At 41.2% G+C, this 52,678-nt stretch overlaps 1 protein-coding gene across 1 annotated transcript; it reads left to right on the forward strand.

The window, feature by feature from the left end:
- Positions 1–7,212: 7,212 nt before the first annotated feature.
- Positions 7,213–35,425, forward strand: Il18rap (interleukin 18 receptor accessory protein). The gene is made up of 10 exons (XM_076833664.2): positions 7,213–7,282; positions 7,756–8,077; positions 8,172–8,355; positions 20,293–20,443; positions 25,151–25,216; positions 26,607–26,730; positions 28,677–28,828; positions 31,205–31,342; positions 34,086–34,259; positions 34,899–35,425. The coding sequence occupies exons 1-10, from the start codon at positions 7,213–7,215 to the stop codon at positions 35,219–35,221; spliced, it is 1,704 nt and encodes a 567-aa protein (XP_076689779.2). The 3' UTR covers positions 35,222–35,425.
- The last annotated feature ends 17,253 nt before the right edge of the window (positions 35,426–52,678 follow it).

Genomic DNA, 52,678 nt, shown 5'->3' on the forward strand with positions numbered 1-52,678 from the left:
AAGTATAGTTTTATGCATACATATGTTCACATTTCTTTTTGCTAGAATATTCTGGGGGAAGATTTCTGTATTTAGGATGGCTGGGTCACACATGTGATTTTGCTCAATATAGCCAAATTCTTCCCCACAGGGCTCATAAGTAATCTTGCATTCCCATCAGCAAGGTACATGAGAGCTTTTCTCTTGGCCGTTGTCCATTTTTCTGTAGAGATAATGGTATTTTTCAACACTACTTTGAAAGATCTTGACATATTAGTGATATTAAGACTTTGTGGTGTAAGTTGCAAATATTTTCCCAATTTGTCATTTATCTTTTTACTTTGCTGTTGTTGGTGCTTACCTAGCCCCAGGTTATAGAGGAATCACCATGTTATTCCAATGCTTATACAGATTCATTTTTCATTTGAAATCCTCAACCCATTTGGAATTCAGTCATTCATTTCTTGTGTGTAGTACAAGAAATGAATCTTTCAGAGTGTCATCCAGTTATCCCAACAGTCACCTCTTACACATTGATTTTGGATGCCCCTTTTCCCATTTCACTAAAATTTCATATCCAATTAGATCTATCTTATTCCACTTGTCAACTTTCTATTCATGTGATTACTCCATACTCCATTTTAAATGGAGAGATTTTATAATATGTTGAAACATTTTGTAGTGATTATGTGCCCTGTGTCTTTCCAAATTTCCTGAATTTCAATGATTTTATGACTTTTCTTGCATTTTCTCTTTCCAAATGCACTTTATAAATATCATGTTTAGCTCTAGAGAAACACCTGCTGATAAATACGCTTTAGGAAACCTCCTCTCTAAGTAACTTTAAACTTAACATCAAAGGTATATATCAGGATCTCTAAAACTTGACAAAAACACCTTCCAAATCTGCAAGTAACTTGAATCTGTTCAATTAAACAGCTATTCAACAGCTGTCACGAGCAGCACCATATTTTAGCTTTCCCCTCCATCCTAGCCATCCCTGCCCTAAACATTCCCAGGTTAATTTCCTTTCCTCTCACCTCTGATGCTGTCCCAGCAGGACCCTGTGAGCCTGGGACTTCATATGCCTGGAATGTCTTTTCCATAGCACCTGCTACTAGTCTTCCAATAGTCTCAGAAAAAGTCCCATGTCCTCTTGGAGTCCTAAGGGGTTCATGGCCAATGGTGGATATACTTATTTGGTTCAATCCTGTATATAGTGGCTATTCCTTCTTCTATCCTCCTGCCTTCATCTCAGGTAGTCATTTACCATGCCTTCATCCCAAAGTGCAATGTGGTCCCCGTTTGTATTTTATGTTATTATATAGTTATGTGAAGAAATGGCGTAGGAGCTTCCATGAGCTCAGCCACATCAGACTTAAGTTTATCAGAATTTAGACTCTGAGGGAGAATGCTATCTGAGCTTAATTTAGAAGCTTTCTAAGACAATAGAATGAATCAGACATAACTTTCCTATGTTCATATATGAATACATAGCCAGTGTAACTCCACATCATGTACAACCACAAGACTGGGAAGTTATACTCCATATATGTATGATATGTCAAAATGCATTCTACTGTCATGTGTAACTAAAAAAAAACAAATAAAAAATAAACAAGAAAAGCTTTTAGACAAAATTCTTTGTGTCTAGGTGAACTCAGACTGTCCCAAGTATTAAGAGGTATTGATTGCAGTGGAGTTTTTAATTATATGTTATATTCTGAAGCTCTTTCTTGATACATAGGTATAAAACCTCCAATGATTTTAGACTTTACAGTTATTTCACTCTATCAAGAAATTATTGGTTCATATAAATTGTGTTGGAGAGATTTTTTTAATTAAAAATTTTATCATAATAAAGACTCTATCTTTTTCAGTGGGGGTGGGTACTGGGGAACTGAGGGGCACTTGACCACTGAGCTACATCCCCAGTCCTTTTTTTGTGTTTTATTTAGAGACAGGACTCACTGAGTTGCTTAGCATCTCACTATTGCTGAGGCTGGCTTCATGATTCTCCTGCCTCAGCCTCCAGGGCCGCTGGGATTACAGGCGTGCACCACCGCGCCCAGCTCTACCTTTGATCTTAAAGGTTATATTGTTAAGGGCTAGCGTTACAAGAAAGAAAAAAAATTGAAAGCTTCACAGTTGAGAAATTGAGTTGGGTGCTAGTATAGGAAATTCTTGTAAAGGAAGCAAGCTTACTCACTCTTTCAACTAAACCCAACCACAAACCTTTTCTTATCAAGGAGGCTGGCCTGAGAGGAGTTTTTGATGTTTCATCTTCAGGACATTTCCTTCTACTGACAGAGGTAGTTAATTTGATTTTTTTTCCTGTATGACTATAGCCTTCATAATGCTAAAGGTTGTTTCCACAATACTGAAAGCTTACTTTTTTTTCTCCATGTATAACTCATTATTTCCCAAACTGTATGAGTTAGACTGCTCTCTTGTCTTCTCCAGGTATCTCTCTGGCTAGGAAGAAGCATGGTAGAACTTTTTGAAAATGGATACCTTCCACATGTTTTTCTTCAGATATAAAAGCCAGCAGTCAATGACATAAGGACTTGAAGTTTCCTTCCTCTTTTTTTCATGTTGTAAGAAGAGGAAATAAAGGTAAGATAATAGTACATTTTCTCACTAGATTTCCTAATACAAACATATATCTTGAGAAAAGAGCTTAAATAATTGTTCAAATGAACTGCTGACACAATTGTTTTGTATGAGATATTCAAAAATGATGGATGTGCTATCTCAGCAACATCTGTAACTCCACATGTATGGGGACTTTACTTTAAATGAAACAACTGGTGGTTATAAACAAAACTTTTCCACAGTGCTTCAAGCTTTTTTATGGGAAGGGCTGAAAGTGGAGGGATTCAAATGGTCCTCTTGATTTGACCCTAGCATTTCTGAGCAGATGCTACACATTTCTTTACCTATTATCCAGAGACAATGGGCTATAAAGCTACCATGGACCATAAGAGAATCATAATAGTATTAGTTGAATTAAGTATTTACTTTTTCCCCATGTATCTCTATCTCTGCGTGAGCACGCACCTAAGGATGAGATTTCTCTTCTGGGCTGCAGACTTGCCTTCTCCAGCTTCTTTCTCTCCTGCTGCCAGAGCTTTGGTAAGTGAAAGTTTTAGTTTATTTCTCCCCCAAATCACTGAAAAGGTACCCTTGATTGTCTGAAGGGGAAGGCTTCATTCTCCCCGAAAAGAAACTGGACTCTCAAAACACATCTGGAAAACGCTCTGGAGAGATAGCCTGCAGATTTCCAAAGTCATTCTTTTGGTTCTCATCTCCATTTGTGAGGAACAGCATGTGATGGTAACAAAATCAGGAGCTTCGAGACCCTCTACATCTGGATCTGAATCCCTCTTCTAACACTTAACAGGTATGTGATTATCATTAGTAATGGAGACCACTACTCCTAGCAATGCAAACCTAAGTGGTCCATTGGGAAAATGAGAAAGTCACTACCCTTCTTCCCCCAGGTGAACAGAGTGCAAATGAACGATATGATCAGTGTCACTTTATCATTTTTTTCCCATCAACAGAACGTGCAGCCTTGCTTGGTTTAAGTTGTCCAATTCTTAACAAATGGAATACCCAATGCTTGCATGATACTCTGATTCCCAGAAACGTTTTGATGATGGTAGAAATGAATGACAGCACTTCGACATTAGATGGTCTTATGAAAGAGTAGACATTGAAAAACACATCATGCAGGTTGTTATTCCATTTAAATAGAATTTTCAGAATGGACCTGTTTTGTGCTGTGCTGTGCTGTGCTGTGCTGTGCTGTGACCACCAGAAATAGCAACAATTACTCTGATTCAGGGGCTGGCCCATCTCCTCAGGCTCTGTTCTTGTTCCTAGGGGTTTCCCAAAGATGACTTGTGGGTCAAGAGTCGAGACACTTGTTTATAAAGTAGATCCATTGTTCTCCCTGAGAATCTAATTTAATCAGCCCTGGGGGGAGACCATGAAGACTCATTTGTAACAAGTTTTCCAGGTTGTTCTTCCAATAAAAATAATTTGAGAAACACAGTCCCAGAGACAAAGCTGCAGCCTGGAACTGACCCAGGGAACCTGAGATTGGAAGCCAGCAGGTGCATGCATCATGTAGGGAGTGTCTGTCATCTCAAGGAGGATGGAAATTCCCAAGGGCTAGATGTTCAGGCCATTAGTTTGCTGCAGCCTTGGACATTGAGACATGGAATTGCAGAATGGTAGAGATGATTTTAGCAATCATTTAATCCCATGTTTCACGTGTCAGAGAAATTAAGAAAAAAAAAAAGATTGATCAGTTAACTCCCAGAAATCATAATTCTCTAGCTAGCTCTAAGGTTGAGGAACTACTGATACAGTGCAAATGATTTATTTTGCAGATAGAAAAACGAAAATCCAGAAACTCTAAGTGACTTATGCTCATATAGAGAGTCAGTTGTCATAATCGATTGATATGCGTCTGTTTTGACTCCTCCTGGAGCATTTTTCATTTGTCTGATCAATGGAATTGGCTTCTGCTTTGCAGTAAGCATGGATGTGATTTCTGAAACGGCACCCTTGCTCTTAAAGAGTTCCCAGTCTAGTGGGAAGACAAGGCTAGGGGAACCACAATTAGGCTGCAGTGTAATGAATTCTGAACAAACAGTGGCTGAGCTCCTCTTATTAGCACAGCACTGCTCCTGGACAGGGAGTGCAAGACCCACAGGGAAGGAGGTACTCGGTTCCTGTTGTCACACAGCTTTTAAGAATGAGTCTTTTTAGACGAGAATGCGTCCTAAGACAAAAGTAATGTAATAATAAGCAGAGAGATGGTTGTGTGCTGGGTCATGGTAAGGAAGAGACGGAGTGGGAGTTGCTTCATCCACGTGGTCAGGGAAGGTGTCTTTGAGGAAAATATCAGAGAGAGGGCATGTGGGAGACATATCCTACTGGGAATGTGGGTGGTGCACGCAATCACCTCTCAATCTCATGGGCAGTGGGGGCCAGGGAGGGCTTTTAATATGAGATGAGAAGCTCAGTCTTGCCCTTCAGGAATGTGCATCTGGTGACTGAGATGGAGAAGATGATTCTTCCTGAGGCCTGGTGGGCAAAGGAAAGGAGGGCAAAGGAGGTCACTCCGTCTTACCAGGTGGTGTCTCATCCTACTTAATTTATGGATTGCAGTTCTGATAAGAAAAGCCACCAGTAGTCACAAGTGAGGATAAAGACCAGAGTGGACCTAGTCCCCATGACTAACAATCATCCCTCTGGGTCATACCCTCGCTCTTGGTACCCAGCCAGGTCAGCAGCCAGATATAAATGTCCAATACTTCTGGCCCCAACCTGAGGCCCCTGCTCAGTCCTTCTCATCCCTGACTCTGCAGTTTCTGACACTCACTTCTAGTCGCGCCTCCTTTTGTCTGTCTCACTGTCGGGGTGTTTTTCACTTTCTGATTTTCTTCTTTTGGGTTTGTCAGTTTTCCTTTCCATTGGCCCCAACCTGCTCTTAATGGCTGGTATTCCTCAAGGAGCTCAATCTGCCTCTGTGCCAGGGCTACCAATCCCCGCGGCCTTCCCTCTCCCTCAGATTGATTGATTGATTGATGATTGATTTTGATTGTGTCATCTGCTGGGGAGAAAATTTTTTAAAGGGAACTTTCAGAGTGACCATAAGGATATTTGATGGACTTTTCTTCTCTTTCTTTTCCTCTCTCTTTTTTCTTCTTCTTCTTTCTCTTTCTCCCTCTCTTTCCGTTTTAGCAATGGACTTTATTTCTTTATTGCATGTTGTTAAAATTGTTGATTCGGGTGTCTGTGTAAACAGAGACTCTCTCCTTGACCAAACTTTGGTCAGGATCTTCTGAGCTCTCTTCTCTAAGCCTCCACCTCTGCACCTGTCCTATCTTTGGCCTGACCAGCCAGTCTGAGCAAAGTACACTGCTATGTAATCCCCCCAACCTATGCACCTGTGTGAGAGAATTAACCTTGATATTTGATTAAGTTCCTCATCTCCACCCTGGATATCTTTGACCTGCCTTGAGCAACATCCTGTTATATGGGTTTAGCAGGGATCCCTGTTCTTTCCATTTCTCTTGATAACTTCCCACCCACTGACCTGCACCCTCCTCCTTGGCTATAACGCCCCACTTATCCTTGCACTGGGAGTGGGCCTTGATCTCTCTCCCGTATTGCAATAGTCTCGAATACAGTCTTTACCATTTTAACAAGCATCGGAATAATTGTTTCTTTTCTGCCCTCCACACTATGATGGACCCTTGAAGACAGCGACTGTACCATTTATCCCTTGCTCTCACGTCCCTTAAAGAGGCTGAGACACTACAGGAATGTTTGTTTTTTTTTTTGGGGGGGGGGATTTTTAGCCAAAATTTTGGGAAACTCATCTTATTCCCATCAAGACACAGGCTATTTTTATGTTAATGGTCAACATTCAGAGCTCTAGAAGACATAGACAGACTATTCTATAACCAACACTTTTATTTTCTGTTCAAAACAGGATAAATAACCAAACGTCACCTATTCCATATCCTTATTCCTCATCACTGACAAGGTGTTTGAAAGTCCCCATGGCCACCCCATCAGCACAGGGGACAGAGCCAGCATGGTAGCTCCCAGCTCCGAGTCTCTCTTGGGAAGAACTTCTCACCTTTACCTCAAGAAGACCAGGTCGATGCTGTGACCAACGACCGTCTCCCTTTTTCTTTCTATGACAGTCATTGTGAACCAGTATAGCCTCCTTAACTTGGAAGAATCAGCCATTTTCATATAATGTGGGCAGTCTCTTCTGGAAAAATATGAACTTAACTTTTTTCCAAATGATTCATGAAAATGTGCACACTAGATGAGAACATTAAAAGAAAGGAAAAAAAGAAAGAAAAAATTCCACGTGGGGAAAATGGCTTAGAAGAACCTACTCTATGGTGGGCAGGGCGGGTGGGGGGCACCTGGTGCCCTTTCCTCCTCCTCTAGATACATAGGGAGAGGCTGCTTCTCACCACTGAAAGTACCCACGCAGCCATGGGCACGCCGAGGCTCATTGGGTGGGACCTGCCCTTCAAAGCTTCCTGTGTGACTTGCATTTTGGTCACTGGTTCCGATTTCTCCATTTCCCATTTCAGAAATGAAGAGGATACTCGGAAACGAGTCCCTCCACGTCCTCTTTACTGCCAACGGGGGGTGGGTCTCCTGATGCGATGACGGGAGCACAGGAGAGTCATGCTGTATTGGGCTTGGACATTTCTTTGGCTTGTCGCAGGAGAGAGGATCGCAGAATTCAATATTTCAGGTAGGGTTTTCACTTTTCATGCCAACACTGAGTCTTGTGGTCAAAGCCTGAAGTTGACAGATGGTATCAGCAGTGTGACATATTTACACACAGCGCTTCCTTCCTACTCTTCAAACGGCAGTGGGAGAGTTATTAGGGTGAACAGCTTTCAGTGGACTCCAAGTGCCGATCGGGAGCCCAGTTACCATAGCTGGGTGTTGGGTGGGAGTAGCTGAAAGGAATGATCGATGGCCCAGCTGTGGGTCACAGGATGTCAGAGTTCTACTGGCGACACTGAAGCCCAATGGAAGGGAATTAGAACATGAACATCTTTTTTTTTTTTCCTACAAAATGGGCACAGTGAAGAAGATAGATACACAGAGGGATGTACTCTTGTGTTACTTCAGGTTTTTTTTTTTTTTTTTTTTTTAATGTAAGTTAGCTTTCTATCTTCTAATGTGTTTCTGCGTTGCTTTGTTTATTGTGATTGTCAGATTGTTCCACCAAAAGACTCCTTTGGACATATTCCACCGAGAGTGAAGAGGAATTTGTCTTATTTTGTGATTTACCAGAACTGCAGAAATCCCGCTTCTACCTGACAAGTGAACCCTCACCCACAAGAGACCCTGAGCACTTTCCCTGCGGCGGTCGTAAAGACCTCTCTGATGTCCTCTGGCACCTACAACCTCAGAATGGAGATCCACTGGAGGAAGTCACGAGCAGACATCCGCATATCATTCAGGACAAGACCATGCTTCGCTTTTTGATCCCAGAGATGAATGATTCTGGTTTGTATGTTTGTGGACCCAGGATTAGGTATGTCCCGGATGCTTTCCTATCTGCAAGCATCATCAAAGCCTTACTACCTAAATAAAATATCTATGTTCACGGGACCTTGTTAATCTCCTAGGAGCCCCCAGGATGTGGCATGTTGTGTCAAGACAGTCTTGGAAATCAAGCCCCAGACAAATCCATCCTGTGAGAACCGTAAGCCACATAAGCAATACCTACTTCTTGGTAGGATGGACTCCATTTATTGTCCCAGTCTCAGCTGCCAAAATGAAAAACAGAGTCCAGAGGTGACTTGGTACCAGGTGAGAATGAATTCCATGAAACTGATGTAAGATCGTGGTTTTTCTGGTAACAACTCTGTAGGTACTTTTTAGAAATGTGGTTTTGAGAACCTGAGGTCTATCAGAGACCTGACAGTTCTAAAATGGTCTTGGTCCTATGTGGAGCAGAGCACAACATTGGGATTATCAGACTCATCCTTTTGATCAACACCAGAAAAATTTCTAACATGCAAGTATTTCACACATTTGGGTAAGATATAAACCTAAGGGTGTCTAAGTAGAAGACAGGTGAATTAATTCTGCTTTTTTTGGAAAGCAATGGATATTGCCAATGGTAGGGGCACCCTCCAAGGGCTTGAAGGTTTGCAAAAGAAACAAGAAAATTGAATACATTTCCTAAGAGGATGTCTCAAGGAGGACAGTTTGGACAAATCCATGATAGCCAGCTGGGAGGGCTAAGAAAAAAGGACCAAGGTCAAGTTTCGTGATGATATTGAGTGATGAATTATGTGAGTAACCTTCCATCACCAGAACACTTTACATTTACTTCATGGTTTATAGTTTCTCCAAGTGCTAACAGATAGGTAAATGCTGCTCAGGCATCTCAGGCAACAGAATCCAATCACACTTCACCCCTGCGGGGTGGGATCTGGGAATAGATCCGAGTTGACTCCTGCAAGAACAAGACTTTAGAAATCACACAAAAACGTCAATTTGGCTTCACAATATATATGTTTGGAACATAAAGTATGTTTTTAAATATGTTTTCTGGGTGAAGTCAAAGAAGGTAAGTTAGCTACCTTCTGTAATCTACCTGGTGATTTTAGCCACCCCAAAACTCATGAGAGACTCCTGGGGGTACAGCTACAATGGTGAAGGAAGACCTTCCCTCACTTGGTTCTTGGGACTCTGTGATGATGTGACAACAGGTGTCACTAAATTCATTACAGAAATAAGGCAAACGATGTGGCTTGTGGTATTTTACAATGATACCAAGAGTACTGACTGGAGTAAGATTTTAATTTAAAGAACATGATAACTTCAAACATGAGGTTGGCAAGAAGAGCTGGTGGTTCTCTTCATTATTTTCATTTCTCTCTCAAGAACAAAACTCCCCTGGGCTCCAAATATTCATAACCTTCCTTGATGGACGACTGGCTGACAAGGTGGGTTGGGCTCAAGCCAGTGAAATAGTCGTGATGCAGCAGTCAGATGGAAACGTGTTCGCATGTCCACAATCGTACACCTGAGTTGAACACCCTTTGCTCTTGCAGTTGAGCACAAGCCACGCTGTAGTTTCTAGTTCTCTGCACACGCTGCTGTATAAGCTAGACCCTAAAGCCAGATGACATTTGCAAAAGGAAGCTTTGTTTCACTTCTCTGGCACTTTTTTTTTTTTTTTTTTAAGCAGGGGATGATACTGGGAATCGGACCCTGGGGTGCTGAACCACTGAGCCACATCCCCAGGTCTTTTATTTTTTATTTTGAGAACAGAGTCTTGCTGAGTTGCTTAGGACCTCTCTGAGTTGCTGAGGCTGGCCTTGAAGCTGTGATCCTCCTACCTCAGCCTCCTGAGCTACTGGGATTACAGGCATGCACCACCACCAAGCCCGGCTCTCGGGGGTTTTGACAGCAATTTTCACCATGTATTTCATGGTGAGAGGCAAACGATGGCCGTTGTTAGAATTGTGACTGATTTGGACAGGTCTTGGTTTGGTTTATGTTTCATGAGTTGCACATGGGTGTGTAAGCTCAAACACACGCACATGCCTATGGTGGTCGGGGAGTCATGGACCTTGAGGCTGTGGCACACCAGGAGGAGTGAGGATATTGAGCGGCAATAGCACCTGGTGGCCCTTTCCTTCATGCTGAACCCCAAGTCTCAGATGTCACAGGTCACACCTCAGAACCCTTTCTCTGAATAATTGAAGCAGACACTGGCTGAGTGGATAAAAAGATGACATTGTGGAAATCCACTGAAATTGCACTGGGGTGCAGATGTGCAGAGAACAACTCTGTGGTTCTGGAAGCGTCTTTCTGGAGGGCTCCAGAACACCTTCATAAACAACAAAAATTCAGGCTAGCATGTGTTTTTAAAATAATCATTTTCAACCATTTTATCATTTTTAATGAATAAATCATAATTCCCTACATTTCTGGGGCAGAAGGGGATGTTTTGATATATGTATACTAGGTAGAATTGTTAAGTGAAGCTGATGGGCATATCCACACCCTTGCTTACTTACCAATTTTCATGGTAAAACATTTGAAATTTGGCTCTTAGATATTTGAAAATACACAATACAGTCACCCCGCTGTGCAAGAGATCTCAAAATGTATTCCTCCTGTCCATCTTGACCAACATTTCCCCACTCCCTCCCCATCACAGGCCTCTCGTAAAACCACTCGACTCTCTACTTCCATAATTTCAGCTTTTTTTTTTAGACTCCACATATACATGAGATCATGCACGATTTGTCTTTCTGTGCCTGGCTTATGTCACTGAGCATGTGTCTTCTGGTTCATCCATGTCACAAATTACAGGGTCTCTTCTTGAGAAGGCTGGATACTATTTCTTGGTGTTTGTCTACCACATTTCTTCATGCCTTTGCCTGTAACTGGGTTGATTCCACATCTTGGCGATTGTGGATAGAGCTGCAATTAGCAATGGAAGCACAATGTCCCTTCCACAAACTGATTTCGATTCCTTTGGATGCACATACAGGAGTGAGATTGCTGCATCAGAGGGTGGTTCCATTGTTATTTTTGTTTTGAGGAATCTCTATAGCATTTTCCATAATAGTTGTGTTGATTTACATTCCCACCAACCATGCTAAAGTGGTTCTTTTCTCTGCATTCTTGCCCAAATTTGTCATTTCTGTGTGTTTTATAAAAGTCATCCTAATAGGTGTGAGGTAATATTTCAAGGTGGTTTTTGTTTTATTTTGCTTTGGCGAAGTTGGGGATTGAACCCATGGCCTTGTGCATGTGAGGCAAGCACTCTACCAACTGAGCTATATCCCCAGCCCTCAAGGTGGTTTTAATTTTCATTTGTTTGATGACTAGTGAGGCTGAGCATTTTTAACACATTTTTGGTTATTCGTATGTCTTCTTTTTTAACATTTATTTATTTATGTATCTTTAGTTTTAGGTGGATACATTAGTTTGTTTTTATGTGGTGCCGAGAATTGAACCCAGTGCCTCATGCGTGCTAGGCGAGCACTCTACTAATGAGCCACCACCCAAGCCCCACATGTGTTTTCTTAACAGAAATGTATGTTCAGGAGCTGGGCACCTTGGCACATGCCTGTAATTCCAGTGACTCTGGAGGCTGAAGCAGGAGGACCATGAGTTCAAAGCCAGCCTCAGCAAAAGCAAGGCGCTAAGCAACTCAGTGAGACCCTGTCTATAAGTAAAATAGAAAAAAAGGTTGGGGATGTTGCTCAGTGGTTAAATGCTCCTGGGTTCAATTCCTGGTACTACTACTACTACTGATAATAATAATAATAATAATAATAATAATAATGTCTGTTCAGGTCCTTTGCCCATTTTTTCAGTCCAGTTAGTTATGTTCTTGCAGTCGGGTTGTTAGAGCCCCTATTGTATTTTTATGTCCTGTTCCATTGGTCCATTTATCTGTTGTTTAGGCCAGTGCCATATTGTTTTGATGATTATCCCTCTATAATATGTTTGAAATCCAAGAATGTGTCTCTAGCTTTGTTCTTTTTGGTCAAGATTGTTTTGGCCATTTGGGGTCTATTGTGATTCTATATGAGTTTAAGGGTTGGTTTTCTATGTTTATGGAAAAGTGGCATTTGGATTTTGATGCCCATGCATTTAGAAATCTACCCATGTTACCTATAGGAGACTTAACTTCTAGGAAAGAGAAGACAAAAGTGAAGGAATGGAAAAATAAATTCCATCCAAATAGAAACCCAAAGAAAGAAAGCAGGGGTTGCCATGTTGATATCAGACTAAGCAGGCTTTAAATTTATTGGATCATGTTTTTCCTCATTCACTAATCTTCTCTGTTTTTTTGGAGAATTTAGTCCATTTACATTTAAGGTAATCATTGATAGGTAAGGACATACTACTGCCATTTTGTAATTCATTTTTCAGGTTTTGTGGGCCTATTGTTTCTCTCTTCCTTATTTATGTTTTGTCTGTTTCCTGTGGTGTGGTGCTGAGAATCCTTATTTTTTACAGTGTGTGTGACTTCTCATTTTTGTTTTTATGGATATCACAAACTCACCCTAAAAATTTTAACTTTTTAACAAATTACTTGAAGCTAATAACAACCTTAATCACAAACAAAAGCTAGAGTATTGGCTCCTTAACATCTTCCTTTCCTGATTTTGATATCAAATTTATATATTCTTTTGAATTTGTATCCCTTAATGAATCATTGTAGCTAAAGTTGTTTTAGCAGTTTTGTCTTTTAACCTTGACAGTAGAAATAAAATTGCTTTATGTACCACCCTTACAGTATTAGGGTATTCTGAAGATGACCATGTATTTCATGTCATTGAGATTTTTTACTTTCATATTTTTTTTCATTAACCAGCAGCCTTTCATTTCAGCTTACAGGACTGACTCCCTGTAGCAGTTGACAATGAACTACCTTAGGTTTTCTTTGACTGGAAAAGTTATTATTTCTCTTTCATTTCTGAAAGATGGCTTTTCTAGGCAACATATTCTTGGCTGGCAGTTTTCGTTTTGAGTTGTGTTTTTGTTTTGTTGCACTTTAAATATCTTATCTCTCTGTTTCCTGACCTGCAGTGTTGCTGCAGATAATTCTTCTGATAGCTGCGTTGGTACTCTCTCGAATGTGATATGTCTCTCTTTTACTGATTTTAGCTTTCTTTCCTTATCTTCCTTTTTTGATTTTGATATCTCTAAATGAACTCCTCCTGATTTAATTTGATTGGAGGCTTCTGAACTTCCTGTAACTGACTGTTGTGTTTCTCAGATCTGGGAAAATTTTAGACATTCTTTTCTTTTCTTTTAGTTGTAGATGGACATGATATTTTTATCTATCTATCTATTTATTTATTTTTATGTGGTGCTGAGGATCCAACCCACGGTCTCACACCTGAGAGGCAAGTGCTCTACCACTGAGTTACAGCCCCAGCCCAGAGACATTATTTTCTTAAGTATATCTTCTAAGACTTTTCCTTTCTTCTCCTTTGATTTTTTTTTTTTTGATGCAAAAGTTAATTCTCTGATGATATTTCTGATTCTCATAAGCCTTTTTTCCCTCTTTTTTTCCTTTTGCCTCTCTGATGGAGAAGGTCAAATGCCATATCTTTGAGCTTCCTACTTTTTCCTTCTGCTTGACCAAGATTGCTGTTAAAGTTTTTCTATAAAATTATTTTTTAGTTATCATTATATTCTTTTTTTTAAAGAGAGAGAGAGAGAGAATTTTTAATATTTATTTTTTAGTTTTTGGCGGACACAACATCTTTATTTGTATGTGGTGCTGAGGATCGAACCCGGGCCGCACACATGCCAGGCGAGCGCGCTACCACTTGAGCCACATCCCCAGCCCTATATTCTTTATTTATAGCATTTTAATTAGTAATCTCTGATTGTTTCAAACTCCGATTTTCAAACTCTGATTTTTTTCACAAACTGCTTTTGAAATTTCATTCATTTCCTATGCGTATTTCTTTTCATTGTCTGACCTTGTTAACAAGGTCACGCTAAAGAGGATTACTCTGGATTATTTCATAGTCATTACATATATCTCCTTTTCTTCAAGGTCCATTATCAGGGCTCTGTTAGTTTCTTCTGGTACCGGTATTGTCATATTTCCATGATTTTTCATGGTCTGTTGCTTTTGGGGGAACTTTACATTTGCAGAGACAGTCACAGCTTTTGATCTTTGGTACTGACAGATCTTTACTATTCAGTCTATCTTGGGACTCGGATGGGCTGGCTGACAACTCAGACAGGTCGACTATTGAGCAGGATAATCTAGTGGGGCAGGACCACTAGCTGTGCTCCAAGATTGAATGGAGCTGCTAGCTGTGCTCCATGGTCTGATGAGACCACTGCCTGGATTCTGGTCAGAGGAGCTGCTGTCAAGACTTTGTGATTGTCTCTGATCAGGCCAGGTTGCAGGTTGTCCTCCATGGCTGGGAGGTACTGTTGTTTGGAATCTGTAGCTGGTAGGGCTGTGGCAGGCTCCAGGGATAGGTGAGGTCTCTGGGCTGCTGGTTGTCCCATCAGAGTGCACAGAAGTAAAGGCTATATATGTAGACTTGGCCTTGTCTCAGGGCCTACATCAGCCCAGGCAGAATAACTGAGGCTTAGTTGAATTACAGCTGTTCAGTTGCTACCCCCTAGCCTGGAGAAGGCTCAAGGAGAGTTCTGGGGCCTGGCTGAGTCCCTGTGCTTGAAGTTTCTTAATTATTTAATGACTGATAAGTCAGAATTAAAGTAAGTTATTCAAGAAATTTTTCTCCATATTTTCCTAATTCTAGATATATAATGAGAAAATAGCTTTGGCCTAGCCTGTTTATAAATGATAATTACATGTAGCAAGACAGCATTTTTATGATTTCATTTAAGCAAATCTTTGACACAATGCAAAATTACAACACAAGACAGTGGGAGAATCTCTTCTGAGGTGGCCTAGTGTACCAACATATGGGTTTGGGGGATACTTTTGTGACCTACTATTAGTAGCATTGTGCCCTGAATAACATTTCCATTTGTGGTCCAAGACAATCCCTATCATATGCCAAATTCATTTGCCACAGTGGTGACGTGGCTGTCAGGTAATTTCTGAGCCTTGTGCTCCATGGAAATTTTACTTATGACTTGCCACTTCTTCTTTTCATTTCCTTTTGGTCTACTTTGTACAGTAAGTGTTTCATGGTAACTGGCACTGTGTGACTTAGTGCCATGGAGAACTGGGGAGTGTACTGAGACTGGCTAGACCCAGGCCTGGAATCCCAGCAGCTCAGGATGGTGAGACAGGAGCCTCATGAGTTCAAAGCCAGCCTCAGCAAAAGCAAAGCACTAAACAACTCAGCGAGCTCCTCTCTCTAAATAAAATACAAAATAGGGCTGGAGATGTGGCTCAGTGGCTGAGTGCCCCAGAGTTCAATCCCTGGTACCTACCCCACCTCATACACACACACACACACACACAAGTGTTTCCAAGTATGGAAGAAATACGGATAATTTAGCTCATATTTTTGAAAGCTGTTTCCAAAGTTTATACATTGACTTATTCAGTTGTCTCATGGTGAACATCTTCCACAATCCTGCACAGGTTCCTGGACACCTGTTCCATACATTGATTCACTAGTTATCTAACCAATGCTAAATCAGAGGAACTCTTTCTTTCCTTGTTCTGAACATAACATTGATACAGCCAACAATTGTTTCTGGCTTTCAGTAGCCCATAATAAGGCTGAAAGACCCAGTGAGCAGGTCTTTTTCATAAGAATTGTAATCAAGCCCAGTGTAGCTGTGCCTGCCTGTAATCCCGGCTGCTCAGGAGGCCAAGGTAGGAAGATTGTAAGTTCAAAGCTGGCCTCAGAAACTTAGGGAGACCCTGTCTCAAAATAAATAAGTAAATAAAATTAAAAAGGGCTGGGGATGTGGTTCAGTGATTGCTGGCCATTGGGTTAAATTTCCAGTACCAAAAAAAAAAAAAAAAAAATTCAATCAAGCAGTTCCCCCAAGCAGTGTCAATTTCATGATCATAGAGTAGAATTTGTAGCTTGTTGTCTTGATTTCACATTTTAATCCTGTTAAATGCTAATTTGTTGGTTTTACAAATGATGAGTCATTGTATGTGTCAAGGAAATGGAATGCTTATTTTAAATTCCAACACAGTAGCTAACATTCTCAGATTTGTAAGGGCCACAGATGAAATAAGCAAATATGCTCTGTGAACATTCAGGCCAGTAGTCAAAATACGGAGAAAGCTAGCCCCCAGGACAGAGTTTTCAGCGGCTGGTTCCAGAGGGGTCCCTCCAGTTGCATTTGTCCATGAACCCACTATTATAGAGTATTATTGCTTGATCAACTGAATGGCACCAAAATAGCCTATCATTCAGCCCGCAAGTATATTTTGTTTAACAGGGAGATCGTTAAAGTATTTTCCAAATTATATGCTCCAATAAAAACATGGTACCTACAATGTCTGTCTGAGCCTCTGGTCTAAGTATTTAATTATAAATGAAAATAAGATGATTTTGATGTGCTCACTGTTAGTGAATACAAATTGTCTTATACTAACCACCACTTCCTTTTGTAAGTAATAACAAGCCATCAATTTAATAATTTCTCAAGACTCTAGCTAGAGATTGACAACTGAACCACCATAGTATTTTCCATAATGTGTCATTTTTGCAATTAAAAGATAAACATTAGCATAGAAAGTAAGTGTAATGTTGTCATATGATCATGCAGATACACTTAGCAAGAAAGAGCAGCATAGGCAACAGAAACAGAAAAACAAAGGGTATATTAGTGAATGATGAGAAGCTCCGTGCCAGAGAGTTCTTTGTTGTATATTTAGGATTAGACTAAAGAGAAGACTGTGGGTGGCTCATATGGGATCCTGTTGATGTTTTTGAACTTGAATCCTGGTCCACAGAAATAGCAGTGGGAATCGAATGAAGGTGGCAGATACCAAAGATATTTTCATGGAATAAAAGCAAAGATTAAATACTTTAATCAAAATATATTCACAGTATTTACCAAGTTAGAGAAGTAGAAGTTGGTTCAATGAGAGATGGCAGAGAAGGGGTGCACCCAGATATGGACACTGTGAGTCTAAGGTGAGGAGCATGCAAAACACAGAAACTGGGAGTCTATACTGGTTTACAGGAGAAATGTAGATCCTGGGAGTCCTCCCAGACCAGGTGGTGGGAGCCCTGGTAGCAACGCAGCTGTGTCGCCCAGTTCCAGGCAGCCCAGTTCCTGGGAGCAGAGCAATGTGCCTGGTGCTCCCTGATGCTCAGCATGTGTGGTCGCACTTGATGGTATTAGAGCCTAACTTACAGGCATTTTGCAGTGCTTTTTGGTGTCTTCATCAATTTTTTTTCATGCCTCAGTTCTCTCTAGGACTTTTTGCCACTGTCTACACAGATTCACAGTGTAGAATGGCTGTTCCTCCTTCCATATGTTGTTCATGACTGTTTCACGCCTGAGAAAAACAAAGAATTCCCTGCACACCCACCTCAGCCTCTACCTCTCCTACGGGGATCTCCTGTCATTGACTTATTTGATGAATATTTCCTGTCATCCTTGGCATAACTTCCTTTTTCCTAATTTCTTTGATATTTTCTTTGCTTCTATCTCACAAAGTCTTGATGGAGCAAGATTGTCCTTTACAAAAAATAACAGTCAGATCCACTTTGGCATTACCACCCTCCCCAGGGCTCAACTGAGGTCCTATTCTTAGCTCTGCATTTTCTTTCCATTACTTTCTCCTGTGATTGACTCTAATTTTTTTTTTTTAATCACCCTGCTCTCTTTTATCTCTGAATTTCCCTCCATGCTCTTAACCTGGCTTTTGAAGTGTTCTTCATCCTTGAGATTACCTGATAAATATTTAACCTGGTCTGTCCCTAGCTCTTGCCCTGGATTTTCTTCCTCTCTGTAGCTGCCCCACTCTGACCAGCCTGCCTCTCCTCTTAGACTTCCTGCAAACCTTCTGGAAATTTTTTCTTGGGCCACAGGAACCACACCAGAGGCGTGGCATGGTTTAACCCCTGATTCTCTCAGTCAACAGGAAAAATGGAAGGGAAAGACATCAGTGAAAACATGAAACTCAGAGTCAGAAAATTTTTTGGTTTATTCTCATTTCTCTCACTTACCAGCCTCTTTCTTAGTAACTTTTACTTAAACTTCAGAACCTGTGTCTTCTCATTTATATAATGAAAGAAACGCAATCAATGCAAACCAAGTCAGAGGGTTATTTGGAAAATCATATGTGATAATACTTGAGAAGGAATTTTTATAATCCATAGAAAACAGGGTCTTATATTTTATTATTTGTGGTGTTTTTCTCTTTTCTTTCAACTTTAGTTATAAAAGGTATGCTCCTAGGACTCTGAGTTGGAAATTGAAAGGCCATGTATCATAGAAGCATTATTGTGCATGGAAGTCAGAGGCTGCAGGGGTATTGGTGCAGCAGTACTCAGTAACTCCACAAGTATTAATTGAACCACTACAGTGTCCCAGCCCCTTGTGATAGAGAAGTGATTATTATAGTGTTTGCTTGAATTTGCAAGAGCTTCCATACCTAACTACAAGTGCTTTTCCTAAAACTGTCCCAACATGTGATTCTTCTACTTGAAAACCTTTGTTTCAAGTATACATGGATTCATTTCCACATCCTTTACAATAAACTTACAATTGCTGTCCCACTTTACATGTGCTAGAGAAACAGAACAAACATATCGATGTTCATCGTTCATTGGCCTTTTCCATTTGGACTTTACTGCTCATATCCATGCTGTGCTTCAAATGTTTGCCAAATGACACGTTCAATGGACTGATTGCTTCCTATTTTCAAAGGCTCTGCATAGACTCAAGGAAGTGTCCCTGCCTCCTGTGAGCTGAGGCAGGGCCACCCAAATGCTCCCTGTACACAGTGCCCAGTACTAGAGGATGGATCACCACTCAGGGCCTGAGAACTTGCTGAGAAAAGGAACCTGTGTCCATTCATCTGTGTCCACCACTATCTATATATCTAAACACAAGGGCTGCTTTCAACAAATTCAGAGAGGGATATAAGTAATCATGTACTTAGTACGAATGGCCCATGCATAGAAATGGTGGTTCATGCCCACTGCTCTGGGGATATGAAGGGACATCCCCAGAGCAGTGGGCATGAACCACCATTAGGTTATGTTAGGTACAGAAGCTCTTGCAAATTTATCTCTAGGGAGCCACTGCTTGAGAATGAGCTGTAGCACACTCAGTGGTAAAATGTGGTGGGAGATGTTCAAGTGCAGGAATCAGGGAAAAGCATCGTTATATAGTGGATGGCAAGTGGGTTGGGGGAAATAGGAGCATGAGACCAGATAAGACCATGATGAGTTGTAAACTTTATCCTAAGGGCCAAAGGGAATCACTGAGTGGGAAGAGACAGTTATAATTATATTTTAGTTCTTACTTTACTATGGATCCACTAAGAGTTAAGTAATTGTCTCTCAGTTTTCAGTCATTCTTTGTGATATTTATGTAAACCCATTTACTTAATACCTTTAATCTAAAATTTATTGTTTTATCAGAGGTCAATTTATTCTTTTTTATTTTTTTATTATTAGTTGTTCAAAACATTACAAAGCTCTTGACATATCATATTTCATACGTTTGATTCAAGTGGTTTATGAACTCCCATTTTTTACCCCGTATACAGATTGCAGAATCACATTGGTTACACATCCACATTTTTACATACTGCCATACTAGTGTCTGTTGTATTCTGCTGCCTTTCCTATCCTCTACTATCCCCCCTCCCCTCCCCTCCCCTCCATCTTCTCTCTCTACCCCATCTACTGTAGTTCATTTCTATCAAAGCTCAATTTAAAGAGAAAACTTTATATTTTGCTCTCATTCACAGAAAAAAGATTATAATTTATAAACACACACAAATGTTTTTAAAATATTCATTTAGATAACATTCCTTAGAACCTATAAGTTTTCTAGAATATTCTCTGGGAAAATACTAGGTTTAAAAAACCCTTTGTGGGTTGATCATGTTTGTGTTCCTCAGATAAACACATAAAGTTCTTAGGAAATGCTTCTTGTTTCACATAAGAACCTTACAATACATATCTTTTAACACAATGTCTTCATGGACCGTGGAATATCATTATTTCAGACTGATTCAAATTTATGAAGATTTTCATAGCTGCAATGGTTATTAATAAAATTCTCTGGTTTAAGAAAGGTATTTAATTTTTTTTTTATCTTTTGCCTTAGAATGGAAAACTCCTTTCTGAGGAAAAGAGCAGCTCAATTTTAGTGGATGATACCTATGTCTATCACCAGGGCACATACGTGTGTGATTATACTCAACCAGATCCTTCCAGCTTGAGCACCATCAGAGACGTTGTTCAAGTGATGACCATTGGTGAGTGGGATTTTTCTTATAAGAGTTGAGATCAAAACTCTACTTGACTAAATCAAATTATCCTCATTTGCGTTGTTGATTTTTTTTTTCTTTTAGTAAAACAAAAGGGATAGTCATACACTTGTAAACATTAAGGCTTTGAGTGTGGGCAAGCATCAATTTTCCCATCAACCCAGATCCCATCCCCTAAGGAAGGCTAAGTTCTGAGCCATTCTTAAGATGTCCCCAATTGGGTTATCCATTCATTTCTCCTTGATTTGCTTTGGTAATAAATTTGAAAGCACATTGAATGTGTGACACACAGAAGCTTTAAGCAATATCTGCATGTCTATTACCAGTTTAACATGTGTTAACGTTTTTCCACATGCTTAAAATCTTCTTCTTTTTCTTTAAAGAAACAAAGCATTGTAACTACAGCTTGAGGTCTATACCCTCATCCCCTGCCATGCTTTTCTTGTCCCTGTGTAGTCACTACCTTATAATTTATGTCCTTTGCATTGGTACTTATGCTGCATATGTATGCATCTGTTAACAGGATATTGCTTTGTGTTATAAAATGGTCTTTGTGTCATAAACACATAGTATTACACCAAGGTATCATTTATCCCCCCTCATCAGCAATGAACAGATTCTCATTATTCACAAATAATATTTAGTTTTATCAGAATTTTTTGGTTGGTATCAAGTGATGTTTCTTTTTTTTTTCTTCTGATTTATACTTCCCTGACTAATAATGAAGTTCAATATCTCATCTTATGTTCATTGCCCTGTTGGAGTTCTTCTATGGCTTATCTATTTTTGCACCAAATTTCCACTTATGTCATTCTTAATAGATCTGCAAAACTCGGCACCATTAAACTATAAGATATAACTCATTTTAAGATTGACCTATGTGCCTAAAGCAAACCAAGTCAGTCACTAATGCTTTGCACCCAAGATCTTCAGAACCATTGACTCAGCTCTTAGTAAAGACACCCATCAATTATGCTTCCTCTACTTTCCCTGTAAGATAAAAGACACACGGAGCTCACCAGGACCTAGTTAAACACTCCTGCCCATCCCTGGCCTTCCACCTACATCTACCTCAGCTCTCTACCATTTTATTTTGTGTCAAATTTCTCCTTAGAAGAGAAGGTGGGGCCAGGTGCAGTGGCTCAGGCCTGTAATTCCAGTGACTCAGGAAGATCAAAAGTTCAAGATCAGCCTCAGCAACTTAGGAAGACCCTAAGCAACTTTGCAAAACTGTGTCTCAAAATAAAAAAAGGGCTGGAGATGTGGCTCACTGGGTGAGCACCCCTGATCTCAATCCCAAGAACCAAAAACCAAATAAATAAATAAATAAATAGTAAAAAAAAAACCAAAACAACAACAATGAAGAGAAGTTGGCCTGTGAAGATTCTCCTCCACGTGATGTATAAATGTTTCCACTCAGGCCTCAATCATTCTTCCAAATTCTCCATGGCATAATCTATTTTTCTCTTTTCCAAAGGACACCTTACAATATGTGTGGTATCTATCTTAATCAAACTTTCTCTCGTCAATCCTGTCTTCCTCATTAACTCGTTTATTCTGATCTTCACTCATTCCCACACAAATACTTATTGAAGTTCTAATATGGGTCAGTCTTGGAACTAAGGATGCAAGAATGAGAATTGGACACTTTCTCTGACTTCCAAAAATGTCTTGTTTTGTGGGGCAGATGGATAGGAGGAAGGAGACCAGAATACAAGGTAGAGGGAGGAGGGGAGCAGCAGGCATACAGAGGTGCTCACCAGACCAAACCTGGGTGAGCAGAGTCCAGATGAAACCTGAACAATGGGGTCGAACGAGTCCAAAAAAAGTGGGAGAGGCACCCTTTCAAGCAGAGGGAGAAGCACATTGGATGTGTTTTAATGAGTGTTGGAAGTGTTTTAATGAGTCTGGAATTTATCCAAGAACAATGGAGAGCCAGCCGTTGGGCGTGTAAGTGGGAGGGTGCCATGAGCAGACATGCATTCAAGATTGATCACTGTGCCTATTGCGTAGGAAATGATTTTTGAGGACAGGAATGGGAGGCAGAGAGGAAAGTTCAGAGGTTGCTGTGATCGAGTAAGGAACTGCAGAAGGGGACCCCAGGTGGCAGTGGCAGTGGGGATGGAGAAAAGTGGGTGGATTCCAGAAGACATATTTAGAAGGCATAGCCAAAAGGGGTTGGCAATTGAGAAGAAAGAGAAGAAAAAGCAGAGCCAATGTCATGGGGCCGAGCTTCAAGCTGGGCAGCTAGGTGTATTTTCTGTGATGCACTGAAGTTGGTCACAAGAGGGAAAGCAGCAGTTCTGATTACGTTCTTAAAAGATACCTCTGATTCCTTAGAAAACTGGGAACGGAACCACTATTTGACCCAACTATCCCACTCCTCAGTTTATACCCAAAGGACTTAAAAACAGCATACCACAGGGACACAGCCACATCAATGTTTATAGCAACATAATTCACAATAGCTAGATTATGGAACCAACCCAGATGCCCTTCAGTAGATGAATGGATAGGGAAACTGTGGAACATGATGCAGCATTAAAAGAGAAAAAAATCATGGCATCTGCAGGTAAATGGATGAAGTTGGAGAATATAATGCTAAGTGAAGCAAGCCAATCCCCAAATATCAAAAGCCAAATGTTTTCTTCGATATGAGTACGCAGATACACAATGGCGATTGGGGGAGGGAGCATGGGAGGAATGGAGGAACTTTAAATAAGGCAAAGGGCAGGGAGGGAAAGGGAGGGGGCAGGAGGTAGGAATGATGGTGGAATGAGTTAGACAACATTACCCTAAGTACATATATAAGACACAAATGGTGTGAAAATATTGTGTTCAATCAGTGCCTTGAAAAATTGTGCACTACATGTGTAATATGAAATAAATTGCATTCTGCCATCATGTATAACAAATTAAAATAAATTATTTACTTACATATATATGCCTCTGGTTTCTCTATGAAGAGACTTAGTAGAGGTAATTAAAGTGGTTAAATTTGTGAGTCAATAGAACATGATGGAACATGATTTTTTTGTGTGCGTGTGGAAGAACATGATTTCATGTGGAACATATTTTATGTGGATGGAACATGATTTTATGCAGAAGGCAGGTAAAAAAGGGAAATCAAGAACATTTTAATTCTCTGATCAGGATACATTGGTAAATGATAACATTATTTAATAAGTATAAAAGACAGAAGAAGAAGAAAGTCTGATGATGAAGTTAAATATTAACTTGAAAGGACTTTGAGTCATCCATGTCATGATGAAAAATAGGTATTTGGACCCTCCAGCCTGGAGATGTCAGGGCTGAAGACGTGGAAGTGAGATTGGTCCACTTCACATGATGTCTAAAACCAAGGAACAGGGTGAGATCTAGGGAGGACCTAGATCTGAGCCCTGGAGGGTTGCTAACATGTAGAGAAGTGACACAGAGGAGGGTTGGCAAGCGGCTATCAGTGGAAGAGAAGAGAGAGCAGCACAAGAAGTGAACTTGGTAATGTAGCAGAGATACCAGTTTGGGAGCCAAGATCTTTTGTAAGAAGAGTCCTAAGTGTGGACTTCACTACCTAAAGAGAGCAGGAAGAGTGAAAGAACAGTAGGAGATCTGGGGAGAGAGGCGATAATCGGCAGAGGCACAGAGGAAGGGGAACCTACAAGGACACAGGGGACTAAAGATTGAGGTTGAGGGTGAGCAGAGAGCACAGAGACATGCTATCAAGGAAGAGCGGGCTTCTAAGGGGTGTGGCCTGCAGTGTGCAATACTGCCCACCAGTAGAGTACACATGTCACCCAGTAGATTTAGATGAACTTCAGCCAAAGCAGCTTCCATGGAGCAATGAGAGAAGAAATGAGACTCCATGGCAGGTGAGGGAAGGGAGGAAACAAGCCCACAAAGCCCTTTCCTTCCCTTCTTGGGAAGGAAGGAGAAGACATCAGGCAGGAATAAGGGGAGGTATTTTCCTTCCCTCTTTTTACTTTAAGTCCAAGAGACTAGGTGTGGGCAAATACTGATGAGAAGAAGCCGAGAGAGAAACAGAAGGAGAGAGAGAGACATGAAAGATTCAACGTTGACATAAATCAGGAAGACGCTCTGTGAGACTCAATATGATGTGGAGAGCAAAGGCCGCGACATTCCCTTTACCAGGAGATAGGACACCTTCAGGAGGAAGGCGGACAGTGGGGCCACCTTTGAAGTTTTGTGGCAGGAAGATGAAGAATACCGTGACCAGCAAAAAGCCGGAGGACTCTCCTTTGTTTTGCAACAATCCCTGAATTCAAGGAGGGAGGGAGTGAACGCAGATCTGCTTAACATAGACAGTTTCTCCCTTCCACTGGGTTTTTCAGCCAAAGAGTATTAAAAGGGAATCCAGTGGCAGAAGATAAACATGGGGCTACATGTCTGCAATGGGTGAGCAGCATTGGTATGGAAGGAAATGTTCCCGGGCAGATGTGGATTAGTCAGGAACTAATGCTTTGATGACACCCATATCCCAATGTCACAATCACTTCCGTGGGCAAGTTTCACACGGAAACCTGAGTTCCTAGACTTGTGGATCATGGATAAGATTTGAAGAGGGAGCACTAGAACATTGAGGACCAATCGAAGGACCCCAAATCTTCAACAAGCAGGCCTTCAGAATTCCCAATGCAAATAATGATTTTTATTTTTATTTTTATATTCATCTTTTAGTGGAAGACACTAAATTCAAGCCAGATATTCTGGATCCCATCCAGGACACACTGGAAGTGGAACTTGGTAAGCTCATCCATGTCATCTTCTTTGAATGACACTGGGCTTCTAGAGCAGGTCTAGATGATTAGGGAAAGAAGACTAGGGTTTTGATTAAGTGGAATTGGGTATGAATCTGCCTAATTCTGTGACCCTGCACAGTTACTGAATCCTCCTAAGATCCAGTCCCTATATCTGCTAATAAGACATCATAAAACTGATTTTGCAGGGCTTTATTGAGTATTATGGAGCAATGGATGATAAATGAATGGTGCATTGGACATGATCAATAGATTTTAGATTCTCCTAGGAAGAAGAGGTTATACATGTGGGTTTTGTTTATTAATTTACTACCTTGAGTGGCATTACCCTTATAAATATGATATTTGGTCTTTACAAGAAAAATAGTGGAATACTACAAACCCTATGCAAACGTATTACAAAATGGTGTCATTTGTCAAACGTATTTACAAAATGTGGTCTCCTTTCGTTTTGTCAAGTTCAATAACACTTATGTCTTTCCCTAAAGCCAAAGAATGGATACGTTTAATACCAAATGGTTTCTTTTTCAATAAAATATGTGCTCTCTTAAATGCTGATATAAGATTTGTTATTGTAGAAATGTAAAAAGAGATATTATGGTATAAGATCACTGCGTGGCCATAGCAGCATGTCCTGAAGACAGAAATAGTGACAGCAATACAGTAAACATTATGAGAGTGGAAGAAAGAAGAAAGAAAAAAAGATTAATCCCAAATATGTAGTCAAGTTACATATGGCATGAGTGAGCTTTAAAGCATTATCGGTAGGAAAACTTTAACGTGCAAAAATCACTTTTCAATTGGAGGCCCTGAACATTTCCTGGTTAAATATTGTTTGAGGCAGAGCGTTTCTGGATCTTTCTTTTGGAGACGGTAGGTAGAAAGAGGATAGTCTAATAATAAGAATGCCAATCCATGGTACCTTATTCATAAAACACAGCTGAGTATCTAAATAATTTCTCCTTTAAATTACATGCTATAGGAACCTCATGAATGTCATTTACTATGCAAACATTGGTTAGTAAAATATTCTTTACTGATGCACATTGTATTCTATAGTGGTGTCAAAGACCACGCTGGTCACTAAAACTCTCATTTCCCTGATGTCTTGCTCAAACCACACATGACTGTGTTAATCTTCATGTTAAGAACAGACAGTAAAATTTTTGAGATATGAGTGCTGCCCATGAGAGACGAACACACAAGGACCATTGTGTTTCTTAACGAGATGAGTCAACATTTGGTTATTTCTGGCATACGAGCTTCCTTCTGCCAATTGGGCAGAAATTGTCTCCTGGCCACGTCTTCCTCCCCATCAGGGGACACAGCTTTCTCATACCCTTCCTTCCTATTTTCTTGGACTTGTTTATTGGCAGGAAAGTCTTTAACTCTTCGCTGCAAAGCACGATTTGGCTTCGAAAAGCTCTTTAGACCTGTGATAAAGTGGTACATCCAAGATGCTGACCGGGAGTGGGAAGCCCCAAATTCTGAGAAGAAAAGGTAAGGAAAAGAGATAAGTCTTTGCAACTCAGACTAGATGCTTTCACCCTTAGAAATTGCTAAAATGTGCACAGCTGATTGTATTAAGTAGGGTAGCCACTGCTACCAACTAGTGGGAAAACAAAAACACAGAAATGCATTTGTATGCTCATTTTAGACCTGAGGCCTTGCAGGTTCTGGTGGGGACATACGATGAACCAGTCATGCATAACAACATTTTGGTCAGTGAAAGATCCGTATGTGATCTGTACCACTGAGTGACATCAGAGCCACCTTAGCTTATGTTAACTACACTCCGAGGCTCCTGCAATGATAGAATCAACTCAGCTTGTCATTTAGTGATGCGTAAGTGTGTGACAGTGTTTTGCTTTTGTTCTGGTTTTGCTTTTGGTGCTGGAGAGCAAATCCAGGGCCATCTAGCATGCTGAGCAAGCATGCTACCACTGAGCAACACCCTAGACCTTCAAGTGGTTTTAAAGCTTACATTAGTGCAACAGTTTGATGTGGCTGCCTTAAACATCAAGGTATCCAGCAGACAGACATGCTGAGTCAGGTTGCTGGAGGAGAAGTAGCATACCCAACCAGTGCTATGCATTCAATTTGCCATGAGTTCAGGGATGCAAATTTGCAGAATCATTAACAATTGGGAAAGTATCCAGAGGAAATGGCCCCATAATGCAGAGCTTGGCAAAAACTGCACACAAGATATTCGAAGCCATTTAACCTGAAAAAGAAGACTCAGAGGTGAATTATCTGTCTTGAAATACCTTCATGTGAAGTTGTACTGTGCTCTCTGGAGCACAAAACCCACATCAGTGGACAGAATTTACTGGTGAGAGAATTTAACCAATAGAAAGGGAAATTTAGACATTCAAAGACATTCGGTGCCTCAAAAGCCTGCAGTCTTTTGAAGAATCAAAGGGCTTGAATAAAGCCATGTTCAATTAGCTCTGTTGCTAGAGGATGTGCCCCTCATTTTCCCCAAATCTTACCCAAAGTAAGAATCTATGTATCAGTGTCTTCTTCTAATTTGTAAAACATCTTAGTGACCAAATGTGATATCACTTTGAAAAGCACACATCGTTACAAAATGTTAAGAATAGATTTTGGTAAGAGAAATAGGATTTAGCCAGAATTTCTTAGATCAGAGGAGTCATTGGGTCCCAACATAGGCCGACATCGCATTAGAGATCAGAGGGGTGGCGTGCGGCAAACAGAACTTGGTTTGCCTCGGATTTGAATCTGTTTTCCACCTGGTGGCAATGTGAACCTGACCCCCTGTGAGCCTCCCTCACCGCAGCTGTAACCTGTGGATAATAACCTCGCTTTGCACGGTCACTGTCAGGGGCAGATGCAGTAGAGGTGACGTGTGTTCATCACAGGCTATGGCAGGCAGGAAGTGCTCGGTGATGAAGAGGTGGTTTAGGAGGCTCACAGCAATGCAGTCTTAAACACCATCGACATCCAAAAGACTTCAGGACGTGAAGACAAGAGTGAAGACTGGGGATTTTAGAGGATCCAGATTGTGAACGAATGCCTACACTCACAGCTGCCATGATGGGCAGCAGGACCTGGATCAGCCGTGGCTCCTCATCTACCTGCTGGGCCTGTCTATCCCTGGCCAAGTTAGGATGCTCATATTATTACTTTTAATGTCCTCCTTAAATCATTGTTATTATCTGTCCTCAAGGGAAATTCTTAGAGTAAGGAAGGTCAGGTGAGGGCCCCAGTGATTTATATCCTAGTGCAAATGTACAGCAGAACCAGTAAGTTACCCAAAGAATGGGCCTTCTCTGTCCATCTTCTGTTCTTCTGGTATCTTCAATTATCGACATGACCCTCCTCTTGAAGGCCAAACTGTTGACTGCTGACAAGAGTCACACACGCTGTCACAGTATGTCAATTTGTGTCACTGATCTGATATGGAATTCTCCCTCCTTTCCTAGTATACAATCTACTGTCAAGGATGAAGTTATTGAATGTGTTTTCTCCTTGGAAAACCTCACTCAGAGAGATCTTAGTAGAAAGTATGTTTGCTTTGCTAAAAACTCAATTGGAAATGTCACCTGGACTGTCCAACTGAGGGAAAAGAAAGGAGGTAAGCCCAGAGGATAGACCCCACTACAGGCAACTGCTTTGCTTTGGGGGGGGGAGTATTTTCTTAGCGAACAGTAATAATAGGATACTAATGAACATTTCTTAGATGCCAGACACTATTTTAAGCACTTTGCTGTGTTACCCATTTAATAGCCTTGGCCAAAGCCAGGACACTAGTAAGCTGCAATATTCATTGATTCCGGGTGTGCCCTATGTGGTGGGCAAGTAGCTAAGACCGAATTCCTTTTTCTGCTTGCCTTGCTTGGCTTCCAGAGAACATCCTCGATTCATGTTCTGATGGAGGGAGAACAGAGAAGGGGAAGAGTCATCTTTCTCAGTGTTCAGAATGATATTTGGTATCCAGAGGTGGTAGCCATTTAAGCAGCTAGAGTAGAAATTCCAGGCAAGAAGCGGCAAAATGGTTCCATTCTCCGATTTCCCTGTTATCCGGGAGAAATATGGCTTTCTTTTTTTTTTTTTTTTTTTTTTGCTGAAAAATATTGTTGTGCAAGACACATTTCAGGTTAAATCAGCATACTACAGCAATGCAGCCACATTGATGTTTATAACACCTCAATTCACAATAGCCAGACTTTGGAATCAACCTCGGTGCCCTACAACAGATGAACGGATAAAGAAAATGTGGTGTATATACACAATGGAATATTATCCACCCATAAATAAGAATTAAGTTATGGCATTTGCTGGTAAATGGATGGAACTGGAGACTACCATGTTAAGTAAAATAAGCCAATCCCCAAACACCAAAGGAGGAATGTTCTCTCTGCAATGTTGATGCTAATCCACAACCAGCGAGCATGGGGAGGGGAAGAATAGAAATTCATTGGATTAGACAAAGGGGAATGAAGGGAAGGGAGGAGGTAGGAACAAATCAGATGTGACTTTCCTATCATTATATACAATACACATCCAGTGTAACTTCACACCATGTACAACCACAAGAATGGGATCCTAATTAGAATAAGTTATACTCCATGTTTGTATAATACGTCAAAATACATGCTGCTGTTATGTGTATCTTTCTTTGAGGAATGTAGGTAAGTTTTTATTTATACCTTTTATGATATATCATTCAAAATTTTTGCATTATATTAAAATACTAATACAGTAGAATTTTGGGGGGTCATATATATTACAAAAGAGGTTCCTGGGGTGGAGATTCCTATAACAATAGGGTATACTATAATCATTAGGATAACACATTATGCTTTCAACTGAAAACTTAGAATTTTGGAAAATTTATATGTGACACTTAGATCTCAACAGCTATACGATTAAGATTTTTTTGGATGAGTTTGGTAGTAATATTCACACGTGTGACTTTAAACATATTCTGCAATAAAATATATCAAGTTTTAGAAGAACCAAATAGCAGTGAAGAAATTGTTTCCAAGTGACAAAGTGTCATGGTGTAAAACCCATTAAGAGTGAAGGATGCAACAATGGTTTTTAATGTAAATGAGGATGAAAAATTAATGGGTTCAGATTTCATGTTGCAAGTAACCTGTAAGAAATTATTACTGAGGGTTTTTTTTTGTATTTTTTATTTGTTCTAATTAGTTATAATTAGAATAGAATGTGCTTTGATACGTCATACATAAGTAGAATATGATTTCTCATTCTTCTGGTTGTACAGGAGGTAGAATCCCACTGGTCATGTAGTGTGTGTGTGTGTATATATATATATATATATATATATATATATATATATATATATATATATATGTATGTATATATATATATCTTAAAAGAACAAATTTTAAAAAAAGAAATTACAGGTAAGGAAGAGTTTCAAATTTCTTTAAGAAGATGCCCAGAGATGTAGTTGATGTCCTTCATTCATTCAGTTAATTGATGACTAGTACCAGCAAGTTCAGAGGCGTGTAAGACAAAGTCCATTCCTAGCCGGTGGTGAGTGCTGTTTAATCATGGCTTCTCTCCAGAGTGCTCTATCCATTGTCTGTGTCAGGAACTGGGGATGTACCTGGTCTCAGGAAGTTTAGATTTTCATTGACATGACAGTATGTGAGTGAAACTGACCATGGGCAATCAGGAAGATGCAAATAGTTGTGTGGGAGTTTGTGAATGAAGAAGTGAATTGAACGGCTGTGAGAAGTTTCTCAGGCCCTCTCCGTCAGGATCTGCCCATTCCCTGGGCTCTCTAGAGCTTACTGTCGATGGTTCCCTCCGGACTTGATTTACGATAGTCTCAGGTTCAGGGGAGATGCTGTTTCCAGTGGCAGTGGTTCTGATAATAGGGCAGGAAACGGTGCTGGGCAGGCCCTTGGTGTGGGCTGCTGGTGGCCTTGGCCCAGGAGCGCTGCTTCTGCTGCTCACGGCTCCCCTGTCCCCCCAGTGGTGTTCCTGTACATCCTGCTGGGCACCGTCATGACCCTGGTGGGCACACTGGCAGCAGGTGCCCTCATCTACATGTACTGGATTGAAATGGTGTTGCTGTGCCGAAGCTGCCGGAGCAAGGACGAGACTCTCAGGGGTAAGCTGGCCCCAACCTGCCACCTGACATTCCCTGGGAAACACGTTAGACTGTGATGAGACCACTACCCATTGGATCTGTTCCCTCGGAGTTACCTTAGGGAAGAATTCCAGATGCCTCCTGCCAGCCGGGACAGCGCATGAGGGACACTCGCTGGCTTCTTCCAGATCTGGTGGCCTCATGCCAGGGAAGGCTGGAGAAACGTTTTGTTTTTTCATTTTCTGCACCAGGAATCTTGTAGATGATGCTATTGTGGGGTTTGATAATACTCTCTCTGCTAACCAACCTAAGACACTGTGGCAAATAACATCTTTGTGCCTCAGCTTCTTCATCTATAAAATAGAACAGCAATAGCACCCATCAAAAAGGGTGCTGGGAGAGCCTGTTAAGGCACAGCACGCATTTACAGTGACGCCTTCACAAATAGGAAACCTCAGCACGCGCTAGCAATTTTTTTCTAGAAGGCAGAGGGTTATACATGCCTGTTGTGTGTATTAGCTACGTTAATTATCTTGTGAGCCAAGCAGGGAAAGGTAAAGTCTGTGTCCAAAATTGAACCTAGAGATGTAGAGATCTATAAGCTGAAAGTGTTTTTGAGATGTATTTTTTAAAAATCAATTTTTTGAATGGGGCAAATTATTTAATCAATGGCTTAATTGTTTCCTTAGGCAATTTCATACTGTTTTGCTAAAGTTTTACCTGGCTTATGATTCAAGACCTTGTGTGTAAGAGTCACTCAACGGTGAAACTTTTCAACGTGTTTTTTCTCTTTCTGGTTTGCAAAGACCACTTTTTAAGTAATCAGATCTGGAGGCAGAGCCGGGTTTTTCAAGCACAGTGATGCAGCGCCCTCAGCTGGCCAACATGATATTTTCAACAAAATGAATACTTAGACGCTAATGCAGAATATTCAAAATGTAGTCATGATACATAACATTTGTGGAGGACCTAGGAGGTCAGCTAACACTCCACTCTCTAGTTTTATTAATATAAAATTTAGTTTCCATATTATAGAAAAATCCTGGTGTGCTGACGTTTCACCATGGATATAGAAGTAATAGAGGTAATTATGGTGCACTACACCTTGAAACTGTGTAGCGCTTGCTGGCCAGCTACGCCTCAGAGCATCCTCTTTCCCACCTGGACCACGAGGTGCATGACAGATTAGCTTCCTGGACCTTGGCTCTTTGGCACCCCCCTCGCTTGACTCTTGGCCTTTCCTTTTCTGAGGCCTCTTAGATTCACATTGAGCAGGTATTCCGCCAAACAGCTTGATCTACCAACTATTTTGTAACAATACTGCTTGACAGGAGTTGTGAAGTGCTGGAATATAAACTAGTTGTGTCCCATTCCAAAGCCTGGTGAGTTAGCTTTTGGAATTTTCAACTTCTTTCAGTTAGTTCTTCAGTATGTATCAGCAATCAATGTGCATTTGTAATAACATAGTCAACAGAGGCAGTAGAGACCTCTAAAATATCCTGAGAAAGTTCTATTAGTTTACTTTCCCTTTTAGAAGAGAGTGGAATGGATACAAACCAGACACCAAGCACATCAGATGTATTGTCTCATGCAATCCGTATCAGCCTATGAGGAGTTATAGCACCCTCTTTTTGCATATGAAGATTCAAATATAAGTACAGTCATGCATCATTTTACGACAGATTCACATTCACAAATGCACCCCTAGGCAATTTTGTCATAGTACAAACATTGTAAAGTGTGCTTACATAAATGTAGAGGATATATCCTACCACACACCTCAGGTGTCAGTTACATGGCGTGTGTGTGTGTGTATGTGTGTGTGTGTGTGTGTGTGTATCGTAGCCTGTGATTTCAAGGGTCATGGTGAACAAAACAACATGAGATTGATCAAGCACAAGAGAAAATAATGTGATCAAGAGACCAGGCAAACAGCAAGTATATGTGTCTGCTGCTCCTGTAACAGGACAGCGTTTTTTATAGTCGGTTTTTTTTTTTGCAAGTAGAAGTAGCACTCCAAAATAACTACAAAAGTATAGTACATTAACACATCAACCCGTGGCATGATTGTGTACCGAGTGTGACATACTATACATTACTGTATGGGCTGTAGTTTGACATATCAGGCAGGACAGCAGGTTTGTGTACACCACCATCGCCCCAGACACACGAGTAATGCTCTGCCCCATGATTCTGTGGTGGCTTCAACATTGCAGGTGATGGGAGTTAGTTCTTCAGCTTTAATTTTATGGGACAGCCCTTGTGTATGCAGTTTGTCACTGAAGTGTCCTTGGGGGGAGTGCATGGCTGTTAATGTGACATGAACTCTCTAAGGGGCTATGTTTTTTCTCCTAGGGCTGCAGTGGGCTGGGCCTTGGCAGTGTCTCCCTGGCTGGATATTTTCACGCTGGGATGAACCAGACTTCTCTTTGAAGTGTACCTAACGAGACAGAGACAGTGCAGAGGCAGAGAAAGCTCAGCAGCCCTCCTGAGTGCATGAGATTTAATCACAGGAGGCCCCAACTGTTTGATCTGCCCCCAGCCCAGGAGTGCTTCATGAATTAGAATTCAATTTGGGCTGGACAATCCACACCACTCAACAGTGTGATTTTGAAATGGATGCAGCTGCTGGGTCTCATTAGTAGTATCATTTCTTAAAATCCGTTTTGTAAGGATTTCTCGTTTGCTCCATGCGTCTGTCTGTGGTACCCTGATGGTAAAACAATGTCAGTGGCTTATGTTTTCCGTTGTTTCTCTTCCTCAGATAAAAAGGAGTTTGATGCTTTCGTATCCTATGCAAAATGGAGCTCTTTGGAGAGTGAAGCCTCTTCAGCTCCGAGTGAGGAACACTTGGCCTTGAACCTGTTTCCTGAAGTTCTGGAAAACAGATATGGATACACTTTGTGCTTGCTTGAGAGAGATGTGGTCCCCGGAGGGGGTATGTCTGGGGGCGGGGGGAACCACCTGAGGGAAAAAAGGGCACTTCAGTACAACTCTGAAGTTTTTGGGTTTTGTTTTCCTGTCCTTCTTTCTGTTGGGACATATCTTCTGGCTGGTTTCATGGACCTAGATCATCTTGGGTAACAACCTAGAAGAACGTGTTCCAGAGACATGCTCCCTCATCAAAAGAATCCATTTGCAGAAGGATGTTAGGGAGGCTACCCAGTACAAAGATGTCTTTCCTGGATCCTTACTGGGAAGTCATCTCTCTCATTCCAAACAGGTGGTCCACCTGATTTCTGGAACTCTACCTCAGGAGATGTTCCAGCATCCTGCCTCACTCATCTCCTGGGACATCCCAAGACCCCGGGTAGCCCAGCCTACCCATAAGCTTTGTTTCTAGAGGAAGTGACAGTTTGGGCAAACAGAATGCAAGGAGAGAGGTATGCAATTGAGAGTCACTAGATACTAGAGCATATTTTCGGAAGCCAATAGAGATGACATAATAAAAGTGCCAGAGTAGGCCGTGTCTCCCTTCCTCTGTAGGGAGCTCCCTGGATGGATCTGTGAGGCTAAGGTTACTGTGACTCAAGGTTTAACTTTATCAATGGCAAATCATTGAACTCTTTATTTCTAGTGTATGCGGAAGACATCGTGAGCATGATTAAGAAGAGCAGAAGAGGAATATTTATCTTGAGCCCCGACTATGTCAATGGACCCAGTGTCTTTGAACTCCAAGCAGCGGTGAATCTTGCCTTGGATGATCAAACGCTAAAACTAATTTTAATTAAGTTCCGTTCCTTCCAAGAGCCAGAGTCTCTACCTCACCTTGTGAAGAAAGCTCTCAGGGTTTTACCCACAGTCACTTGGAAAGGCCTCAAATCGGTTCGTCCCAATTCCAGATTCTGGACACAAATGCGCTACCACATGCCTGTTAAAAACTCTAGAAGATTCAAGTAGAACCAGCTCAGAATTAGCTCAAGGATTTTTCCCCCCCACTGGAAAAGATTCCACAGAACAGAAACCACTGGGAGGAGCTGCAGCCTAGGGATGGCAAACCCAGCCGGAAACCCTTCCTCGCCAGCCTCGGGGAGGAGAGATGTGCATGGGCAGTAGGTTAACGGAGATTTACTAATGGAAAGTTGAGTCTTTCTGCCAGCCCCAAGTAAACTGGACAGGCACTGGAGGGAGACAAAGTCTGTGGTCTAGAGCCATTGCGCCTCTGGACTGGACAGGGGGAGAGTGATTTGTCATGCACCCCCCCGAGGTTTTCCAACACTTCTGAGCTGAATCAGCAGAGGCAGCTGCTTCTGCTCTGTGGCTAGGGACTGTCCTAGCTACTGTGGACCTATGAATTCATGTCATTTGCAATCAAATAAATATATTTATTTATTAGACATGAGTCATTTAATATCTGCCTAAAGCTTTTTCTGCTCCACGTTCTCCCATCAAGTCTGGAGCCCAGGAAGTGAAAATAAATAAAGTGAAACAGGTGCGTATAGGTTTGCAACGGGATGACATTCTGAATGACTCAGTGTGTCGTAAGACACACACGTGTTTAGTGTTCTGAATCTATTGAACTGCCTAGCTTAGTAGGACAGCACACAGTGGCACATTGGTCAGTTCCCTTGGTGACTTCGTGGTTGGCCCGGGAGCTAAACTCACTACTATTTCCCCACATCTCAGGAGAGGGTCAGACTGCATATCGCTGGCCCCCAAGAAGATCCAAATTCCAAATTCAAAGTTTAGCTACTACAGAATATATATATATCACTTTTGCAACTTCAGAAACAAACAAACAAAAAAATCACACTGACTATGGAGGAAGGAGTCCGTTCCTTTGGGCTGACACAATATATGTCAAGATACAGGCTTGGGGACAGAGTGTGCTAACTTGAGTTCCTCCGTGTCTCATTGACCAGAGACCCTTAGACTGAGCTTAAAGGTTATGACAGTCCCCTGGGCCACTGGAAGCAGGGATCAGCTGGGCCAAGATGACTCCCCAGGAGTACACTAACACTTGTGTACAAACTAGAAAGGCAGGGACAGGAGTCCGTGGTCACACCGAGCCTGGGAAGTTAGCGGACACACCATTTGAAAGTCAGGAGAATGGAGCTGAGACAGAGCTTCGGTGTGAGTTACTGCTGAGGTCCGCAGCCTTCTGTATGTCCTGACCTCGTGGTAACAAAGTGATATGCGGAGGGCCAAGTCCTTCTTCCTGATGGACAAGGCTAATTTTATTCTCACAAGTTCATTTTCTTTACAAGAGCCCAACCTGCAGTTAAAATAACGTTCTGGTCACATACAGACGTAAAACCATCCCGTGCTGTCTTTCTTGATGGAGGGAATGACTCATCGTTTGGATAATTAAGCAAAACAGCTCCCGACTGATTCACATGGAGTGTGTCGCATCCACTGGTCTGAATGTGGTCCAAGTGCAGAGCGGGTAAGACCTTGTCATCTGGTCACTTGGTGCCTGTGTGAGATGTTTTTCTGATCTTTCTTTACGGAGGCACCCACATCATAAAAACCACTGTGGCTCTGGCACCAAGCAACATCCTTGTTGGAAATTTCGGTGATAAAGTTAAAGAGGAGAAAAAGGGTATAAATTATGCCTGGAGGAAGTTTCTTGTGGGAAGGATCATTGTGGGGTCTCAGCAGGGAGGAACCCACATTGTCATCGGGCTTGCTGTGCCATCCTCTCTCTGAGACTTCAGACTTAGAATGCTTTCTTTTTGGCTGGTGCATCCAAATTTATGTATTAAAAAAATATGAAAAAAAGTAAGAAAAAGAAAAGATTCCCCTGTGATGAAGTTCCCCATGGTCCAGAGTTCTGTCCTCAGCGTTACAGAGAAAGCCTCAGACTTGTACATACACAAAAAGAAAAATCCCTAACTCTGATATTTATACAACGCACTCTTTCTAGGTTAGTAAGTATACTGAAGACGAAAAAAAAATAGCATTTAGGACAAAAGGTTATTTATATTTCCTATAGGCAAACCAACCAAAACAAAGGAAACAACCAAAACATAATTTCTACACATAACAGACTATAATCCAGCAGCTGAACTCAGTGGAATACAATCAGAAAAGAGTATTATTTTCTCACCACATCTTCTAAATAAGAGGCCACAGGTCTGGTTCCTGTTATCCAAGGGTCACTGTCCAGAGTTCTTTCTTTCACTCTGAAAATGTGTCCTAGTTAGGAGGGTGAGGGGCCCTACCTCCAACACAGCCGAGGTCACTCCTTACTGACTCTGTGATACCTTAGGTGATTTCCACAGCCTTTCTGGTCTCTGTTGGCCGTTAATACTGATATTTAACATTTATATTATTTCCGGGTGGTCATTTTGGGCAAGATGGAGTAAATACTTGCCACTCTGGTCCTCTCACTTTAGCCATAAAACCCAGGAGAATGCATAGGAAAAACAATTTGAGGATTCCAAAGAGTCAATAGAAGCAAACAGATTGAAGAAGACAAGAATTCAAAGTTTTATGGTTTTATTTCTACCTACTATCTCCTGACTTGACTTAGTCTGAAGCCCACAGGCGGTGTTAAGGATGATAGAGAAAGCTGTAGAAGACCTCTAGGCTTGGCTTGAAGACGGGTCAGGGTTTCCTGGTCTTTCTTCCTTTGTATCACTCCCGCCCCCCTGTTCTTTCATTGCCCAGATGCTAGGTCACGCTGTGGTGGCAGCAACAGTACCAACACAAGAACAGAAATTGAAAACATTGAAAACATGATATGGTCTGTTGAAAGTTTAAAAAATTGAAATTTTCTGGGAGGATATTTAATGTAGGTAGATGTAGTATATAAATTAGCTACAAAATGAAGGAGGGAAGATGGTGAAACTATATGTTGTTAAGATATCTAGATATCACATTTTTATAAAGAGACAAGTTTTCCAAAAGGAAAACTTGATGATCTTAAAATCCATATGCACCTAACAACAGTATTTCAAAATGCATGAAATAAAAATTGACAGGATTGAAATTCCACAATTATAATTGAGACTTCATGCAACATTCTTCTCTCAAATATTGATTAAACTAGGAAACAAAAATTCAGCAGGTATGTGGAAGAGCAGAACACCACCACTTAATTGGTGTTTTCCTGGATCAACTTGACAATTACAGAACTCTCCTACCCAACACCAGCAGAATACACATTCTTTTAATGAACACATAGAAAAGATGCTAAGACAGGCCATCTCCTAAACTGTAAAACAAACATAACAAGAGTTAAAAACTTGAAATTATACAAAGTATGTCTTCTATTCATAAAGGAGTTAAATTAGAAATTATTAACAGAAAATGACAAGAAAATCTTAAAACACTAGGAAATTTAACAATGCATTTCTAAATCAATCCACAGATAAAAGAGGAAGTCTCAAGGGAAATCAATTAAACTTTTCAAATAAAAATGAAAATATATAATGTATCAAAGTTGCCAGATGAGACTGAATGAAGCCAGGCTTAGGGGGGAATGTATATTACTAAGTAAGGGCTTATATTAGAAAAGGAAAATACCTCAAACTTGATAACCTAAACTTCCACCATAGAATGTAAAAAAAAAAAGGAAATGATACAGGTAAGAGTAGAAATTAATTCCACTGAAACCAGAAAACGATAGAGAAAATCAATAGCACCAAAGCTATTTTTTGTTTGTTTGTTTTTACATTACAGAAGATTGAACCAGATCCTTATATACACCAGGCTAGCACTCTATCACTCTATTTCGGGTATTTCCCAATACCGAAAGATGGTTTTTGAAAAGATCAGTAAAAATGATAACCACTAGCCAGACTGACCAAGATTAAAAAAGAAAAGAAAAGTAAAAAAAACTTGACGGGGGGCAGGGGGGACATTAAGGATCAGTATCAGGAGTGAAAGAAGAAATCTCACTTCAGACTCCACACATGTTAAAAGCATGATAAAACCACTATAGGTACCGTATAGACAGAGTATAAATGAGATCAACAAATTCCCCAAAGCTATAAAAATTCCCACAAGCTATAAAGACTCAGCCAAGCTGAAACAGATAACCTAGATTAGTCAAAACTATTACAGAAAATGAAATTCCTACTTTAAAGTTTCCCGAACAGAAATCTCCAGACCTCAGTGGTTTACTGCCTAATTCTACCATTTAAGGAAAGGAAAAGGAAAGAAAACCCCCACAATTTCTATAAAACTTCTTCCAGAAAATATAAAAAGGAAAGAAAGTTTTCGAAGCTCATTTTTATAATCCCAAAACCAAACAATGAAAGTATAAGAGAACGACAAATCGTCATTCTCATGAACATTGACAAAAATATTGAAGAAAACTGCAGCTAAAAATATGCCCTAAGTGGAGTTTATCCTGGGTATGGAATGTTGGTTTAAAATTAAAAATCCTTCAATATAATCCTCCATATTAACAGTTCACGAAAGAAAAACCCTATGATCATAGAAAGTAATTCCAAGATAGCACTTGATAAAATTTACCATTCTTTCATTATAAAACTGTTCAGCAAACTAAACATAGAAGATAACTTTCTCATCATGATAAATTGCTCCCAAAACAAACAGAAGCAAACACTACAGCTTAATGGTGAAAGATGATATACTTTACAATAATGAGAACAAGGCAAGAATATTCACTCTCAGAATCATATGCAATTTTGTATTGAAAGTTTTCATCAATATAATAAGACAAGAAAAAATAAATAAAATGCATGCAGTTTGGAAAGAAATAAAATTGTCCTTATTCCTGAAACCTGATTTTCTATGTAGAAAATCCAAGATTACTCCTCCCCAAATTCCTAAAACTGATGAGATTAGTAAGTTTTCAGAGTAAAAACTTAACATGTAAAAATCAAATATATTTCAATCTCTGGTGACAAACAATTGATAACTAAGAGTTAAAAAGTATTACCACTTACAATAGCTCAACAAAAAAAAAAAAGAAGGAAGAAACACTTAGATAAAAATTAACAAAACTTGTAAATGTTCTTTATGCTGAAAAACTACAAAATGCTTATAAAGAAAAATTAAATAGATGGAGATGTATAGCCTGCTCTTAACAAAATTCAAAGCCACATCTCAACAGGACATTTTGTAGATATAGGCAAACCTATTCAAAACTTTATGTGGGAATAAAAAAAGATACTAGAATTATCAAAGCAATTTGGAAAAGAAAATAAAGTTGAAAAAGTCACACTCCTAAAATTTTTGACTCATTATAAAGTTAAAGCAGTCAAGATAATACAGTATTGGGAAAAGTAAGTCAATTAAACTGAATAGACAGTTCAAATATATCTCCATAAACATAACCTGTTGATTTTTGACAAAGATCAATGACAATTTAATAAAAGTTAGAATTCTTTAAAAAGTAGTGTTGAATCCATTGGGCATATACATACAATAAGAGGAACCTCATGCTTTACACAAAAAACGTACTCAGGATTGGACTACAAATCTCAATGTGAAATCTATAAAAGTTTTCGAAGAATACATAACCTGGAATTAGGCAAAGAGTTTTTAGATTTGATACCAAAAGCATGATCCATAAGAGAAAAAAGTGATAAATTATATTTCAAAAAGTAGCTGTTGTTATGAGGAAAACCATGTTAAAAGAAGGATTAAAAATGAGCTTTAAATTGATAATGAAGGGCTGGGGCTGTAGCTCAGTGGCAAAACGCTTACCTTGCACTTGTGAGGCACTGGGTTCGATCCTCAGCACCACATAAAAATAAGCAAAATAAAGTTATGATGTCCGTTTACAACTACAAAAAAAAATTAAATTGATAATAAAAAATACTTGGAAGATAATAAAAAATAACTTCTATTCAGTTATAAAGATCTCTAAATTTAATAATAGTAAACAAACTACCCTCAAAAACAGTGAAATGTCAAATAGATATTTCATTGAAGAGGAATATATCATTCCATTAGGAAAATGGAAATTAAAGCCACCATGACAAAATCGCTTTACCAGCCAGGCACGGTGGTGCACGCCTATAATCCCAGAAGCTCGGGAGGCTGAGGCAGGAGGATCACAAGTTCAAAGCCAGCCTTAGCAACTTAGTGAGGTCCTAAGCAACCTAGCAAGACCCTATCTCTAAAGGGCTGAGGATGTGGCTAAGTGACTAAGTGCCCTTGGGTTCAATCCTTACTACGAAAAAAAAACCCAAAAAAACAATGACAAAGAAATCCTTCATATCAAATGAAATGGCCAAAGGTAGAATGGCAGTGGGTGGGGAGAAGAAGAAATCAAACTTACAAAATCAAATGCAAGTGAAGATGTGTAGCAAATGGAACTCCCACACACTGCTGATGGAAATGCAAAATGGGGTGGCCACAGTTTAGCAAGTCTTTACCTACTTACTACATGACCACAAAATTCCACTCCTCAGTATTTACCCCAGAGACATGAAACATGAATATTCATACAAAACCAATATAGAAATGTTTATGGTGGCTCTCTTGATAATCATCAATACCTGGAAACAACTGAGTGACCTTCAACCAACTGAGTGACCTTCAACCAATGTGTCTCAGTTTGTATCCAACCAGAAGACAGAATTCATATATAGTTAATATAAAGAAATACTCATTTGGATATAAGAGATTAATTATAAAGCTGCAAATAGGACTCCAAAGAGTATCTTGGGGCTGAGGCTGAGGGAGAACAGAAGGACAGAATTGGAAAGAGTGTCCTCACCAAGGCTGGGTTTGGGACATTGCTAGGGAAGGTCATTTTGCCCACTGACTGGCAAAGAAGTTCTTTTGGGTGCCTGCGCCAGAGCTGATCCGCGGTTGCTGGGACCCCTGGAAGCAAACCAATGGGAAGATGGCAAACCAGGGTTGGTGGGTGGACGTGCAGTCTGTCAGGGCATGGCAGTGGACGAGCTGTGGGAAACAAAGCTTTGGGGGCAGGTGGACTCAGTGGATATGGGGGAGACATGGGGGTATTTGGTTTGTTATGTGAGTGGTACACAGGCCCATGTCAGGAAGATGTGGGGAGGTGGTCACCTGGCCCAAACCAGGACCATGAGGTCACTTCCTTTGAGTGCATAGCCAAGACAGAACACCAAAAGAGGTTCTCACACATGCAGAATGCTGAAGAATGAGCCAGAAAAAAATGACTCATAGATGGAACCAGGAAGACCCTCCTGCAAGGCTCTGCCAGATCCTTCCATTCAAGAATCTAATGCTGTGGCCACTGTGATGGACGAATGGTTCAAAAGTGCAATCATTTACCGAATGGTGAGCGTGACAAACAATGGGATATCGCTCAGCAATGAAGAAGAATGCATCTTTGAGACATGCAACAGGGGAATGAATCTCAAGGCATTATGCTAGGTGAAAAAAGTTCATCTCAAAAGGTGACATCTGTCCGTTTATATGGCATGCTTAGAAAGGTAAAAACAGTCATCGAGAGCAGATCTGACATTTAGGGGTGCAAGAGGGTGTGACCCAAACAAGGACCAAAGAGAGTAAGTAGTCGGATTGTCCTCACGGTAACGTGAGTCTACACCTACGTGAAAGTCATCCAACTGTGAAAAAGTAAATTTTTAAAGTCTCCCTTTCCCCAGCCGATCAGGGCTGCCACCCATCCTGGCACACTGATGCAGGAATTCCCTCTTCTGACTCTGCCTCATCTCTTGCCCACGCGGGGAAGCTCTCTGGGGTGAGTTCTTTCGACACGGCTCTAAGCTGACTATCTTGCAGGGTGCGCCCCTGGCTTGTGGGGAAGCAGATGTCTGCCCTCCCATTGCTGCGTCCCCCTCTCTCCTCACTTTCCCATTGATCTCCCACCATCCGTGGCGTCCTGCAGAGGCTCAGACATTAGTTTGATCTTTGAACCTGGAAGGAGAAATTTCAGAGTCTCTGGGATCTTTTGACTCTTTCACATACCGATCCCATGGCTGCCGTGAGCTTCCTGCCAACTCTCAGCCATGGGTGACCCAACTTCCCAGAGGGCGGACAAGCCTCATCTCTGTGCATTGACCCCCCCACCCCCAGGAGCTCTCTCACAGGTAGGGATGAAGTGACTGTCGTGAAGGTGACCAAGGGTCGTGATTCCTGGACCAGTTCAGCTGCACTTAGCAAGAGCATATTTTCTCTCAGGGGTTTTGTCAGTCACCTCTGTTGGAAGAAAAAGGGGACAGTTGTCACTCTCAGCCCTTAAATTTGTGTGCTCTGCAAAATTCAGAGTCAACTAGAAAAGCCCCATTTAACATTTGATCCCTCTTCCCCCACAATTGTCTGTGTCCTGTGCCCTTTAAAGCTAATCACTCAGAGGGAAATCTCTGGCCAGAATCTGGGAAGTTACATATAACCCACTGGCTATTTTTACCTTTCTACCCTGGTTTGTTTCATGCCTTGGATTTTTTTCATAATTGGGTCACTGAACAGGCAGACCTAACATATCCGCAGGAAACAACTGTGTTTTTCTTCTGCCATCGCCTCACTTAGGTTCTGTAGGGTCTCTGGCTTTCCCTGAACAGTTCCCTTAAGAAGCTATTTACAGATCAGCCATCACCTACAGTTGGATGATGACTCGTGCAATTGAAACTTGAGTCTAATTAGAGCTAATGGTGAGGTGTGGTACAGACAAGGCTGTGTTCATTTAAGTCACTTTGTCCCCAGTCTCCTATGTTGTTGGTTCAGGCCATGTGACTGTTTTTTCCAGAAGGTAAGTAGCGATGATTAGAGTGGGGCAGTGAGGAGCAGGTGTAGCTCTTGCACACTCTCCCCATGCCACTGTTCCACAAGGCATAGCTACACCACGAGGAAGGACTTCCCAACCCACCTGACCTCTCTATCAAGGACTGCCAAGCCAGTGAGCTTCAAGGCAGATTCTTGCTCCATCTCAGAGCTTTGTGGGAACAGTGGTCCCTGTCAGTGGACCTTTGGGGAACCTCCTCCCTTTGCTAAAGGCTGTGAGTCCTGAATGTTTTATCATTAAGAGACATGAAACTCGGCCTTGTGATTGAGCAACAGGTCTCAGAAGACCACAAGCTACCTGTGGGTAGTGAAAGAGACACTTTTCTATCTTAATATCTTACACGAGAACCTTCACGTTCTGCCGGTTGAGACTAAAAAGAGAAGCAATTCTTCTGGCAACATGGAGCTTTCATCACAAGAAGTCAGGAGCCAGGTAGAAACACAACTTGTGAAAAGTATCTTCTGTGGACCCAATTGTGTCCACGTGTTGAGCTCCAGCCTCCAGTGTGGTTATATTTAGAAACAGGCTCTTTAGGAGGTGAAGTTAAAGGCAGTCATGTGATCCTGATCCAATAGAGTTAGTTAGAGTTAGTTATAAGAAAGGACACTTGAGAACTAGAGTGCTCTCTCTCTCTCTCTCTCTCTCTCTCTCTCACACACACACACACACACACACACACACACAGAGGGGAAGAGAGAGAGAGAGAGAGAGAGAGAGAGAGAGAGAGAGAGAGAAAGCCTTTACCAGAAACTTAATTGTCTGACACCTTGATCTTAAATTTCCAGCCTCCAGAACTGTAAGGGAACAAATTTCTGCTCTTTAAGCCAGCCAGACTGTGGTAATGTGTCATGGCAGCCCATGGTGACTGATACCAAGGTATGTGGTGCTGGAGCTGATGTGAAGTGGGCAGAAATCCTGAAGGGGCAATAGATTTACCTAGACTGAGTCACATTCAATGGAAGGTGGCAGTGGTTCACTGGCACGTAAATAGTTCTTTTAGAACAATTGTGGAAAAAAAAGAAAAGAAAAAAAAGATTTTCTGTTTTTTTTTTTTTCCACACCCACCTATGTCCTTGAAACCAGAGTAGAGAAGACACTGCTATGGATTGATTGTTTGTCCCTCCAAAATTCATGTTGAGATTTAGTTACCGCTGTGGCAGTGTCAGGAGGTGGGGCCTGTAAGATGGGTTCATGCTGTGCCCTTGGAAATGGCCATCATGGTGGGAGCAGGCTCATGATGGCAGGAGCAGGGTTGTCTCCTCTTGTTCCTCCGTCTCTTTGTCCTTCAACTCTTCCTCACATGATGTGATTCATCCTGCTTTACTGCAGACAGGAGGTCCTTGTCAGATGTTGGCACCTGGGTCTTAGATGTCCCATCTTTTCTGTGAGCCAATAAATTTCAGTTTATTAGAAATGATCCAGTCTATCTACGTTGCTCTATTATAGTAACACAGAAGGTACCAAGGCACCCACAATATCCCCCCACATCCCACGAGTTTGTGTTTATCAGTTTGCATTTACCTAAACTGCCTGGATATCTACTCTTCTGGGATAGCAAAAGCAGCCTCTAACCACGCCAGTCCGTGTGGTTCCCCCATGTGAGTGAGAAAATGTGATCCTCAATGTCCAAGACCATGGTAACCCTAAGAAAAAAAGGAACTTTGCTAAGGAAAGAAAGAAAAGGAGGGATAATTTTAAAAGGAAAAGAAGGAGACTAGACCTACTAGACATTCCTAGTGCAAGGGATGGTGGTGATGGGTGGGAGGGGTCAGTCCCTGGAAAGGAGGGGAAAGAGTAGGGAGGCAGAGTTGCTAGCTCAGCCACTTTAGTCTGGGCTCAGCTGGCCTTAGGGCTTATTTTCTGAATAGAAACTGGTGATAACATGGGTAGTTGGAGTCAGAGGATATAATTTAGTTCTAATTAACTGCTGTTTTACTTCCATTGTCCCATACTAGGGTATACTAGTCACAAGTAACTTATTAGACAGTATGGTTGAGACTAAGGGATATAAAACATCTACCTATATAGAGTTCACAATCCCTGAAATAAAATGAATCTAACACTCACCGACTACCTACTATTACCAAGCATTCTCCTTTCTGTTATGTTACTTAATATTCAGACTGATCATCATCATCATCATCATCATCATCATCATCATCATCATGATAGACAGCATAACCAAAGTGTGAAGAGATCACAGAGCCTCAAGATTCTTCCTCTTTCAAGATTCTAATTCCCTTAGGGAAACGATCACATTAGAATTGCAGGAATGTGTCTGTAACTCTGGCCTGGAGATCCGACTCTTTCCAAAGCTCACACTCATGCCCACCCACCCCTTGCCCACTGCACCATGACACCTGTCTGCTCCTCTTTGAATTGGGGGGATCCCCAGGAGTTGATTACACTCTTCACAGGGCCTGTTTCTCTCTGAGCAGTGGAAGTTTGACTTTGTGGGGGCAGGGACAGAGCTCAGTTTTTCTGTCCTGAAAGCAGGGTCAAAGCTGTTGACTTTTCTCCAGACTTGGGATGCAGGCTTTCAATTTTGGAGTATGATATACCAGAACTTGGTCCAAGGCCATTCAGCCTAATTGCTAGCTGTGGGCTTGGAAAGCAAATCGTCTTTCTGGACAGCATTGACCTATTCTCTATCACTGCTCGTTTCCCTTCTTTCTCCTAAAAAAAGAATGGAAATTTGAGCCCTGAAAAAAAGGAAAAAGAGCTCAGAGGCAAGAGGCAGACACTTTGAACTCAGAAGTGCTGCACAAGGAACTTTCTGGTAAAGTCAATAAGAGTCGCTCAAGACAGGAAGGTAGAAAAGGTGTGTGGACCATTCTGTCCAAAGCTGCTCTAGGAGAGAGGTGACTTTCTGAGTCACCATGTGTGGGTACAGAAAGTGGCATTAGGTTTGCTTTTGTTCTGTTGGAGTTTCTGGGAGATTGAAGAGAAAACCCCTGAAGTTCTGCTTCCCAGTGTGCACAGCTGAAGCCCTGGAGGATGGGAAGGGCAGAGCACCCTTATTAGCCCTGAGGATAGACAGGATATGGCGACCTAAATAGTAAGGAGTCTACTGCGGAGAAGTCAGGGCATTCCTTCCTCAACCTGGGACTCCAAGTATGGATGGGTTTCCCAGAGCAGATAATAAGGACCACAAGGATTCTTGGAATGGGCACCCAAAAGGGATCAGAGCAGGGCAGGTTTCCACTGTCAATACACTTGTCTGAATATTTCGATCCAAAGCTGCAGGTATTTGCAGAGCTCTCCGTGGACCTAAAGTTCCACATAATTCCTTTAGTTCTCTGATTTGCAAGTGAAAAAAAAAAAAAGTTTTTATGTTTTTCCCCCCTTTCAGTTTCAAATCCCTCTTGGTGCGGATAAATACGGGCAGGTACATGTCCAGCCCATTATGATGACCTGGTGCCTCTGAGAATGGATCTTTTTTAGGGACTTAGATTAATTGATAATTATCATTTTGATCTCTTTACCATTTACACATATGAAAATGAATTTGGTTTCAATTAAACTATGAAGCTTCTGCTTATCAAGTGCCATGACTCTCTCTAAATGGTTCTAGTCAGGAAAATCTGCATAACATAAAATGAGTTCCTTAAACAGGCCTCTCTCTTTCTGCAGACATCTTCTCCTTCCTGGTATCCCCAGGATATATGACAGCAAATTCTCCACCCTTATTGAGTGAATGTAGGCCCTTCTCATCTTTAACCCTCCACTCTGCCAGTTTAAAAGCAATGATTCCTTAGTGTTTCCTAAGTATCAGAAACTGTTCTAAGTATCCTATGAAAATTAACTGTTTATTCTTAATTCTTCTGCAAGCAGATATCAGGTTTCCCAGGACCATTTGTTGAACAGGCTACTCTTTACACACTGAATTTTCTTTGAACGTTTGTTGGAAATCAATTTACCATAAATGTAAAGGTTTATTTCTGAACTCTTAGTTTTGTCCATTGGTCTATATGTGTATTCTTATGCTAGTACCAAACTGCTTTGGTTACTGTGCCTTTGTAGCATAGTTTGAAATTGAGAAGGGTGAGTTTTCCAATTTTACTTTTCTCTTGTTCAAGTTTTTTTTTTTTTTTTGGCTTATTGGCATATTCCATATGAATTTCAGGACCAGCTTGTCAAATTCTAGAAAAAAGCACATAAAGGATTCTGGTAGTGATCATGTCGTATCATTTTAAGAGTACTGCCAACATACCAATATTAGGTTTTCTGTTCTATGAACGTGAATTTGTTTGTATTTAGTTAGTTCTTCTCTACTTTCAGCCATGTTTTCATTTTGCAGAATCCAAAGCTGACATTTCTTTTGTTAAATGTATTCCTAAGAATTTTCTCTTTTGATGCTCCTATAAAGGGCATTGTTTCCTGAATTTCATTTGGCTTTGTTTGTGACTTTAAGATGTAATTTGTTTTTTTATAAATTTATCTCCTATCCTGCAAGCTTGCTGAGCTCATTTATTAGATCTAACAGATTTTTAGTCAATTATTCAGGATTTTCTGTGTAAAAGGTATATCGTCTGTTCATAGAAATCATTTTGCTTTTTCTCTTCCAAGCTGAATGCCTTTTATTTATTTTTATTGCCTAGTTCCCCTGAAGAGAACCTCCAGTAGAAGGTTGAACAGAAGTGATGAGAGGCTTTGTCTTATTCCTGATCTTAAACAAAATACATTTAGTCTTTTACCACTAGGTTTGCTGGCTGTGATGCTCTCATGTTGAGGAAGTTCCCTTCTATTTCTTAGTCTTTGAGTGTTTTTAAAATGAGAATATGTTGATATTTTACAAATTTTTCTTTCTCAATCTATTGAAGAGGTTTTGTCCTTTAATCGATGGATATATTTGATGACTTTTGGATATTAATCCAACCTTGCCTTCCTGGGACAAATCTCACGTGGCATGTACAGGTTTATAAATGCTTTATCTTCTTGATGCATTTGGTACAGAGCTGGGGCCTTGCCAGACACTGAGGCAGTGGGAAGATCCCCTTCAAACTCCAATTCTTGGGATCAAGTCGGGAAGACTTCAGACACGTCACTCAGAGGAACAGGCCTGAGTTTTACTGAAGGGACAGGATAAGGAAAAGGGGACACTCTCAAAGAAGGGATGGGTCCTCTCAGAAAGGAGAGGGACAGTGTAGCTTTCCTGTGTGATGCCAGATTCGTGGGACCCCAACAGACCCCCAGGAGCCGAATCCGATGCAATCACACAGAGTCTTTATTGCAAGCTCGAGCCTGGACTCACAACCGTTCCCGATGCAGCGGTCCCAGGGAGTGAATCCTGGTCCTTTGTTCAGCGAGATTTTATAGGTTTTGGGGGGATCCTCTATATGTCACAACATCACACAGCAAACCATTCCATACCGCAGGAAAGTCAAACAACAACTCTGAACATGGATTAGCACATTCACTGGCGGCAACAAGTTGGGTAGGGGTGATTGGTTGGTACAAGAGGGGGATTCGTTTGAACTGATTGGTTTAGGCCACGAGGGGTGTACGTGCTGAACTACATGGTTTCCCAACTTGTCATCAACTACCATAAACTACTGGGGGTCATCTGGCATTCCAGGTATTTTCCCTTTCTCATGCTGATTGGAGGTTGCTAGAGGGGTTGCTATGGTCCTCACCTAGACTAACTGAGTCCGTGACACCTGGCGCCACAGACCTCTCAGGTTATTTACAAACAACTCAGCAGGGTGGGTATGTGCTTAGGAGTGCTCTCTGGGTTTTTCCAAGGACAAGGGTCACGCCCCCTTCCTTAGGACAGGCCTTGAGGTAGAAGCTGCTGTTATTTCTTTATTTTTAAAAATGGAGTCACATTAGTTTCTCACCTGCCTTTCAGTTTTATTGGGAATCCCAGAGAAATTTCCAGAGAATCCCGCCCAGGTCCACCTTTTGACTGACAGTAGGTTGACATCAAACTTTCAAGTCACACTGCCATGACAACTGTGCCACCTGCGCCCATGCTGACCCATTCTAATTGGATTCTTAACCACACATTCTTACAGATTTTATCTTTAGGAGGAGTTATCTTTATCTTCTGGAATCTGGTCTGTGAAAAGGGTCACAAAATTAACTTGGTTCCTCTTATCAGCATAATTTTCTGCCTGCCTTGCTTTTGACAGATAACAGGTAGTTTGCTGAGGAATGTGGCATATCCTGTCCACTTAGGCCAGGCAGGGCTGCAAGTAAATTGTTTTTTGACAAAGAGAGCACGTAGGAGTCAGTAGAGTGGGCCCATGTTATGGAATTATTCTCTTAACCTTATGTTCTCACCATTCACATCTGTCACAGATAGACCCTTTTCATTTCCTAAATCTTCCGCCAGAAACACTGGCTATTTCAGACTATTTTGTTAGTTATTTGTACGTTATTCCAGGTCTTTCCACAATGTTTCCATGGTATATTTTCTGTTCTTTTATTCTTAATCTACGTGTTTGTTTGAATCTAAAAGAGCATCATCTGTGGGCAGTGTGTAGTCTCATTTTCGTGGTTTTTAAAAACCGGATATTTTGGATGAGCTTTGGACTTTGAGCAATTCTTGATACTGACTCCTTCCCTCTTCTCCAACTGCAGAGCTTGGTATTTGCTTGTTTGACTCTTTAGTGACTTGGCTGCCTGATTTTAGTAAAATCTCTGCCATTTACAGCCTTGATATCACCAGAGCAAACTGGATTTTTCATAATATCTTTCCTTCTCTTCTCCAGGGTGACAGGTTTTAGCCTTTTATTTGATTTTTTTTTCCCACTGATCACCCATTCAGCTGCCAAATGGTCTATAATTTATACTCAGCTTAGCCTATCGTTCTCACCAGTGCCTTGGGCTATAAATTCCTCCTCCGTGATCTGATCGATTGAAGTCAGTTCCATTCCTTTCCCAGGCTAAGTTTGGAGGCCAGTCTTTGAGGCTTGTTCTGATCTCAGGAGGGTTCTTCTTAAAGTTCTTAATGGTCTACCCTTTCTCCAACTATCATGGAGCTTCTAGCTCTTCCTGCTGGCTCACAACCCAAATCTCCATGGTTTTGGACAGTGACCTTAGGCTTGAACTTCCCTACACTAGGTCCCAAATAAAACTCGTCTCCTTAGAGACAGCTGAAGGGCTCTCTGTTCTAGGATTTGCCTTCCCTCTTTTGCAGACCCTGTTTCACCACCCGGGAGTTGAGAACAGTGTCAGCCACCTGCCGTTCTTAGAGTGATGCTCTGCATTATGAGTGAGGTGCTGGGCAGGGCTAGTGGTCCCTAGTTACCTAGTCTTCTGGGCTGGTTCTTCCTGGTAGGGAAAGTCAGTTACCTAAGCAAGCTGGATGAGAGTAATTGGGGCCCCATATTCCTGGCCCTCTGCATCCGGGGTTAAAGCTCAATTCTATGAGTAGGGCTCGGAGGAAGAAGGGATCTCCCAGTCTCTCTGCCTGCAGGAGATCCTGAGTGATACATTGCTGGGGTGGGACAGGGCCCGTTTAGGTAACATGTGCTGACAGCCTGACTCTTCTGGGTAGAAACTGTACCTCTCTCCTGGGGATTATCCTGGGGATTAGCGGGATCCCCAACTCTTGGTTGTGCCCACCCAGAGAAAAGCTTCCCTCACACTGAACGAGGGGTGGGGAGAGAAAGTGCCAAGCCACACACCTGTGCCAAGACACAGGTCTTACAGATACTGTTGTGGGTCCGGAGGACAATTTGCAGAGACTGAATAGTCTCTTCTATATTTAACGATTCTCACCAGTGACGGGGGTTTTCTTAGGGGGAGAGTCTGAGAGCCCCTGTGGCTTTCATTCTACAAGTGCTTCTCCTTTGCTTCTTTTCCTCCCCAACTGGCTCTGCATTGGGTTTCCCGCTCCTAGAGGCTCGGTCTCACCTTCTGTGTACTAAATTGTGAAAGACTTCCAGAAAGCATGTTCAGACATCTGGTGATGCCAAGGATCAGTAAGGTGGGCAGCTCATCCTTCACCTGGGGTGCCAGCGGGTCGGCAGGTGTGGAAATCGGGTTGTTCGGCTACCCTCCCTAGAAGGCTTCCCTTGTCTAACGGTGATTGTGCTGTCAACTGTCAGTTAATTGTAAGGTAAGAAACACTTCATCAAATATTCACAAAGATCTGAGATCTTCAAGCAGGAAAGGGATTCCTGATGTGGAGAGCATCTTCATTTTTCTAGATGAGAAAACCGAGGCTCAAATAATTGAAGCAACTTTCCTGAAGTGAATCAGGTAATTCTCCGCCTGAGAATGGAGGTCTTCTAATTGGTTTGGGTTTTTTCCACAGAGACATTCCCCACCCCCCTCATTTCTTTATAGAAGAAAAAAACAATAAAAATGAGAATAAAAATAAGACACTGAAGTCGGCAGAGTGGCACATGCCTGTCATGCCAGAAACTGGGGAGGCTGAGGCAGGAGGATCACAAGTTCAAAGCCAGCCTCAGCAACTTAGCGAGGCTCTATCTCAAACTGAAAAACAAAATTAAAAAATGGGTGGTTCAGCCTCTGGGGGTTCAATCCCAATAGCAAAATTAAAAAAAAAAAAAACTATTATAAATAAACTTTCTATTACGAAGCCATTTGTATATATCTTCTGAGTAAAAACAGTGGACTCATTATGGTATCCTTCTTGTAATATACCTGATGGTTTATTTTAGTAACATGGAGTCTAACAGTGAGGAAAAGAGAAAACATCCACTTGTGAGCTCTTTATTCTCCTATCTTGT

This window comes from Callospermophilus lateralis, chromosome 14 (assembly GCF_048772815.1).
Source record: "Callospermophilus lateralis isolate mCalLat2 chromosome 14, mCalLat2.hap1, whole genome shotgun sequence".
NCBI classification, from domain to species: domain Eukaryota; kingdom Metazoa; phylum Chordata; class Mammalia; order Rodentia; family Sciuridae; genus Callospermophilus; species Callospermophilus lateralis.

Coding starts and splice junctions, on each gene's coding strand:
- Il18rap (XM_076833664.2), top strand. CDS start 7,213: ATGCTGTATTGGGCTTGGACATTTCTTTGGCTTGTCGCAGGAGAGAGG. Junction 25,217..26,606: donor CACACTGGAAGTGGAACTTG/GTAAGCTCATCC, acceptor GTTTATTGGCAG/GAAAGTCTTTAACTCTTCGC. Junction 28,829..31,204: donor ACTGAGGGAAAAGAAAGGAG/GTAAGCCCAGAG, acceptor CTGTCCCCCCAG/TGGTGTTCCTGTACATCCTG.